At 46.3% G+C, this 71696-nt stretch overlaps 1 protein-coding gene across 1 annotated transcript; it reads right to left on the bottom strand.

Moving 5' to 3' along the window:
* Nucleotides 1–684: 684 nt before the first annotated feature.
* TMEM247 (transmembrane protein 247) lies at nt 685–27054 on the bottom strand. The gene is made up of 4 exons (XM_065890826.1): nt 26889–27054; nt 25823–26176; nt 22876–23064; nt 685–789 (listed from the first exon to the last, which is right to left on the bottom strand). Exons 1-4 carry the CDS (start codon nt 27045–27047, stop codon nt 685–687), a joined length of 807 nt encoding a protein of 268 aa, XP_065746898.1. The 5' UTR covers nt 27048–27054.
* Between the last annotated feature and the right edge of the window lie 44642 nt (nt 27055–71696).

Genomic DNA, 71696 nt, shown 5'->3' on the forward strand with positions numbered 1-71696 from the left:
CCCCCATGGACTCCCCCTCAGAGCCCCCCCCTTTCTCTCCCATCCATCATTCCAGGCCCAGCAAAGCATTCCCTTCCCACTTGCCTGAGCCCCCAGCCACCTCCCATTCTGGGAACTTGAACCCCACTTCAAGCTGTATAACCCAGGAGTGTCTAGCCCCCTGGTCCACCCCAGGTCCAGCCCTCTGAGCTGGCCTCAGTCCGTTATTGGGGCCCCCGACAATAATTCACGTCCTCCAAATTGACATTAATTCATCTCCCCTGCAAAATAGTTTTAATGAAAGGTTTTATGGGAAGTTGAGGAGAGCTTTACATAGTACACGTGGGACAAAATTTCCCCCAGTCGCACTTCAACACCTCTCTGTTTTCCCAAGCTTGTCTCTCTCCAGAGCTGCCGGATACGCTTTCTCCCCAGCCCCCTCCTCCTCAGCCTCTCAACCCCGTGGGTTCCAGCCTCCACCCTCACAGTGTCCCCTCAGCGAAACAAAAGCTGGTGGTGAACCAAGCCTGCCCTCCTAGCCCCTGGCTATCAGGACCGCAGCCCCCGTTCATGAGGACTTTCCATGCATTGCCGTTATTTCCTGTCAGCTGCTTTGTCTACTCAGGCCCATCTTTTTCGACACAGATCTTTGTTGGTAGGGACTGTGTCTTCATTCTTCTCTGTGGTCCCTGCTGCTTTGTTCCTTTAGTGCTGACGCTGGGTGTGCACGTCGTAGGGTCTGAACAGACATTTATGTTTGTTACATTCTTCATTCCCGGCCTGGCTCTGGTTTCTGGACGGAGGCCTTCTCTTCAAGCACGGATTGTGCCATAGAAAAGGGCAATGACGTGAGGTGAGGACCAGGGCTCGGACGCCCGCCCTGTAACCCAGCGATGGCTCTTGACAAGAAAATCCCTCTCTACTGCTGCTGAGGGGAAGGCTGCAGATGGGTAGAGCCTGAACTCAAGCAGGACTCGCTTCAGTCAGGGTTTATCGGATCCCTTCCCTCCCTGGGAAACAGGAGGGGGTTTGCTTTGGACCTGGGTGTGAAGGCAGGGGGCTGTGGATGGGCTGGGTCGTCCTTAGGGGCCTCAGCCATGCAGAGGCAAATCTTAGCCCTCACCTTTCTGTAGCTCCCAGTGCCACCCTAGACCTGTGGGGTAGGCTGCTGGTCACCATCCTGTACCTTCTGGCAGCTGCGGTCCTGTCGGGATCTTTGCTTTAGAGATGTTTGCACTAGGCCCTTTATGTTAGTTGTCTAGTACAAACGTACACACATTCTTTATTAGCGTTAACTGTCTTACCCTCAAGAAGGCGTGTTCCTTGTGTAAGTTCCTCAGTCCCCAGGAGCCAAAAGGAGCAAACTGTTACAACCGCAGGCAGGCGCAACCCTTCCCCACCGCTCTTCTCATTAACACTTCCTCCCGAGGTGCAAGGGAAGCTGTTTGCTGCTGACACAGACCCAGGCAGTGCTTATGGCGAGGCTGCTTCTACAGGCTCACTCCCTGCCTGGGGAGGGCTGGGGGAGACTGAACATGAGGCCGTCAGGCCTTGCCCCTCACTGAGGCCAGCCCCCCTGCCCCCCGCAGGAAGGCTGTCGGCAAAGATAACTTGGTGGAGGGAGAGCGTAGATTTAATTCCGATCCTGAGCTGCCTGGAGAGCCAGAAATGGAAAGGATACTTTGAGCACGTGCTGGAACCTCAGAAAATGCTGCAGGGCTTCCTCTCTGTCCCTAGGGTCCCAAGATCCCTGGAAGGGGGTCAGCAGACCTATGCTGGGCCAACCCCAACCCGTGTGGCTCTGGGAACCAGTGCAGCCCCTCACTGAACTCCCCAGGGAGATACTCAAGTCTTTGCCCCTTTCCTCTGCCCTCCCCTGTCTCCTTCTCTGTACCCTCCCTGTTCATTACCTTGTTTCTGACATCATGCCTGGTCATTGACAATGCTGGAAAAGGCTGTATCTCTCCTCCCACCCTCACCTTCCTAAGCTCTGTTCTAAAGCATGATAAACCCTCACTTTCTCACAACTCCCCAGCTTTCCCACACAACCTCACAGCTCGCCCCGTGGTCCTTTCCTGCAGGATGGGACCCCTTTCACTGGAAGGCAGGCTACTCCATTCTCTCCGCAGACGCAGCAGAAGGGATCCCCAGCTCAGACAGTCTTGGCAGACCCTTGGCCCAGCTCACCACCTCCTCCTGCACACCCGTGGAGTGATGGAATTGGGCACGTGTTTTTTTTATCACTGGGAGGTGAGCCCAGAGAGGGTGATGTTTGATGACTCCTGGCTGTTACCAAGCCTGAGTGGATTCACATCCCCAAGATCACACAAGATTTAGAACTTGAAGGGATCTTGAAAGCCTCAAAGGAATCTGAGCCTCAAAGGAAGCAAGGAAGCAGTCCTGGGTCATAGCCAGCTAATAAGACCCTTGGGACTGCAAACAAAAAACCTGATAAGACTGGGTTGTTGTCATTCCTTTTTAATGAAAACTTAATGTATAAAAGCTCCAAAACTTTGGCTCCCAGCAGGGCAAATATGTTAGCAAATACATGGCTATAGCTTGTTCCTTGGAGAATCCTTCATTTCTCTTTCCCAGGGTGTTCTGTCCTCAGGGCTCAGTCACAATGAAGGTCTACAGAGAAGAGGTACCGGGGGGTGACTGTATAAGGGATGTGACTTGAGGGGGCCCAGGGATAGACTGGGGTCCTGGATGAGGTCAGGGCCCCGGGGGCATGTTGGGGAGCAGAGTGGGTGGGAAGGTGGGCCCACCACACAGCACCGGCCAGAGCAGGTGCTCGTGAACCTCTGTAAAAGAAAGAAGGGAGGGAGGGAGGGAGGAGCGGAGAAAGTGGAAGCAAGTTGTGCTGGGGCTCAGTTGGAGAAAGGGAAGCAATAGGGAGTGTGTAAAGATTCTTATTTTCTCCTTTGGAATTTGAGCTCTGGGTTTTCACTCAGTTACATTCAAATCAGCAGACCTCTTATTCATTTATTCACTCCACAAATATTTATTGGCTGGTTACCAATGTCAGGCGCTCTGCCTGGCACCGCATCCCTTTCAGTGAACAGGGCAGTTAAGACCCCAGCTTTTCCAAAGGAACCTGCTGATGGGGATGGTGGGCACAAGTGAGAGGGCTGAGGGGTCAGGAGGGGACACTCGCTACACTGAGCAAGTAGACAGCTGGCGACTTCGGTTGATCTAAGTGCTATGGAGAAGTAAAAGGTTATGGGCAGGGAGGCCTTTGGCAGCCTCTGCTCACGTAGGGCCCTGTGCACCTAAGGCAGGAGAAGGAGGCATCCACGGAAACAGCAGGGTGGGGGGACGGGGGCGGAAGGGAAGGACGTTCTGAGCAGAGGGAACCCCAGTGTGAGGCACCAGGCAGAGAAAGCTCTGCTGGCTTGAGGAGCAGAGAGGAGGTCAGTGGGCTTCACCAAGCAAGTGAAGGTGAGACAGAAGGGGCAGGGCCAGATCCCAGGGGTCTTGTGGGCGGCCCTTAAAGGGATCTGAATTTATTCTAAGTACAATGGGAAGCCACTTAGGGCTTGCAAGCATGGAAGGGACATGACCTCATTTTACTGTGTCCCTGCTTCTCTGTTAGGTCCCCAACACAGCATTTGCCCCTCTCCTTTGCTCAAAAGAAACCCCACAGATCCCATGGAAATAGGAAAACAAACCACCCAGTCATCATCAGCTCAGATTAATGGACAGGTCTCTTTATAGGCAAGACTTTTTTTTTTTTCCTGAAAAGCCCTTTGTAAATAGCATCTGGGGCCAATGGCGTCCCTTCCTTACAGAAAGTACCATTACCTTTACCTTTGTCTTCAGTAGCAGGAGCTGTTAATATTCAGGTATCCCATGCTTTCCACTCCAAGTTGAGGACAAACACTTAAATGTACTGTTTACAGAAATTACCCTATCCAAGCACCTCCACCTCCCTTTCTCCTTACTAGGGACCCTCCCTTGCCATCGGGATTTGTAAACCTAGGCTTCCCTCCCCCTCTTAGCTTCTTGTGCGTTACCATACCTATGGAATCTTCTGGTTTTCTTTTAGCTCAAACTTTATAGCACACCTATCCTTCTGGACCACTCAAGTCATACCTCCTCCTGACTCCTCCTCCTGGAAGCTTTCCTCACTGGGCTCTGGAGTGCTTGGACTTGTCACGCCCCTGGACTCAGCCCATTGGTTTGTTTTCCACACTTTGGAGTTTGCATTTGTTTCTCTGGAGGGGCAGCTTCTCCCTTGCTTGTGACTTCTTTGTCTTCTTGAGTCATGGGAGTCACCTGATCCCCCGGAAAGGGAGTGGGCTGGGGACAGGGTACTGGCTCTGAATCCATGACATCAGGAAGATCTGGTAAGCAGGAATGGCACTGGTTATATCTTGAATGAATGAATGAAGCCTGGCTCTGTGGAGTTTGGTCCTGGCCTTTGACTGGTTCCTTTGGGCTGTGGATTGGGTTTACTTCTACTCTGTCTGGCTGTTGTGTGACCCTGGCAAGTCACATCTCCTTCTGTTACATGAGGGACCAGGGCCTGATGACCCAGTTCCTTGGGGTTCCTCAGCCCCCCAGCTCCCCACTGTTGGCTTCACCCACTGCTGCTGACACTTGACCTCTTCTGATCTCTCTCTCTCTCTGTCTCTCTCTCTGTCTCTGTCTCTGTCTCTCTCTCTCTCTCTCTCTTTTTGATTGAAGTATAGTTGATTTACAATGTTGTGTTAGTTTCAGGTGTACAGCAAAGTGATTCAGTATTATATATATATGTATATAGTATACACATATATATTTCCTTTTTCAGATTCTCTTCCATTATAGGTTATTACAAGATACCGAGTATAGTTCTCTGTGCTATACATTAGGTCCTTGTTGTTTACCTATTTTATATATAGCAGTATGTATATGTTAATCCCAAACTCCTAATTTATCCCTATCCCCCCTTTCCCCTTTGGTAGTCATATGTTTGTTTTCTATGTCTGTGAGTCTATTTCTGTTTTGTAAATAAATTCACTTGTATCATATGATATTTGTCTTTTTCTGTCTGACTTACTTCACTTAGTATAATCTCTAGATCCATCCATGTTGCTGCAAATGGCATTATTTCATTCTTTTTTATGGCTTACATTACATTGTGTGTGTGTATATATATATGTATATACACACACACTACATCTCTTATCCATTCATCTGTAGATGGTCATTTAGGTTGCTTCCATGTCTTGGCTATTGTAACTAGTGCTGCTATGAACACTGGGGTGCACGTATCTTTTCGAATTAGAGTTTTTGTCTTTTCTGGATATATGCCCAGGCAAGGCATTGCTGAATCATATGGTAGCTCTATTTTTAGTTTTTTAAGGAACCTCCATACTGTTCTCCATAGTGGCTGCATCAATTTACATTCTCACCAATCCTGTAGGAGGGTTCCCTTTTCTCCACACACTCTCCAGCATTTGTTATTTGTAGACATTTTGACGATGGCCATTCTGACCGGTGTGAGGTGGTACCTCACTGTAGTTTTGATTGGCATTTCTCTAACAATTAGTGACGTTGAGAATCTTTTCATGTGCCTGTTGGTTGTCTGTATGTCCTGATCTTTCTTTCTAGGCTTGCTTGTCTGGTGCCTACCTAGTTTGAGACTGGCCTTTGACACATGCTGGCCTGTAGGGCCCCTGATCCTTCTCCTGTGGGGGCCGTGGGCAGGGTTGTACAGTAAAGGGTGTCGGGGAGGATACACTGCACATCTACTGGCCTCGCTCTCCAACCAAGAGCAAGGCATGTTCGCAGGTGGCCTGCTTTGGGGGACGTGGTTGGCTGTGTGTGTGGAGGGCTTTGGAGGGGCGGGGAAGCCTTGGGCCTTAGACATTCTCACTCTGAAGACAAAGAGCAGAAATAGGGCAATGCATGCTCCCTGCCTCCAGGCTCTTGCTCATTGAGAGAATATACACTTGGTTCTCAGAGTCTGGAGTCTTGTAATAGTAGTTTGTATTCTCTAGGCAGCACCATGCAGCCCTTCACAGAAAGGAATTGGTGTGGTTTATAGGACAGAGTTCTGGGGTAGGAGATTGCAGGCCTGGGTTCTAGTCCCAGGGGTTGCCATGCATTTGCTGGTTTATTCCAAGTAACTCATTCACCATTTCAGTGCCTTAACTTTTCTTAATGGATAAGAAAGTGCCTACAGTATTCTCATTGGGGCGTTTTGTCAATGAAATGAGATAAAACAGAAAGCATTCTAAAAAGGCAAAAAAGATGCCCATGTGCTCCATTGCTAATTTTGATATGGAACCTTAACTCGATGAAAATATTTGTATTAGTATACAAGAAATAAAAGACATTATAGAAGTCAGAAAAGTTTAAAAATCACATATAATTTTATCATCCTGATATAGTTATCTTTTTCTCCTTTCTTTCATATTTTACAGTAATATTTTCAAGTGACTGTGCATAATAGGCCTACCATTTTGTACCTTGATTTTTCACATAACGGTATCACTTGATCTCTGTATCCTTCATTTTCCATGCCTGCAAATTATTGCACCTAATATGTTTTATAATTCATTTAACTATTCAAACAGTAATTGACACTTGAGCTACTTTCAAGTTGTCCTTATAATAAATAATCCCATAATTGGCACAGGGCTCTCTAGTGGAATCAGTCTGTATTTAACATTTTGTCTACTTGTTAAATTAATACATATACATTGTATTAATTTAAAAGATTTAGAGTAGTATAAAGAAAACTTAAATCACTCGTAATTGTACCACTGACAGATACCAGTGTGAAAATGTGGGTGTCTGTCCTTCCACTCTTTTGCTACTCATATATTGTGTGTAGGGGCACATGTGTGTATACATATTACTGGCCTGATGGTGTGTGTGCAGTGTTCATACTGATTTCTTGCTAGTTACTACTGGGCAGGCAGTTAAGAGCATGGAGGTTAAAAGACTGGTCTCCAGACTCAGGATTTGACTCTGTGAGTTCAAATCCTGCCTCTGCCATTTATTTAGGTAAACCCTTTGGATAACCGCTAAGCCTCAATTTTCACACTTTATTAGCTAGTCAACCTTAGGCAGCTTCCTTCTCTAGGCCACAGTTTTTAGAAGAGGGATAATAATAGTATCTGTCTACTTAGGTTGTAAGAATCAATCCATAGAAAGCGTTTAGCAGAACACCTGGCACATAGGAAGTGCTCAGCAAATACTCCCTGTGGTCATTTTTTCATACATCTTTCATGTCATGAAAGATTCTTGGAAATCACCATTTTTAACAACTGAACAATATTTTATTGTTCTTTTATACCCTAATCTATTCCGTTTCGTTATATAGTTTGTTAATTTCAATAACAAGACGGTGAATTTCGTGTCCCGAAACCTTTGCCCCTGTTTGGATTACTTCCCTTACAAGCATGCTAGAGCTGGAATTAATGGGTTAGAGTATGAGGATTTTTAAAAGACTCTGTAATACATATGTCAAATTGCTTTGACCGAAAAAGATTTTAAAGAACATTAAGCACAGTTTTCAAACTGCAGCAGCAGTAAGTGCATTCTTGGACTTTTGTTTCTCTCCCCCCCCCCCCCCTTTCTTTCTATCCCAGCCCTTTAAATTGTAGCATGTGAAAGCCAACTCCTTCAGGGTCCTAGACTTTTGAGACGGTCCCTTGGTGTGAAAGGGCACAGAGCCTGGGAGAGAGAGGAGGAAGAGAGAACTGGTTTGAATGTCGCTAGCCCCGACCGGCTTAGTAATTGTACCACAGTTGACAGATGCGGCAGCGGTCACGTGACCCGAGTATGACCTCATAGCTCCCAGCTCCCCCCACCCCCTTCACCCCGCCAGCCTGGGCTCGGGCACCCAGAGCGGACTCGGCGGCAGCAGCGGTGGCGGGAGGGGGAAGGCATTTCCATCACCCCTACTTGACAAGCTATCTAAAGGAGACCTGGGGATTTGGGAACTCTCTTTGGTTCCCTGGGCGAAGAAGGGGGACGCTAGGAAGCCCAGACTTCTGTAATCACTGGCCAGCGAGAAAATGCAACAGCACGATTAGCAAGTATTTGCTGAATGCAGCTGGGTGCCAAGTTCTGGCTGCAGGCCAGGCTCGGTGCCAGGCGCTGTTCAAATTTCATCGCGCTTAATTCTTTTTATCCGCCTCTTACTGCTGAGAAGAGAGGTTTGGAGACACAGATGAGAAAACTTATGGCTTAGCTGAGGAGTGAGGACTAGCCCAAAGCAAGAGAAAACTGGAGGAAGCAGTGGGTGCTGCGCGTGTACATGGGGTATTAGACTGCGGCCAGCGAGGCTGGCGGTGGGGGGGTGGGGACACTGCCCGCCCACCCGAAGGCTTCTGGGAGAAAGGACCGGTGAGGTGGGACACAACAAAGCAGAACAGATCTCACACTGACCTGACAGGGCATCTGTAGTGGAGGGAATGGGATTTTGGAGGAAAGCTGCAAATAAAACAAGTGAGAAGAGAAAGACGAGGGAGGAAGATATTGACAGGACGAAGGGGGAGCTCCTTGGCCCAGTTTCACAATAGTGAGAGCCCTCACCCCCTTGGCAATGCTTTAAGGGTGCCCTCAGGTCCCTCTAGCTTAAGGGAATCTTCAAAGGTGCTGATTTTGCATTCATTGTAGGCCCTCCCCTTGCAGGCAAGAGCCAAGCTCTGTGACGCTGGTGCTCTAAATGTTTTTCTTGTAGACTCCAAAAATTTTTTTGGAAAATATGTGTACCCCTTTGCACATTTTTAGGAGCCAACACACAAAATTTTTCCATGGTTTAAACAGTTACATAGGGTGTACTTTCTGGTGTACGCAAATATTGACATTTAAAGATAAAAGTGTTGCAGTACTCTGAGAAATGTTTCTAAATGAAATACTATAGTGATTGGATACCCACTGTAATCCTTTTAAAAAATACATGAAATTCTGCCTTAACAGTTGGAAAAATTTCATCTCTTTTTCCTCCTTGAATTTATATTTCCTTCTACTTTCCCTACAGAATTTTATCCTAATACATTTTTATGATTGTATATCTTTTATGCATCACCCTATCATACTTCTCTGCAACCAAGCTATGTATATAAAATGAATTTATTTTTAAAATTTCTTGTGACCATAGATTCTAAATGTTAGAGAGTATTTTGTCTGGATTTGTACCATGACAACTAATATACAGTTAATCAAAACAAATGCTATTAGAAAATCTAATAGCTACTAAGGAAGCATAAAAAATAAAGATTAATTGAAACTACATCTCTTAATGAGAAGAAGCTTTTTTTCCCTACCCCAATTAGTTCATATATCCATGGATGAATATTACTCATCGCTAGAAGGGGTCAAGGTTCAGTATTAATTCTATTTGTTTTGTTTTGTGTTTTAAATAGGTGCAAGAGCTGAGCTCAGAAATCTTTTCACATACATAAGTACAAAGAAATGTAGGGAGTTTTGTTGTAGCAATGTCGCTCAGTTTTATAAACTCCTTTTGAGTTAATCTCAAAGATCATATGGGTAGATCATTAAAAACCTATCAGCTGACAACTAGAATAGATTCTCCTTCAGTCTGAATGAGAGCAGAGAATTGGAAGCTCGTCGATTTGCCCAGTCATTAGTCACCCCTTTTCTCCACATGGATGCTGGCATTTAGACTGTCCTTTCAGTGCACCATGCATTTTTCCCTAAGCCAATGCGCTGTGGGAAGACTTGGGACAGGTAGGTAGTGTGCCTTTCTTTTGGGAGGTGGGAGAAGGGTGATTGTGCAAGCGAAGCAAGAGGGAGAACAAGCAGCATCCCTCGTCCATGTGCTCAGACAGGACAGCTGTATAAGAGAGCGCTTGTGGAAGTCGAGGACTCGTCATGTGAGGCTCCTAAAATGACTTACACCAAAGTGTGTACCCTTTGGAGGGTCTTCATGTATTCCCAAGAGCACCTGTACCTTAGTTTGTGCCGGTCCATTGCTGGATGGATGAGCAAAGAAAGGGAAGGTGATGGGGCGAGGGGTCCCTTCCCTGAGGGATGACCACCTCTCTGTAGGGCCTTTCTGAGGAGGGGATGGAAACAGCAAGGATCTGAGCCAGGCACACTGGCTGCTGTCTGTCTCAGACCCAGACTCTTAGAGCTTTCCTTCTCCTTTTGGTTCAACCTACTTTGAGCTCTTGAAAGACCTTCCTTCTCATTCTTCCATGTGGGGCCTCTGCAGAGCAGGGGGGCTGGGGGGCTCCCCACAGAGAAATCAGAGTGGAGAGGAGCATAGTGGGACCATCGAGGGCCCGAGAAAGCTGGAGTCCCCATCAGTCCCTGACGGAGGGCTGGCTACTTTGCTGGCTCTCTGTCCTCTCCATCCCAGGCTGTGCTCATTCGTGGGGGCATGGCCTGCTGCTGTGGCACTTTTGTCATTGGAAAAAGGCCTTCTTTGGGCAGTACAGCACCGTGAGCATATGAGGTGGGGCTCACAAGACACCTCTGTACTAAGAAAAATTCTCCCCTTCCTCTGGACTGATGCAGCCCAGTGCCAAGGGGCATGGCTTGGCCGGGGGAGGGTGGGCCGCATTTCAGTGCCCACTTGTCCCCTCGACTGGGCACCTTTTGGCATTGTACAACCTCATAACCATGTGGGGCACGCTGCTTGTTCTAGCCTCTCTGTCTTCGAGCATACTGTCTCCCCTCTTGGAGTGCTGTCCTTCTGGCTGGATTCACCAAACCCTACCCACCCTATGAGGACGGCCTCAGGTGCTGCCTTCTCCTCCAAGAACCAGGCTCCTCCAGCCCACGATCATCTCCCCCGCATGTGGCTTCCTGCAATCTCTGTCTATAGACATTAATTATACTGGAAATGATGGGGGGATATTTATACTAGAGCAATGGTTCTCAACTGGGGGCAGTTTTGACCCCCACAGGACATTTGGTAGTATCTGGAGATGTTTCTCGTTGTCACAACTGGGGCCGGGAGCCTGTTACTGGCATCTAGTGAGTAGAGGCCAGGAATGCTGCTAACTATCCTGCAATGCACAGGACAGCTCCCATCTCTCCAAGCAAAGGATAATGTGGCCCAAAGTGTCAACAGTGCCAAGGAGAAACTCTGGACGAGATGGTCTCTAGTCTTGAAAACGCTTTATGTCACACCCTAAGTTATATTTTAGGGTTTTTATATTGTGTTTTAATGATCAGTGTCAGTGTTATTTTGCAACCAGATGGTAACTTCTTGGAGGATAGAGACCGTGTGTCTTGCAGGTCTGTCCCCTAAAGGCACTAGCACAAGATCCCACAGAGATTTTGGCCATCAGGAAGATACAAAGGAAGGATGAAGAGAGACTCTCTGGCCTGTCCCAGCCCTGCTCTCAGGTGTTTCCCATGAGCCTCTGCTAGAATTCCTTGCCCGTTGGACTCTATTACATTATATCCTAAAGCAACAACAACAACAAGACTGAAGACAAGAGAGCCAGACAGACACGGATTCCTTAGTATGGCTCAGGGAACCACCCAGTCTCCAGCCTGCCCCTCACTACGTGCCTAAGCCCTGGGCTAAGCTGAGGAGACGTTGAGAGAAATCATTAAACTTCAAGGTTGTGGGCAGCCAAGTATCAGCTTTCTCTTTAGCCTGGAGCGAAGAATCTATGAACTGTTCCCGAAATCAGTAAATGTGACCTGGGAAACCCCACAGCAGGATTCATTAGAAAGAAAAGCTCTGATAGATTTCTCTCAAGTGTAGCACCTCTCAGCATCAGATCTTTATATTTGAGGGGGTCCAGAGCACGAGGACAAAGGGAGGTCCGCAAGCCATGTGTTCACATATCTTACAACTGTAAAGTGAGCTAACAAATTGTTAAATGTTCCAGCTTCCTACCTTGAAAAATAAATCTTCATGATGACCTAGAAGGTCAAGTTTGGATTGAGAACGCTCATATCCCTCTGATCCCCGTGCTGGAACATGGTGGTTTTGGGGAGACCTGGCCCCAGGCCCCCTCCCCGCCACCCTGCACTCATGGCCCATGGCCTGTCCCCTTCTCCTTCACCCCCCAGCTCTGCCTCACCCTTGGAGGGGCCTGATGTGGGCATCCAGCCTACATATCCAGGTTCCAGTCACACCTCTTTTATGCTCACCACCATTCCAGTCTACCCTGTGGAGGGAGGATCGACCTGGGGAAGAGGACTGACTGCAGGCTGGAGAAACAGGTTTGGGACCTTCTGGGCAAGGAGTTCCTTGGTCCTGTATGCCTAGGGTATGTTCTTGGAAGGTGTGAGTGTGGTGTACACGTCCACTTGGCCCTACAGACTTTTTACCCTGTGGGGAGGGGGGAGACCAGATAAGAATCAGAGGGGAGCCCTCTTAAAGTGCTGGCCCAGAGTGAGGTCCCTCTTATTGGATCGAAGGGCACACTCTCTCCCAGAGTAGCAAGAGCTACATCATGTGCCCTGGGCCTCCTGGAGGCCAACCCCCCACCCCTACCCCTGCCACACGCGGACTGGGCAGGTACCTCAAGAGCCATTTTGGAGGGTAACAGCTTTATTGAGATATAATTTATATACCGTACAATTTCCCCATTTAAAGTGTGCAATTAGATGGCTTTTAGCATATTCAGGTTTTGCAGCCATCACCACATTTAATTTTAGGACATTTCATCACCCTAAAGGAAACTGTGCACCCCGAGCTCTCATCCCTCAATCTTTCTGTCCCCCTAGCCCTAAGCAACCACTAATCTGTCTCTAGAGATCTGTGTATTCTGGACATTTCATATGAATGGAATTATAAAATATGTAGTCCTTTGTGATTGGTTTATTTTACTTAGCATGATGTTTTCAGGGTTCAACCATGTGGTAGCATGGATCAATGCTCCATTCCTTTTTTTAAAAAATTTATTTATTTAATTAATTTAGTTATTTTTGGCTGCACTGGGTCTTCATTGCTGCGTGTGGGCTTTCTCTGCTTGTGGTGAGCAGGGGCTACTCATTGTGGTGGCTTCTCTTGTTGCGTAGCACGGGCTCTAGGCCTGTGCCTCAGTAGTTGTGGCTTGTGGGCTCCAGACGCGCAGTCTCAGTAGTTGTAGCGCACGTGCCCATTTGCTCCACAGCATGTGGGATCTTCCCAGACCAGGGCTCGAACCCGTGTCCCCTGCACTGGCAGGCGGATTCTTAACCACTGCACCACCAGGGAAGCCCCTTCATTCCTTTTTATTGCCAAATAATATTCCATTGTATGGCTCTCTCACACAGTAGTTAGCCACCCATCAGTTGATGGACACTTGGGTTGCTTCCAGACCTTTCATGGTCTTTTCATGGAGCCTTTTGTGAGTGTACAGACTATGCTTCTCTGTGGTTTCCCACTGGCATCCCCTCTCAGCAAGGTCCTACCACCATTTCCCTTGGCACAGACATCAATACCTCAACCCCTCATGGGGCCAGAGCAGGGCTGTTTTCCCTCCAGAAGTGGACAAATGGCTCCCTTTCGACATGTGGGTTCTCATGTATGCTTCTAATAGCTCCACTTCTCCCCATGCCTCTCGCACTCCCTTGTTTAGGTTCCTCCCCACGGCTTTCTCCAGAGGACAGGCTGGGAACAGGTGCCAAATCACCTCCATTAGCTATTGCTGAGCCCATGTTCCAACTCATGTAATCCTCTTCTCCTTAGCCAAATGGGAAAGCCCTTGCATGATTCAGAACTCTTGGTTCCAAGTGACAGAAACACAATTTAAATCAAAGTTAATAGCAACTGAAAAGCGTAGGGATGTCTCTGTTTCAGGTGGATCCAGGGGCTCAAATCATGCCAACAAGGACTCACTCTCTCTCCTTCTCCTCCCTCCCTCCCTCTCCTTCCCTGAGTCTTCTCATCTCTTCTTGGCTTTGCTTTTCTTCACGTCAGCTTTATTCTCAGTGAGGCCTTCCCCGAGTGGAACAAGACAGCCTCCAGTAGCTCTGGACATTTATTCTGCTTGCTTAGTACCCAGTGGAGAGTTTATCTTTCCCAGGAGTTCCAGCAAAAGTCCTAAGTCTGAGACTCATTGGTTAGGCTTGGGTCATGTGTCCACACCAGAACCAATCATTTGGCCAGGAGATGGAATGCTCTGATTGGCCAGGTCTGGGTCTTGGGTCCACCCTCGATTGGAAGTCAGCCCACTTGAACCTCTTGGACAAAGATTGATGAACAGGGAGTTCCCCAAAAGAAAATCAAGGGGAAATGAACATTTAACACACATAGCAGATGCCACTGGAACCATCCTATGAACTGGCCCGTCTGGGGTCTGCCCTACTAATTTATCATACATATTTAGATATGCCTGAATCCTAGTAGTGGACATTCCTAGGCTGAGATCCCTGCTACATGTGATAAATTAATTTATGAGATTCTAGAAGTTAATATCCAAGATATTACAGTTCCTAAGGAGGGTTTGTAATTGAACATGAACAAATACTTAGTCCAGGAAATTTTGCCGTAATAGTAGAATTGTAAGCTTTATATAGCAGGACAGTGGAGAAAATATTTTTGAATTCAAGAGGCCTTTTGGAGACCCAGATGCACCGTAAGTAGGTATCTGTCCAGACCACCCATGTATAGGATCTAAATGTCCTTGACGTAATTTCATAGGACTTTATCCACGCCAGGGATGAATGGAGTCAGGTGGGGGAGGTGGCAGAGGGCCCAGGGAGTCATAGGCAGGGGTCCTGGGTGGAGAGGAGAGAGCTGGTTGTAGCAGCATAATATAGCTCTTCTCCGAGATTCCCCCCTCACTCTTCCCCCCCCTTTCCTTATTCCTTTGTCACCATGGCAACTAAGGAGCTCCCTCATCCTCTTCCCCTCTCCAGTTGGCTCCGATCCGCATGACCCACCTCTCTGTCTCACCAACTTCACAGAGCTGTTGCCAGCCTCTCTCCACGTCTCTCAGCGAGGGCACCCCCCTTTGCCCTCCACCCTCAACGCACTCTCTTGCCTCATTTCCCCACCCCCAGGCCCCTGCCTTGTCCCTTCTTTAACTCTGATCCAGGCTCGAGCCAAATTCCCATCTTCCTTCAAGAAGTTGTATGAAAATTGGATTTTTGCCACTCTAACCTGATTTGAAATGCATTAAGAGATCTGTCTCTTGAAACACCTCAAGGGGAGGCTATTTGTGAAGGGAAGAAGCATGCTTTACTCCTGCTTCTGTGCTTCAACGCGGTGCTGGAGTGAATCACGTTCTATTTTCATAACTAGGAGTGTTTTCTGTTTGAAGAAACGCCCCAGCATGTCTCTGAGTGAAACAGAAGACTCTATCGTAAGGGAAATCACATCTCAAGTTCAAAGTTTGTGAACTGGTGGGCCCACAGACTTTTGTTAGGTCCATAGAGTGCTTAAAAAGATGGAACCAACACATAAAAAGACTGGATTCCTGGATGCCCTTGAACAACTAGACAGGGGGCCTGCATCGTCACATGGTGGAAATGGGAGGGAGGGAGGGGAGTGGGGGGCATCAAGGGCTTTGAGTATGGATCTCCCTCTCGCCAAGAAAATAGCAGGTGTGTGAAGTTCCTGGGCTAGTGAGGACTTACGTCCTTGTCCCCTCTCAGAGACATTTCCCTCCACAGCCTTTGGTGGGAGGAAGGGAGAGAGTGGGTGGAATGAAACGGTAGATTTTTAAGCCAAGTACCTTTGAAGCCACTACCCGTAGGTGTGCACAATAGAGAGACATAGTGGACTGCATAATACCACATGAAATACAGTAACAGTACTTTTCACATACGTTATCAAAGCAGCTCTGAATCGTCATTCACAAATACAAATAAATGAGACATAGATTTCGTAGCTTTCTTTAAAGCAACTTTCAGCTCTGCGCCACACTTGACCTCTGCCACCTTCTTGCCGAGGGAGCTCAGGCAACTCCTGAACCTCTCTGAGTCTCGTTCTCTTCTGCAAAGTGAGGATGGTTATAGCACTCCCTCAGGGAGTGGCCGTGCGATGAGATGAGTTAACATAAAGTGTGTTGCACGGGGCAGAATACCCAGTAGGTACTGGGGAAGCGTGTGCTCCCTTCTCTCCTCTCCAGCACGTCTTCACAGAGGCTTGAGCTCGGGATCCTCTCTCAGGTTGTCTAGTGTATCCTTTAGTTCATTGGCTTGTTCATTCATTTGCTTCAAGCACTGATTGAGCCCCCGGCAGTGGGTTGGTCCCGGCAGCACACAATTAGCTGTTCTGGCATCTCCTGGTCAAAGAGAGTGCTGGGAGGAGAGCAGGTCCATGGTAGAGAATGTCTGAGACCGCCCTCCCCCGCCTCCCTCCCCGCCCCCCCCCCCCCCCCCACTACCTAAACTAAGGGTTGCCTTGCTCAGCACTTTCTGCCCGGCTTCCTGGTGGCTGTCTTCCAAGGCCTGCTTTCTGCCCCAGGACCCTACAAAGGCTCCTTTGATGAAAAGTTTGCGGCAAAGTGACTGTGTCATTTGATACAAATGAGGCTCATGAGGGTAAAAAGTGTAGCTTTATTCTCCTATTTTGGGATTTTCTAGCCCAGAGAAAAACGGGCAGCTGAATGGGGCTGGGGGCGGAAGCCAGGAGGGAGGGGAAACGCCAAGAGTTGGAGAGCTCTTTGCTTCTGTTAGCCCTGGGATTAGCAGCTGCAAGCCTGGGGCGTGACCTGCACACCAAGAGGTGCCTCCTGCTTAGCCAGACTCTGCCTCCAGAGCCGGTGGGTGTACGAGGGGCACCCCTGCATTGCCTGGGAGGGGACCTTTTGTCCCCCCAGGCCACCAGACTCAGCATCCTCCACTGCTGGGCCTGCTCCCGTGGTCCCCACCCCCTTTCAAAATGCATAGCACCTGCTCCCCTTCCTCCAGCTGATGGGGTGCCGAGGACCAGGATGGGATTTGAGGGGATCCACAAAAGCCCCCCACCCCAGGGGGTCTCCTTCATCCACCTCGAGGGCTGGCCTCATGGGCGGACTGCCACAGCATTGGCACTGGGCCCCATACTCAGGGGGACCCTGCGCTCAGGGAGACCTCACACCTGGTTTCAGGCTCTGCTGTCACCACCTTGGAATTCTCGACACCCTGCATTGTTCTTTTGCGCTGGGCCTCACAGACTCTGGAGCCGATTCTGATCCTCTCCACTTCTCCCAGTTCTTAAAGTCAGGTCGGTGATCCCTACACATTCTTTGCTCATCTATTTTTTTTTTTTTTTTTTTGCGGTCCGCGGGCCTCTCACTGTTGTGGCCCCTCCCGTTGCGGAGCGTAGGCTCCGGACGCGCAGGCTCAGCGGCCATGGCTCACGGGCCCAGCCACTCCGCGGCATGTGGGATCTTCCCGGACCGGGCACGAACCCGTGTCCCCTGCATCGGTAGGCGGACTGTCAACCACCGCGCCACCAGGGAAGCCCTTTGCTCATCTTTTACTAACACCTCTCATTTGTATAGCTCTGCCTTTTCCATGAGCCCGCACGCTGTTATCATACCTGTCACCATGAGTCCCTAAATCACTGACTCATGCCAGAGTTGTTTGTGGGATTCATCTCATGACCCCAGGCCCTTTGATGCCACCCCTTTGTTCTTGAGGAATAAAAATGCCTACCTCCTGACGCTATCTGCGATACCCTCATACTTAAGTGTAGGAAATTTGCAAGTCCAAAGCTGATCCTCCACTTGGCTCTTAAGAGCCCTGGACAAGCCCTCTGGGAGCGCTTAATAAATACTGACTAATGAACCCGCAGCAGCTGCTCCTTTGGCTAATTAAATCTAAATAAGTCACAGGCTTTAAATTATGCAATAAGGCTTGGCCAAAACAGCTTAAAAATGCGGGAGCCCTAGTTTTTCTGCTGTGCCCTGTGGAAAAAATCCCATCTTTTAATCATGCTTAACCTTCCTGAAAGAACAGCGGCAACCTTTAAATAATGAATGAATGTATATTAGCGAGATTTTTTTCCCCCCAAGCTACACACAACGGAGCTAGATCATAAAAGGGACAGAGGCAGAGATAGGCCTGGGGGGATTCCGGAAGTTTCTGGTGAATCGCAGAGTGCTGGGAGAAATCATTTGGTGGCTCAGAAGCCCAGAGCAAGGACTGGTGAAGAGCACAGAGGGAGGAGGGGCGGACACACTGCCATCCAGCCTGCGCCTGCCAGCTGTGATGGAGGCTCCCACGGCACTGGTGGGGGCTATGTGCTCAGTTATCCTCTCTCCACTCCTTCCTATCTTGCCTCCACGTACCCTCCCACCCCCGAAGACCCTCCAGGCCAAGAGCAGTGTCTTCACAACAGAGCAAAGGTTGAATTGAGTTACATCACCTAGAGCAGTGCTTTGCAGACTTTCAGGTGCACAAGAGTCTTTGGGGATGTTGTCAAAAATGCAAACGATCAGTGGGGTCCAGGGTGGGGCCTGGGATGCTGCATTTCTAAGATGCCTGGGGCTGCTGGTCCTCAGATCACGTGCAGAGTAGCAAGGATTTAGGTTTTGTAATGAAGCTGAACATTACAATCAGTTGGGACACTCTTCAGGTGCTCCCAGGACACCATCTCAGATCAGTTAGGTAGGAATTTCTGAAATCAGACCCTAAGCTCTTTGGTCCCCTTCTCCCCATTCCCCACCTTTTTTTTTTTTTGAAACTGAGTTAGAGTCTAGATAATTTTCAGGTCACCCAAATAAAGCCTAGAAAGCTTAACCAACTTGCTTGCAATCACCTCCTGAAGTGGGATTAGAAACCGATCTGGCAGGGAAGTGGCCTTGGAAGCCAAGCCTGCTCCCCCTTCCCTCCCGCAGATCTCAGCATCTCCAGGACTCTAGCCCCGTCCCTGGGCTCAGGGTTGCCACGTATGTGATTCCATTTGGGGAGCAGGAAAGATTCTTCTATCTTTCTCCTCCTAAGCCTTCCCGAAAGTTCACTATTAGTGCTCAATTGCCTGGGCTGAAGCTGAGTGTAATGTGTAGGATCCGTTACACTCTGTCTTCAGCATCACGGTGTGAGTGGGATGACAGGACAGACACTGGGGGCACTGGGCTCTGTCCTGTGGGATCTGGGACTCAGGAAGGGGAGGGACTCTCAGGGCAGACTCACCTCCTCCTGCACCTTTGCTGAGGGCACCCAGCACAGAGGGGTGTGCCCTTCTAAGTCCCCAGGCAAGGCTGTGGCCCCGGTTGTGTAAGATACTGGGGCCTCAGGCAGAGGTCAGGAGGTTGCAGGCAGAGCTGTTCCAGTTGTGTATCCGGAGAAAACCATGACCTTCCTGCTGTGGTATGTGAGCCAGGCCTTAAGGCAGAAGTGCAGCTGTGGGCCAGGCCCAGCTTGGCTACAGCTGTGTCCTACCCAGTTGTCTCAACCTGGACCATGACACTGGGGCAGAGAGTGGGAGGGAGCTGGGCTTAAGAAAGCAGCAAGGTACGGTAGACACAGTTATTTGCTTATTCAGTATCCACCCCTCCCCTTCCCCACCCCCACCATATTATCAGAATCTTAATTTTGTTCAAGGCTGCAACACTGTCCAGGCCAAAAACTTACCACACCTCATATGTCCTGAAGCTAGGAGCAGCAACATGACCAGGCTGACCAATGAGATGTAAGCAGAAGTCTCTAGGCGGATCTTTCTGGAAAGCTTTGAAAAAAGATGGCCCCATTTCTCTTCCCCCCTCTGCTGACCTGGAGTTGATACCTGGAGCTATAGCAGCCATCTTGAGATTATAAGGCTAAAAGCCATGGGGTGAGGGGGATAAAAGCCATATGCTAAGGATGGTGGAACGAAAAGAAGGATCCTCCTCTATGACTTCCTTGAGAAGTTTCACCATCACGGACTGCCCAACCTGGGACTTCTGAGTATGTGAGACACATAAACCCCTATTTGGTTAAGCCACTGTGGCTGGGTTTCTTTTACAGCTAAATGCAGTCTTCATACTGGGACCTCAGAAAGAATGTTCCTGGATTGGAAATGGGAAGAGAAGGTCAAGGCAAGAACGTGGCCCCCAGGACAGGGGAGGGGGGAGGAGTTCCCCTCTTTGTGGGGGGAGGGTCACTATCTCACTCTACAATCTTCAGGGATTCCTTGTTTCCCAAGGGACTAAGTTCATATTCCTCAGGTCAATATTCACGACTATAAAATTTGGCTCCAAATCAGTTTTCCAGGCCTGTTACCATTCACCGGAGCAAGCATGTGCCTGCTCCTTCTTTGAGTATAGATTATACACTCCCACCCTGGTCTTAATTCACATGAGTTCTCGCTACTCCTTTCTACCTGTCCCAGGCTTACCTGCCCTTGTGGGCTGCTCTTTTGAGAAGACTTCCTATCACCCTGGGCTCCAGGGACCTCTCCTTTAATCTCCTTCATCACTGAGGTCTATGTGCCTGATAGTTTCTTTATACTTTAGTGTGTATCAGCTGCATGTCCTCAGCAAGGCTGTGAGATCCTCCAAGGCAGGATTTGGGGAGTGTGGAAATACAGAAAGATCACTTTGGAGTCAGACTTGAGATCTAAGATGATCTTGGGCACATCGCTTAACCTCTCTGAGCCTCAGTATCCTTGTCTGTGAAATGGGTATAATGTACATGTCTGCCTCCCGGGCCTCCATAAAGCATGTAGCCAAGTGCCTGGCATATTGGAGGTGCTCCAGAAGGGCTTGTATGTTGACTTGTTGCCTGCTTGGTAATCCTAGGCTGTGCCTTTTTTCTATCCTTTGTATCTCTCGCCACTTTTGTCTCTCCCTTCCTTCTGATTTTCTGCGTTGCATTTGAACAGTGAGGTCTGTATCAAGTATGAGGAGTGACCATGAGCTGTTTTCATTTCTGCCTAGGGTAAATCTTTGGCTGCTGGCTTCAGTCTTCTATCAGAGTAGGAAGTAAGGATAGAGGGGAGATTTCATGGCCATTGTGAAGGGGGTGAGAAGACATGCTAACTTAACTGAAAGGAGTTTACTAATCTTTCTCTGAAGATTTGTAAGGAAAATGGGTGTATTTAAGTCCAGTTTTACCTGGCAACAGGATGATGAATTGAATGGCCTTATAGCAGTTTTTTGTTTTTTTTTTTTTTTATAAACAAACTCCCAATTCTGTTTGTTGTAGTGAATTAAACATCTGGGCCTTAATCTTTTTGATATCCTGATCTCCTCCTTCTTTTGCCTCAATCCCACCCCAGAAACCCAGATCAAATTAGATTGTGAGAAGTGACCCATAGCAAAAAAATTCTGCCATTGAAAGTTTAATGAGAAATGACAGTTTTATTACTTCCAAGTAAATACCTGTCACGCGCAGCTATAAATGGGAATGAATGAATTGAACTGGGTGGAAAATGAGAAGTCACCGTGGACTGAAACGGCGTGATAATGTGTACTGACAATGAGTCCCGCGGCGGTCTTCTCTTTTCATGTGTTTCGCTCTGCATCACTCAGAGAGCCCAGCAAGACAGAACGTATTCTTTTGTTCCTCTTAAAGCAGAGCCTTATGTCCGGGAAGAGGAAGGGTCAAAAAAGACTTGATTGATTGCAAAGCTGTGTCCCTTCAGTTTGCTGCGTTATCCTTAAAGTCTCCCGTGCTGGCCATCATTCCTGGGCAGGGCTGGCGAGGTGGGGGCAGCTGACAACCTGCTGTGTGTGTGTGTGTGTGTGTGTGTGTGTGCGCACGCGCGCACGTATATGTGTAGAGGATGGGGGAGGTGAACTCCTTTCCCTTGTTACACTGGGCCACTTCTGTGCCTCTTGTGAGTCCCCTAGTGCCCAAAGTCTGTTCCTTTTGGTTGTTGCCGCCTGTTGTTGTGTATATCTCTGTTGTAGACAACTATTTGTTATGTATCTCTGTGTGCGTGTGTATGTGTGTGTATGTGATTTGAGGGTTGGGCGTGTGGCCTCTTTAGGTTTTTTTTCTCCTATTTTTCTACTGGAGCAGCATTGCTGACTGCACCTAATCAATCAATGCCTCCTTACCTGTGCCCCCAGGAGTATGCCCAGATGTTGCCCCCGCCTCACCCAGGCATGTGCTGCTCAGTGATCAGGATATCTGATAGGCCTGTCCTGGGTTTCCTGGAGCTTCTTCAGCGTCTCTCTTCTTGAATTGCATGTTGCTGAGGGCAGGCTCCAAGCATGCATGGTGGACTGTGTACAGTCCTGCTCAGGCCCAGGGCTAGATGGACCCTTGCCAATGCCTTGGTGATGCCATCTTGACATGTCTGCAGAGCTGGAAAGAGCTTGGGGAACCTTGGCTCCTGTATTAGTTTCCTGTGTTAGTGTTGCGGCCGCAATAAATTATTACAGATGTAGCGGCTTAAAACAACTCAGATTTATTCTCTTACAGTTCTGGAGGTCACACGTTTAAAATGGGTTTGGCAGGGCTGCATTCCTCTGGTGGCTCTAGGAAAGAACCCGTTTTCTTGCCTTTTCTAACTTCTATAGGCTGCCCGCATTCCTTGGCTCATGGTCCTGCACCACTCTCCCCTCTGCTCCCATGGCCACATCGCCTTCTCCGCCTCTTACCCTCCGAGGTGCCTCCCTCTTACGAGGACCCTTATGATTACATTGTGCTCCTCTGGGTAGTCCAGGATCATCTCTTCATTTCAAGGCTCTTAATTTAATCTCAAAAGTCTCTTTTACCACATAAGGTGACATATTCACAGGGATGTGGATGTCTTTGGGGGGCCTACCCTCAAAAGCCTACCCCAGCTCCCCACACCTCAGGGAAGATCTATCTGAGTAGATGTGGTGGATCCCAAGTCAGCCTGGTCATGGTATGATTTCTGTGATTCTCGAAAGGCTTTCTAAACCCTTCTCCCTACAGATACTTCCCTGGCCTGCTACCTTCTGAAATTCTCCTCTTGGGGAATAAAGCATCTTTATCCACAGTGGGAACTCAGGCTTAGTAGAAGGCCTGAACAACATGTTTCTCCGCACTAAGGTGTAAATGGTTGACAGCAAACATTTCCTAACAGCAAGTTCCGATGGGAGGGAGGCACGGGTGAGGGAAGGAGGTGCCCAGTGTTGGAGAGAGCCAAGGCACTTGGAAGTATGACCATAAAGTTTTAATCAAACAGAGCAACATGGCCGCGATGCAGAACAGGTAGTGCTTGGAGAAGAGAAAGAAGATCATCTCCTTGGTGACATAGATTGTGTGTATGAAGATGAAGCAGTACAGGAACATGGCGAATTGGTTCTGGGGAAGCAGGAGGTCCTGGAGGCCTCCCGAGAACTGCGGGGGAAAGAAGAGAGTAGAAATGGCAAAACCAGGGCTTGGGTACCAGGCAGACCCGGGCTTCAATCCTGCTCTTGTCCCTTCCTGAACGTGACCTCGGGCAGGCTGTCTTCCTCACCTAAGGTGAGGGTAATCGTGCCCACCTCACAAGATGATGAGGAGGAAGAGTGAGGACGAGAATGAAAATCCCAGGCAAGGTCACGGGCACAGAGGGGACTCATGAGTTTTCACTTCTTGAGCCTGGTCTTAGCCCTCCTGAGTCAGGCCGCCCCCTTCCTTTCTTGGTACACTCCATGCAGCCTCTGAGCCCACATGTGAACACCAGGTCTTGGGCGTGAGATCCCCACATCTGGACACCAGCTCTTGGGCGTGTTCTCTGGACAGTGTCCCCAGATACTCCACCTTGTTTTCTGGATGGTGGCACAATGAGAGGGGGTCCCTTGGGCACAGATGACTGTGTCTGACTCTCTGGGCCGTAGTGCATGTCACATAAGGTCAGGCTGTGGTCCTTCAGCCCAGGGGGTGGTCTCTCCTGCAGACGGGTAGTAAGACACAGGTGATGGGGCCTCCGTAAACTCTTAGGGTTTGGGGTGTGGGGGAGGCAGCTTGAGCTGTCTGGCTGATTCTGCCTGTGTATTGCTCTTTTCCAGAATCTATATAATTAAAGTCGAACAGACCCCCATTTTAACTATAGAAAGCATCAACATATAAGTAGAGTAAAAGCTGATATAGCTATTTTGATCTATAGTTAAGAAGGCATTACCCGTGGTTCATTCTTTAAAATATCTTTTAAACTCATGCCACATTTTTTGTAAGCAGACATATGGCAGGGACTGTGATGCCCTAAATTCACAAGAAACATATTCATAGAGATATTTTTCAATACAATGACAATTATCTACCCACCCACCCACCCACCCAGAAGAAGAGAGGTGGGAGGCTTAAAAATTAAGTCAGCTCTCCAAGTAAAGGCACAGGAAGTAAAACCCTTTTGTAATCTATTGTTAAAAGACTGGGGTTTTGGGTATACTATTGTTGAACCAGCTACGTAAAATGTGAGAGTAACTAAATAAAACTGAGGGGGCAGGAAATGACTCCAGTGATGCCACCTCTAAAATGAATAGTAAGGAAGATGGAAGACCAGAGGAAGAAACCCAGTGTTCTGGTGGGACTGGAGGGCTGGACAGATCTTGTGTTTTTCTGCAGACCTGGTGTGGCTCTGGTTCCGTGGACTTTCTGCCACTGTTTGTGGTCTACGTGCTAATGGCTATTATTTGTGATTTTGATAACAAATTGTGCATTTGTGAAACCTTTTAGACTTTTCAAAACACTTTCAGTTGTCTATTTTTTTTTTAAAGCAGAAGACAGAGAGCAGATAGGACTGTACACCAAGGATTTCCATCTCCTCCAGCAAGGAGAAAGATTTTCAAACTAAAAAGCAGGTATTTTGTGAGCAAGGAAAACAAAAGAGAATTGTTAAGAAGCCAGCATGTGTTCATTGAGAACAAATCATGCAAAACTAACCTAATTTTCTTAAAAAAAAAAAATGGACCAGTCAATTGGGGAATTGCTATAGTGTAATATCTTAATTCTGGGAAACCATTTGACAGTGTGTCTCAGTACAGTTTTCTGGACAAGGTAGAGAAATGTGAGCTGGAGATAATGTAACTCAAGGGTGCTGATTAATGGAACATTGCTAACCTGTAGGGAGATCTTTTAGTGGTATTTACTTTAGGTCATATCCTCCTCGACAATTACAGCAATGACTTGGATAAAGCCAGGAGGCAAGTTTCTCAGAACTGAGGATGACTCAGAGCTGGGAAGCATAGCTAATACATTACATCCTGATAAAATTGAGAAATGATGAACGTAAGTTGTTGCATTTGTGTCAAGAAGTGAAGTGCGTGAGTACATAAAAATGGTAATAGCTAACACTGAGTGCTTACCTCAATGTGCCAGGCTCACTGCAAAGTGTCTCACATGCATTCTTTCATTTAATCCTCACGACAACCCTATGAGGTAGGTATTACCTTACAGATGAGCAGACCAAGGCCCAAAGAGGATCAGTAACTTGCCCAGTGTCACACAATTTATATGTGGTGGAGCCAGGATTTTAACCCAGGCCTGTCTGAATTTAAAGCCCAGACAGCATTGCTTTAAACAGTAACATCTTTCATTATTTAGTGCTTATGAAGGCCCAGCCAGAGTGCTAAGCATTTCCCGTCCCATTTAATCACAAGCAGGCTTTCTTATCCCCATTTAGATTAGGGGAGAGTGGTCCATTTCTTGCCAAAAGATGTCTAAGTTTTAGTTGACAGCAAGGCAGCGTGATCCAACAGAACACGTGCGGCCCTGATCAGGGGAGCAGGGGATGGTTCTATCAAAATCCACTAGCCAGACTGCAGTGGGAGTTCTGGGTCTAGTCCCAGGCGTCCTATTTTAAGAGATGCAGAGAGGAGTAGAGAGTGGTGGAAATCCAGACATAGAGGAAGTGTTGAAGAGTTTTCCCTGAGGAGGAAAGCCATGGACAGGCAAGTGGACAAGGTGGCTTCCGGGTCCCTCCTGGGGAGGGTTGATCCTTGAAGAGTTGGAGCTCAGCTTAACATGGAAGCTCTAAAGCAGTGAGCCGGCGGGCGCAGGGCAGGGAACAGCCGAGAAGCAGGTAAGGTGGGCTCCCCGTGCAGGTCAGGGATGGGCTCCCCTCACCCCTAGTTTCCCCGCCCCCTTCGCCTCCCAGCTGGGACCTGTCACCTACTAGGCGGGGCCTCGCCTGCTGCCGCAGCTGCTCCATCACCTCTTCGTGCTGCCGCTGCCGCTCGTTCTCCTCCTGCAGGTACCAGAGCCGCTCGAGCTCGAACTCCATGCGCATCTTCTCCAGCTCCATCTCGTCGTTTCGCTGGGGCCCTGGGGTCCCCGGCGCCGCTGCGGCTGGGGCCAGGGGCGGCTCTGCGCGTTCAGGTCCATCGCCCTCCTGGCCCTTGGTGGTGGCGGGGCCGGCCTTGGAGGAGAGTGACTTAGGTGGCCCCGGGCAGCCTCTGTCCTCACAAGTTTCCATCTCCTCAAGGTAGTCGTAGGACAAGTCTGGCTTGGGGGACTCTGCCTCCTGGGCCTGGGAAGGGGGAAGTGGGGGGTCTGGAGGGGTTAGCATGGGGCCGCCCAACCCCTACCCCACCACGCTCCTGCAGCCCTAGGCACAGTGCACTGGGGTGCTTGAAAGCGGTGTGAATTGTAAACATCTAGACTGAGTTCTCCCGAGAAACTTCGACGGAGTTATCAGGACCTGAGAGTTAAGGAGGAGAGGGCAAACGGACACAGAAGAATGGCGCCCTAAAGTTGCAAGTGGGGCCTTTGGGAGGGTTGAGTAGAAGTCTGTCTTCCTCGTGATCTTCAGATCACTACTGGTGGTAACTTTCCCACCTCCCACTCTACTTTGAGGCCAATTAGACATCCAGTCCTCTGGGGGCCACAGAGGGAGGAAGAAACCCAAGGTCTGCATTGAGAGAACCTCAGTATATGGGAACCAACGGTAGGGTTATGGGGAAGCCTGGTCCCATCTGCAGGAGGAGGAAAGGGCCCCACATGGAGAGCTAGACGGGGGAGACCAAAGCCAGCTTCAAGTGACCTGACAATCTTACGAAGGGCTACCTGGTCTCCAGTTACAGCTGGGTGCCAGCGTGGGGATAGGGTGCACGTCTCCTACTCTTCTTAGCAGTTCTCTGGAATCTAACAGCTCTCAGCTCCTATCTTGTGGTGTCCCCATTATGCTCTTCCCCCCCTGTGCTGGGACAGGCTGGGGCAGTGAGAAGAGGCATCCTCCTTACCAAAGAAGGCTTTGACTTCCCTTCGGACATGGGGTCATCAGGCACCATCTTGGGGAAGGTTGGGCAGCTTTCTCCTGCCCCCCGGCCTTCCGTCATCTCTCCCTGTCCTCTGTTGCCATCCAGAAAACCACAATACTGCCGGTTGGGGCCAAAGGACATCTTTTGAGGCATTAACGTTTGGCCTCACAAGATTCCACAGCCTGGCCACCATCACAATGCCCTGTCCTCATAATAACGCACATTCCACCAGTTGCTAAGGCCCCTTTGGCAGAGGGTGTGATACCTTTGAGGTGCCATTATTAAGAACTATAGGATGGGCCTTTGCCACCCCTAGGGACCGCTGTGAAAACTAGAATTCCACCACTTGAAATCCAGAGTTCCATCATCTGAAATCTGTTCTCTTGAGTTCCTCTTTTAAATGCAGCCTGTATTGAGATGAGTCACGGTTAGCTCCACAAACCCTGTTATGGGCTGAATTATGTGCCCTCACCCCGCACATTCATTTGTTGGAGTTCTAACCCCAAGGACCTTAGAACGTGACTTTATTTAGAGATAGGGTCTTTACAGAGGTGATTAAGTTAAAATAAGGTCACTAGGGTGGGTCCTAATCCAATATGACTGATGTCCTTAGAAGAGGAAATTTGGACACAGACATGCACAGAAGGAGATGATGTGAAGATGGGAGAAGATGGCCATCTAAAGACCAAGGAGACAGGGCTTGTATTAGTGTTCTCCAGAAAACCAGTAGGAGCCCAGCCTTATAAATTCAAATAGAACTTAGAAAGAACTGGCTCATGTGATTATGGAGGCCGAGAAGTGGCATGATTTGCATCTGCAAGTGGGAGACTCATGAAAGCTGGTGGCATGGCTTCCAGTCTGAGTCTGAAGGCCTAATAACCAGGACTGCTGCTGGTATAAGTCCCAGTCGAAAGCCAGGAGAAGGCCAAGATCTCAGCTCAGACAGACAGAGCAAATCAATTCAGCCTTCCTCCAGCTTTTTGCTCCATTCAGGCCCTCCAAGGATGGGGTGATGCCCATTCACACTCGATAGGGCAATCTGCTTTATTCAGTCCACCCATTCAAATGCTAATCTCTTCCAGAAGCATCCTCACAGACATACTCAGAAATAATGTCTAACCAGATATCTGGGCATCCCAGGGCCTAGTCAAGTTGACACAGAAAATTAATCATCATAGGCCTGGAACAGATCCTTCCCTTACAGCCTTCAGATGGAACCAACCCTGCCGACACCTTGATCTTGGACATCTAGCCTCCAGAAGTGTGAGAAAATAAACTCCTGTTGTTTAAGCCACCCAGTCTATGGTACTTTGCTATGACAGCCCTAGCAAACTAATACAACCTCAGTTATTCATTGAATGGATTGAATGGGACCAGTAAAGAGAATGGGGGCTGGGGAATATACTTTGTTGTCTTCAGTTTTGTGGAAATGACAAAAAAACATTTTTGGTGGTTGGAGGCAAGGTTGCATATGGAAAGAGAAAAGGCTGCATTTGAATTCTAGCTTTGCTCCTCTCTCTAGCTGTGTGTCCAAGGGAAAGTTATTTTACCTTTCTGCTGCTCAGTGTACTCATTTGTAAATGGGGATAAAGATCTGGTCACTCCCCTGCACTGCAGCACTGATATGAAACTAAGATAGTCTCTTCGCATAGTATCTGCCTCTACAGGGGCTAAGTAAATGAAACCATCATCATCATTATTACAAGGGGCTTCATCACTGGAGAGAAGAAAGTGCTCAAGATCTACCTTCTTGCAAATCTTTTTTTTTTTCTTTCTGGCCACGCCGCATGGCTTGCAGGATCTCAGTTCTTTTTTTTTTTTTTTTGCGGTACGCGGGCCTCTCACTGTCGTGGCCTCTCCCGTTGCGGGGCGCAGGCTCAGCGGCCACGGCTCACGGACCCAGCCACTTTGCAGCATGCGGGATCTTCCCGGACTGGGGCACGAACCCGCACCCCCTGCAATGGCAGGCAGACTCTCAACCACTGCACCACCAGGGAAGCCCTGGATCTCAGTTCTTTGACTAGGGATTGAACTCAGGCCATGGCAGTGAAAGCCCAGAATCCTAACCACTAGACCACCAGGGAACTCCCTCTTGCAAATCTTTAACTGAACCATGGCTTTCCTCTCCCAGAATTATCATGGTGACCATGGGAACTATCTCACAGTTTTTGTGTAAGATGTTGATCCTGCCTCAAGCACTGGGAGTAGGATTGCCAGATAAATATATGTAAGGGTGCCCAGTTAAATTTAAATTTTAGACAAATAAGTTTTAGTATAAATAGGTTCTAGAAATTGCATGGGACACACTTATACTAAAAAATTCTTCATGTTTATCTGAAATTCAAATTTAACTGGGGATCCTGTATTTTTATTTGCTAAGTCTGGAGATCTTAATTAGGAGAGACCTGCCCAAGGAAACAATTATATATAACCAAATAATGAGCTGCTATTAAAAATCACCAAGTACTATAATGTATAATAAGTTGTAGGGGTAGTTGTATCAGCTGTATATCAAACAACCATAAGATCTCAGTGGCATATAACAGTAAGCATTTATTTAGCTCAGACGTCTAATAGTTGACTGATCTAGGCTGGGCTCATCTAGGGGGCTTGGCCAAGGCAGCTTCATTTCATGTGTCCCTCTTCCTTTTCTTGGGGCCAGTGGGCTAGCCTTGGCATGCTCTTTTCATGGCAATAGAAGAAGCACAGAGGTCTTGGAATTGGCATACCAGCACTTCCATCTTACGCTATTGGCTTTGGCTTTGGCCAAACTCAAAGCCAAAGGATGTGGAAATGTTCTCCATCCTTTTAGTGGGAAGAACTGTGAAGACATAGGGTAAAAAGTACGGATATGGGGCAGTATGAAGAGTTGGGGCCCATAAAGCAATCTACTATTGTAGTAACACCAACAGTAGCTTACAGTTATTGGGCACTAACCACGTACCAGGTATTGGTAACTTTTCAAGGATTATTTTACGTAATTTTTCAGAGCCACCATATGAGTTTGGTACTGTGATTGTCCCTGTCTTCCTAGAAGTGGTAACTGAGTTTCAGAAAGGCTAAGTCGCCTGCCCATAGTGACACAGTTAGGATCAGGTGAAGCCAGGACTTAAGCGCCAATGTCCCTGTATTAAATCCCTTCCTACTGGAAATACTGAAAGTGTTTTCTATTTTCCTGACTGAACCCGGGCTGATACCGTGGGTATTCGAGAGGAAGAGGTGACCTAAATGCCCAGAGGATTTGCTGGGGAAATCTGAGTAAGGAGGGAGCAAGGAGCTGCTCGAGGACAGCCCTTCCAGGGAGTACGCAGGGATGTGTGTGAAGGCATGTGTGTGGTCAGGCCACTCGAGATGGCTGTTCTCTTGTTCTCTGTACGTCCCCTGCTCCACCTGTCCCTGCTTCACCTGCGTGCTACTCACTTGACTACCCGAACCTCTTAATCATAGAACTTCACCAGTAACTGCCTACGTGTTTGCCCCCTGCCCCAGCTAGTGACTGTTCTAATCCTTAGTCCAGGACGGCTCCAGCTGCCAGTTTATTAAAGGGAAACGTCTGCCCTTGTGATGGTTGTTAACCAAAGGGGCTGTGAGGGATGTGCCCCAGCGGCTGGTTTTCCCGGGAACTGATGAGCCAAGCTGACATCAGTTCCCCCTATAAATGGTAGCCTCCCTGGCTTCAGGAGTGTAAGACCCCCTGTCCAATAGACCATTGATAGCTCTGTGGCTGTTCCCAGCCTCTTCCTTATGGCCTCCTTTGGCCATAAGAAGGCTTGCAGGCCTGTGGCGTGCAGCCCAACAGCATGTGTACGAGCATTGTATCCGTCAGGGCCTCGTCACGAGACAGAAACCACCCAGTAATTCCAACAGGGGAGGTGGCCTCGTCACGAGACAGAAACCACACAGTAATTCCAACAGGGGAGGTGGCCTATAAAGAAGTATTAACTAGTGACAGGGGATTGGCTACTTAGGGGTAAAGAGAACTCTAAATAATACAGGAGTGAATTTGGGAGAGGTGCTTCTTGGAGCCTGAAATTCAGATCTCACTGGAGAGAGTGTGGCTGGGGCCACTGAACCATATAAAAGTTCACTGAGGTCAAGGTCAAGTGGGAAACTGTCCACCGTGTTGCCAACAAATCTCACCCAGAAGCTGCCTAGAAGTTGGTGTTAAACTTTCCGGGAGGTCACTGGAGACCCTTAGCTGGGAAACTGGTTGGGACGAGCTGCCCCCAAGGTGCCCCTGAAACCCTCTGAAGATGAGTACCACTCAGTGTGCCAGCCCAGCACTGTGAGAGTAAGAAAAAAGGAAAGTGTACCAGAACCGGGAAGAGAAGCCCCTTCTTCTGATGTCTCTCCAGCACCCTCTATTGACAGAGCTTAACATCATGGGCTGGCGAGAGAAGTGCTTACAGGGCTTTGCTTCAGTGTCAGGAGCTGCAGTTAAGGACTTACAGCTGAGAGGCAGGAAACTGCTAACTGGGGCAGCATGCGTGTACTAGGAATTCAGTTCCCTTTCAACACACCTGCCTCAGTGCCCTGGGGGAAGGTCCTGCCTTTTGAGAAATTCACCCAAAATGATATATCACAAGTCCCTTCCAAGTTCATTACCCTGAACTAGGTGCTGAGGGGAAGACCAAGGATCATCATAGGCGCTCTTTGTGGAGTATACAGTCTAGCTGGAGAGAGAGAATGCTTCTTGATGTTCTCTAGGTACACCCTAGCTCACCTGCCTTCCTGACTTTCTGCTGGTGGTTTTCTCAGCCTACAAAATGCTTTCTCCTTTATCTCCACCTATGAAAGTCCCTCCAGCCTTCAAGGCCCATTCCAGTGAAACTGTATGCTTTGTGTTTCTCTGGCCGCCTTGTGTTAAATGACCTGGTGCTTGTCTCATCCTCCCCTTAGAGCAGTGGCTGGATGAGGGCAGGGCACACTGCCTCGCTCTCAGCAGGGACCAGTAAAGGGTCAGTGTAGCCGATGGCCCTGGTCAGGCTGTGACTCCCTTCCGGCTAGTGAGTGTGACATAGGCAGGCAGACCAGAGAGTCAAGGAGCTACACCTTCTCCTCTGTGTCCTTACACCCTCCAAGTAGGACCAGAGGCCTCACTTCCTGACCACTTTCGTTGTTTGATCCCTCTACTCCAGTGCGAGTGAATTAGCAGCAGATGAAGTCCCACAAAGTTGGGTATAAATTAAAGGCTTGTAAGTTTAACTCTATTTTAAATGCTTGGAAAGTAGGGTGTTGAGTGTGAGAACCTTGCTATTTAAAGGAATTTTGTGCATCATTTCACAAAGCTGCTTTCCCCCAATCTATAATTTCTATAAGTCCAAGGGCCGTTTATATACTGGGCTTATTAAAGCAAAGCCCACCTGTGGTGAAGCCTGAATACAGGTGCCCCTATGCTCTACCCAGGTGGGAGCTCCTGATGGGAGGAATACTCCAGTGAAGAGCTGGTGTAAGGCTAAAATTCTGGACTTCCATCATTCAGAACTGGAAGGGGGCACGGAAACCCTCTAGCCTGGGCCTCAGGGGCTCTCAGCAATAACTTCTGAATAACTCATCTGGGATTAGAGGAGGGGCCCAGCAGAGTGCAGTGGAAAATGTTCTGCCCCGAGGGTCGGGGTCCTGGGGTCCTGGGTTAAGCTCTGCCATTGGCTAAGCCAAGACCCAGGCACGTCATCGGAACCCTCCAGGGATGCAGCTTCTGCACGTAAAACCTGGGGCCGTGAAATTTGCCCTGCTTCATACTGGCCTGTTATCCTTGCTCCCACCTTACAACAGGTGGGCGTGGAGCCAGGTGATAACTTCTGCCCTGAGCTGGCCTTCTAGAATGTGCTGAATGAGGTATGGAAGGTCTCCCCTATGACAATGATGAAGTCGCCCTCAAAAAAATCCTCCTTGAATGTTTCATCTGAAACTCTTTTCTCATTTCATGTAAGTTAACATAAAATAAACGCATTCCCGTAAAGAACTTTGCTCTGCATCCTTCCCTCTGCAGCTACAACAGGAGGGTGACCTTAACTCGGTGAAGCAATGTTGGCCGACACTGCCCCCTTGTGGTCCGGTTTGTCCTTATGGGGCGGCTCTCAGGCTAAGAGTTTTTCCAGAGGTTCTTGCTCCTGGTCGTTTGCAGAATTCTCAGGTCACCCCAGACACGCTAAATCCATAAGGACCCTGGGAGGGATTCCAGGCTCTAAAAATGCCTGATGGCAACCCAAATCTGCAGAACTGGCTTTGTGGAGTCTGTGTTCCAGGGAGGAGATTGAGGTGGGGAGGAATACGTCATAAACAGAAATACCCACCAGCTGAGCTTAGACAGAACCACGGGAATGAGACCAGCAATGGAAGGAGCCATAAGGGGGACCTTCGGCCGTCAGGACCTCTAGTGGGAAGCAGTTGGTCCCAGCAGGCAGGAGGCATAGGAGAGCTGTGATAGAAGCATCTGGCTTTGTCCTGGGCCCTGGCGTACAACTTCCAGTCCTTGCAGGGGTGAAGGGCCAAGGGATGCAGGCCCCAAGGTGGAATGACGGGCAGAAAACTGAGACACTAGGATGGGTGAATCTGGCAGGGAATCAACTTTGGGGCTTAGGAAATTAGGTGATGGGGCAGGACCAAGCACTCAGGTCTTGGACCTGGGGTAGCAGGTGGCTCGGTTTCCAGAACTGGGGGCTAGGTTAGAGCAGGCCTGGCCCCGAGTCTGACCTGTGCCTGTACATGCCATGTAATCCCGCAGTGACTAGAGGCTTCTGGATAGACGGAAGTCTCCAGAGGGGAGCGACACCTGTGGGAAAGGATTAAGTGCCTCTAGCTGTGCATGAGGGGTTGTCATTTCAGGCCTGTGTTTAGATTTTTACAGGATTCCAAATAAGGCCTGGGCTTGGCAAATTCTGAAAGAGCTTAGCTTGTGTTTCTTCTCTGCTGGCCCCAGCAGGGCCCCAGCTCCCCTCTGACGGCTCAGGCCTGCTTCCCCCTTCAACTTGTGCACCTGCTCTGAGCCTCAGAATAACTTCGCAGCCAAGAAAACAAAGGTGCCACCAGAGCTGCCACCTGAGAGGGGTCCCATCTACTGACTCACGACGCATGGGGGTGGTTGATGGAGGCTCACAAGCCAGTGTTCGTAGGCATATTTGCACTTGAACTAGTATCAAGGCCTCCACACCCCAGTGATGGAATTTTAGGTGCAGAAGCAGAATAATGAGAGAGGTGGCTGGGAGTTTGGGGAAGGCTTCTGAGAACCCCTCACTGTGCCACAAGACGACGAACACCCCATCAGCTTAAAATCCCAGCACTTAAAGTGAGAGCTTCCCTAAAAACCCACACGTGGGCCATGGCTATGCTATACTTGCTGGTTAAGAGGCTGCTTGCATCGCTGGCAGGATCAAAAATGGTTTCACTCTGACAGGGACTGGGTTAGCACCTGTGTCTTGCCTGTGGTTTATAGGAGTTTTTGATGTAATTTTGCGTTCAGGTGTCACCTTAGAGCTGGCTTTTCCTAGAAAGCCAGCTCTAAGGGATGCATGTGAAGATCAAGTTTCCATGACCAGATGGGAATTGGGAAGCCATCCCCCAAGTAAACTGTCCCCCCTTCCCCCACTAGAAATCTCCAGTTCACATCAACATAATAAATGTCTAGCAGTGAAGGAGCCTGTTTAATGTGCAAATTTATTTGATCTAGACTCATTTTCCCCTGTGTGCTGTGTTTCCTGCCCTTAGAACTAGTTTCTTGTGGAACTCACAGGGACCCTGCCTTAGGGATGCTGGGATCATTATTAGAGAGTGGATTGAAATGAGCTTTGACCTGCAGAAGCTGCCTGAAAGTCTCTGGCTTTGGTTTGCCTGAGTTCCCAGCGGCTTACAGGGGCTTCCATGGCAGCGTCAAAACTACTTCCATTATCTGTCTTGGCTACTACCTTGGCTCATCCCCCCAAACATGGGATTGGAAGTGGGGTTGCCAGATTTAGCCGCTAAAAATACAAGAGGACCAGCTAAACAACTAATCATCTTTTAGTATAAGTATGTCTCATGAGGTGCGCCAACCCTATTGGGAAGATGCCTGAGAGGTGTGGGGTGCTTCTGGGAACAGGCAGACACAGGGCTCCACGGAAGAACCACACTAGGGCCTCAGCATCATGCCCCCAGGTCTCCACAGCCAGTCACTGACTAGGACCTGCAGGTGTTAGGCCCTGGGCTAGGGCTCCACGGGCGTTGCCTCATTTAAGTCCTCTCAGCAGGGATTGTTATTACCCCTATTTATATGTGAAGAAACTGTGGCTCAGAGAAGTTAAGTGGTTTGCCCATGTCACACAGCTGTTAAAGTAGCAAAGACGAGATCCAAACCCAGTTTTCTTTTACTCCGAAGTCTGGTGTTTTACTTCCTCTTGGCCACAGCAGTTACTGTCTGTCCCACACCTGTGGACTGAACCAGTGTCTCTGCAGCCCCCCACAAGTCATCCTGAAAAAGATCCCACGACCTTTTGCCTCTCTGCCTTCTCTAGACCCTCCAAGGTTCAACACCCCGTAAGGTTCCCGGTGACCAGTGTTCTGCTAACAATGTTGCTGGCCAATACAGAGAGGGGAGGAAGTGGTGAGAGTTTTTGACTCTATGAGACTTACTTGAGCCTTCCCTGCCCTCCCTTTTGGCTGTTCACCATCAGTCAAATGTCACCTTCTCTGTTCCCCTTGGACCATTTCCCTTTCCGCCCCAGGCAGACTTCCTCTTTTGGAGCCTTATGGCACGTGGTACACACCCTCGTGGCAGCGATCACATTGCAATGCTACCATTGGCTCACCTGTTTCTGGACCTCTGGACTTCAGGTTTTGTTTTTTTTTAACTTAATTTTTTAAAAAATATTGATTTTATTTGACTGCGCCGGGTCCCAGTTGCAGCAGGCAGGCTCCCTAGTTGTGGCTCGCGGGCTCATCAGTCTCAGCATGCATGTGGGATCTAGTTCCCTGACCAGGGATTGAACCCGGGCCCCCGGAATTGGGAGCACAGAGTCCCAACCACTGCACTACCAGGAAAGTCCCTTAACTTAATTTTTTAGAGAAATTTTAGGTTCATCCAAAAAGACTCCAGGCTTTTTTTTTTTTTTTTTTAACTGAATTTGAAAGAGAAGTTTTAGGTTCATCCAAAAAGACTTAAGGCTTTCTTTTAGGACAGAGACTGTGTGATTCATCTGTCTCTCAGCACCTAGCAAGGCATCTGGCTCATAGCTGGGGTTCAAATGCATGTTTCTCTAGTGGTAAGTGAGGCAAGACACACTGGAAATGATTAAAAAACAACAGAGAGGGCTTCCCTGGTGGCGCAGTGGTTGAGAGTCCGCCTGCCAATGCGGGGGACGTGGGTTCGTGCCCCGGTCCGGGAAGATCCCACATGCCACGGAGCGGCAGGGCCCGTGAGCCATGGCCGCTGAGCCTGCGCGTCCGGAGCCTGTGCTCCGCAACGGGAGAGGCCACAACAGTAAGAGGCCCGCGTACCGCAAAAAACCCCCAAAAAACAAAGAGATGTATCCTTACATGCATCTTTGCTGTTGAAAATGAAGTTGGTGACTGTTTTCTAGGCATTCAAGTGTAGTTCTTTTTCATGGCCCTGCCCTGGTTGGTTTTCAAGTTTGCCCTGGAAGCCTCAGCCCAAGGAGAATCCTCCGTCCAAGAAGCCTCTCCCTGGCAGCAGTACCGCATTTGTCCAGAAGATGGCGGGCGAGGCCAGCAGGCAAGCGCCGCAGGGCGGCCAGAGCCAGGCCTGCACAGGTGACCCCTTTTCACAAAAGATGCGGGCACCTGAAGCCTATTTGCCAACCCTATAAATGCGCATGGGTTTCTGGGAAGGTTCTCGGGCTGACTTCTGGGAAGAGGAGGCTTTCTGGGAGGGCGTTTTGGGGGAAACGTGGCAGCAGGTGGTGAAAGCACTGCTCCTCAAAAACTCCCGTCTGAGTAGAGAAAACACTGTGGAAAATGAACTTCCTACAAAGCAGACACAGCCCTCAAACTCTGCGTGATTCGGGACGACATGCTTTTCGCCTCTTGAAGCTCATTTGCTTTGGAAATGGCTCCTAGCTCCGTGACCACCTCCCCAGCTGACTGGAAGCTTCTCTCGGGTCATGTTCCCCCTTTGCACAGCTCTGCAAACTCCAAACAGGTAAGGAAAGAGCTTCTGACTTGAGCTGACTGGAGAGCGGTGACAACCGAGCGAAATGGCAAAATGGGGAGTTTCCAGCACCATGGGAATTTGCCAAGTAGCTGTTCTGCAGGGCTGTTGAGACCTACCCACATTTTCTCCTTAAAGCCAGCCGTAATGGCCAAGGGAAGACCAGCCAGCCCCTGACCCTGCCTCAGGGGCGCAGGTGTGACCGTGGGAAGAGGGGAAACGTCTCTCTCCTCTTGTGCTAGACCAGATTTTAAGGCTGCAGCCACCCCCGCCCCCATTTTCCTTCTGACCTAAATCTTCCCTGAAGCTGAGCTGGGCTCTGGGCCAGGGTGTCAGCTGTGGACAAAAGGGCCCTGTTTGGAAGGCCTGGCTACTGCGTTTTCCTACACAGCCTGACAAAGTGTGTCGAACTCCCCCAAGTCAATGTGATAATGTAGAATGCAGATAAGGCAGTGGCCTCCGGCCTCCCTCCCAGGAAACCATAAACACTGCCCCCTCGTGTTTTTACCACAAGGCAATGGGGCTGTTTATAGGAAGCGGGCCACTCCTCGGTGCCCGGGTCTGGCTGACCACGTGGTGTGTGCCGTGCCGGATGCTTCTGTAGGCAGGGCTTGCCCTGTTTTTTCTGGCTGACTGGGGGAGCTGACCATTACTCACGGCTTCTCCCCCCGCTACACTCCCCAAGCACGGCCCCTCCCCCCCTCCCCGCCACCGTCTCTTCCTTCTCCTTCCAGCGCCTTGGCTCCTCTGCCTCTGGCTTTGCAGGGGTCCTGGGAGAGGACTGGGCTGGAGACCCGGGCGAGTTCTGCTGAAACTACCCGCCGCTGTGCGGACTTGGCAGATGGGCCTTTCGGCTCGTTAGGTGCAGGTTCTGTGCCCGTAAGACAGGGGTAATGACATATGCTCTGACTTGCCAGCTGTCTGTAGGCCGTGTTCACATAGACAGTGCAGTTGACAAGTGGCGTGTGCAGTCAGGATGGGCGGGGCTCTCTGTGGACCTGGAAGGTGGAAGGAGGAGGGAAGGTGGAAAGGATGAGAGGGATTTCGATCATAGTGTGGGGGAGGGAGTGCCAGGCTGGGGAAGTGGTGGGAACAATGGCACAATGACAGGAATCCATGGACCATTTCCTAGGAACGGTGGGGACGTCATTCAGGTTTAAAAGCTCTGTGTGTGCGTGTACGTGTATACACGCCCATGCATGTGAGCCCATCATGGAGAGACCCAGTTACGGAGGCCCTTGAAGTCCAGGCTCATTGCTTTGGGGAACACTAAGAGTTTGTAAGGATCACATGCGAAGGAGTGTGAGGAAGATTAATGTGGCCGTTTGTGTATGAGAAGGGATTGGAGAGACCGAGGGGAGGGGCCCATCTTGGGGACCGCTGTAAGTTCCGGGCCAGAGAGGATGGTGTGGGAGGCCAAGATGGCGCCTGGAGGACAGACACAAAAGCCATTACGCAGAAAGGATCAACAGTATTGGACTGAGTTTAGGCTTCCAAGACAAGGAGAGTGGTAGGACCCGGGAAGAAACGGACAAGGCCGTAGAGGAAAGCCTGGTGAGGGGAGCATGTTCACCTTTAAAGGTATTCCACCTGAAGTGACTGATCTCATTTGGCCAAATATAAGCAGTAACAGGTGAGAAGGATAGTGGAAGCCCACAGCTGCTGGGACTCCTCCAACAGGCTCTCCTCATACTCTGGTCTCCTGGGCCTTTCAGAACGTGCTCTCCGCCCTGCGCCTGCGTCCTGACTCGGCCTCCAGCTACCAGTCAGTTTAAGGAATGGAGAGCAAACCTTGGCCTAAGTGGAAAATCCCTGGCTGTGGCTGGGCTTCACTTCACCAGGGGCTGCTGTTCCTCTCCCTGCAGAACCAGGATTCAGCTGTTTTTGCTGGATAGGTAGACAGCTGAGCCGCATTTGGCAGGCTCTGTTTTGGGAGTAGAGACCAGGGGTTCTGCCTAAGAAGTGGGGAGAGAAACAACAAAGGTGGTAGATCCTTGTCTGGAAGGGCAAAAGGCATCCGGAGGCATTTTATTCCTCAGTTCAGACCCTTTCAGACAGCTGCTCGTGTGATTGAGGGAGACGTTTATTTGCTGCAGTTTTCTTGCAATCACTGATCTCTAGTAAATGCTCAGCACCCTGCGGGAAAACACTGCTAGCATTGTGAGGTGTGCATTTTAATTCTAAGGGAGTTACAGATGCAAGCAAGACATTGATTAAATATAGAACTGGCAGGAGCAGGTAGGTGTAAGTGCCCACGGGAGGAGCTGGGTGGGGGAGGGGCGGCCCGGCTTTGCGGCCAACCAGACCCTTCCTCCCTCCAGACCTCAGTTTTCTCACCTGTAAAATGAGGGTATTGGGCTGGAGGACCTCCAAGTTCCTTTTGTACCCCAACATTCTGCGATTTATTTTGCGTCGTGGTCCCAGCCCGGACCTGGGTTCTGTGGGCAGTGGTGGAGAAGAAAAATGCACAGACTTTGCCATCTGGAAAAGGCCGCCTCAGAATTGGCCATTTCAAGCCTCTTGAAAGCTTTTGAATCTGTCTTGATCAGCTCACCAGAGTTCTGGTCTCGTGGGCCAGTGTCAGATTTCACATTGTTTGAAGCTTGCCTCCTACCAAAAGCCAGTTGTAAGAAGTAACTTTTACGAGAGATGGTCAAAGACTAATTTTCAAACATTTTAAAAAGCAATTAAACGCTTTTCTTCAAAGGGAATTTTATGTGGACTTGAGATAAGACGGATAAAACTCTGGCTGTGTCTGGGAGAGGGGACCGAGAGTCCCCAGGCTCCTCTGTGAACCCCCAGGCTCCATGGAGCACAGTTTGAAAGTGACCGACCTAAGGGTCAGACCGTCTAATGACAGCTACGGGGACAAGTGAGGTCCCTGGTTCCAGGTCCATGTTATACCTTTGCTTTTAGCAAAAGTGACGTAAGGACCAGCAAGCACGTGAATGCCGCCTCTGTATCTGCTATGAAGCTTCCGCCGAAGACACTGTATGTCACATCATACAATGTCCTCCATGGAATGCCCTCACGTGAGAACTTTCTTTCAGCAGTTCATAGGAGGAAAAACTTTCTCTCCCTAGGAACTAAAATGTCCTTCAGTTCTTTGTTCTAAAACAACCAACCCAACCAATAAGCAAACACTGTGTCTTCCCTGAGAGGAACTTTTCCATAATAAGACGTGTATCCCTTAATGTGATTTCCTCTTTGTGCTGTGTGGTGGATGCTATGGGTTGGCACTTGGCATCCATTTCAAGCTCCTATGTGTCTTCCTGTGCCTGAGAGGCTGGAAAGCTAAAAACATCATTTCTCAGGTTCCCCTGCTCCTAGGATTCTGGATTTAAGTTAGTTTCCACTACTAGATGCACTAATACAGTATCTGGAGGTGGAAGTGAAGGGAGGTCGTCTTCATGCTGCACTGGCTCTTGCCGGTGACCAGCGTGATTCTGGGTGTGGATGTCTCTGCAGCTGTGACTTCATGTCTAGTCACTAGCTCCACGGGTGTCGGTGGGGTGGCAATGCCTCCCAGATTTTGAAACTGGCGTTTTGGCAGTGTGCTACTGATTTCCATGATTCTGTGTGTTGAGATTTTATTCTCTGCCATCCTGATTATGGCAGAGGTGGCAGCTCCCCTGGTGGGCAAGTTAGGTGGCAGGTTCTGATTGCCATTTCTGATGGCCCAGCTTAGAGTTCTCTTCTCATGCTCTTTCCATGATCTGTAAGCACTGAATTCCCTATGTTACAGCATGTTTCCTTAATCAACAAGAATGGATTCTGTTTCCTGTACTTGAACCCTGATTAATGCTCCATGGTTACCAGGATGCTTAGATCCCAGGCTTATTGCTCCTTGTTGAAGCCTGAAAGGATCTTTGAGCCTCAATTTCCACATCTAAACTCCATGGTAGTAATAATCTCATTATGTTATAATTCTTTCCTTGAATCTCTCACCATTGCCTCCTGCCTCCCTGCATGACTAAGAGCTGTTTGAGGTATTACAGCTTACCAAGCCCTTTCTCCTATTATGACTTGACCCTCACAACTACCACGGGAGGTCAAAGGGAGGGTTTATTATAATTATAAGACCATAAGCTAATTGCCATGATGGAGGCATGTACACAATATGGCCGAAGAATGCTCTGGGTTGCTTGGGGGAATCGGACAAGGCTTTAGCAGGATGTGGCACCCGAAGTTTGAAGAGCGAGATGTCTAGAGAGAGAGGTAGGGTGAGACTTTACCAGCAGAGGGAAAAGCACGCGCAAAGGCTTGGAGGCACGCGCGGGCATGCACGTTGAGGGGACACTGCAAGCATGAGCTCAAGACTGCAGGTGGGCTGTGGGAGGGTGGTGGCTGGACGGGAGGCAGTTATGTTCGGGACTGGGACTCCTGCCTGCGGGGAGTTTAGGTTTCCCCCTGTAGATGGCTGAGGGGCCGGAAGCAGCCTGAGTGATCCTGCTGAGACCGCACGGGGGAAGGGTTGGAGAGGCCAGGTTAGAAGCAGAGACAGTGAGCAGCCTGTAGGACACACACACACACACACACACCCCGGGTCTCTGGTTCGGACAGTTGGGCAAGTGGTGTTCACTGAGAAAGGGAGCTCAGGAAGAGGAGCAGGTTTGGACACATTGAGTTTCAGATTATCTGGTAACCGGATGATTTACATAGGTCTGAAGCTGAAAAAAAGGTCTGTCTGAAGGTGTAAGTTTTAGATCAATGTTTAGGTGGTGGTTGAAACCTGGAGTGGATGAGCTTGTTTAGGGAGAACGTGAAGACTGGGGAGGAGGGAGGATTGAGAATGGAGTGGGAGGACCGTCACTGCTTAAAGGAAGAGAAACCTGTAAACAGGGAAGAGTGGAGAGAGATGTAGAAGGAAAATGAAAGGAGGAGAGGAGTTTAAGGGGGGGTGCACTGGTCTACAGTGTCAGAATTGCAGGGATATCCACAAAGGCAAGGCCTGGAAAGTTTCCTTTGGATCACCAGTGACCTTGGTAATTCAACTCACCTTCAACAAACATATACTGAATGCCTACTATATGCCAGGTACTGTTCTTAGAACTTGGGATATATCAGTAAATGATTCCATTCTAGTGAGGGGAGACAGCTGATAAAGAGTGAACGTTAGCAAATAAGTGTATTTATAGCATGCCTGCGTGTGGCAAGTGCTATAGATAAAAAAGTCAAACATATTAAGAGGAAAATCAGGAACGTTGGGTAGGGGTTGTGATTTTTAATACGGTGGTCAGAGATTTACATGTGAGCAAAGACTTGAAAGTGGTGAGAAGTCGACCATCTGGGGAAAAGCATTTCAGGCAAAAGGTATAGCCAGTGACAGGGCCTCAAGGTGGAATCTGCCTGGAATAGCAAGGCAGCCAGCATGGCTCGAGGCGAGTGGGTGAGGAGAAAATAGTAGGAGATACATCAGGGAGGTAAGGGGTAGAGTGGAGGCAAACCTTCTAGGGCCTGGCCGACCATTAGAAGGACCTTGACTTTGGGTAGCAACAGAATGTTTTGAGCCAAGGAATGATATGGTATAACTTATGCTTTAAAAATGCAGATTAGGGGCTTCCCCGGTGGCGCAGTGGTTGAGTCCGCCTGCCGATGCAGGGGACACGGGTTCGTGCCCCGGTCCGGGAAGATCCCACGTGCCGCGGAGCGGCTGGGCCCGTGAGCCATGGCCGCTGAGCCTGCGCGTCTGGAGCCTGTGCTCCACAGTGGGAGGGGCCACAGCAGTGAGAGGCCTGCGTACCACACACACACACACACAAAACCAGATTATTCTGGTTACAGCATTGATGACAGACTGTAGGAGGGGAGGGTAGTAGCAGGGAGACCTCCTGGTGGAGTAATCCAGGCAAGAGGTGGTGATATCTTGAGTCAGGATGGTGGCACTGGAGGTGGTCAGAAGTGTCAAATTCTGGATCTATTTTGAAGGTACAGACAATGGGCTACAGGGCCTGAGAGAAAGGATTGTTCTGGATTTCTTAGCATGAGCAACTGGAAGGAAGGCATTACCCTCAACTGAGCTGGTAAGGATTGTGGGTGAAGAAGGTTTGGGTTCGGAGATGAACAGTTTATTTCTGGACATGTTGAGTGTGAGCTGTCCGTGAGACACCTGAGTGTAGATGTTGACTAGGCATTTTCAGAGGCCTGGGAGGGGTGGATGCCAGATTGTCCATGTTGGGGAGTGGATGGGAGGTGAGGAAGTGGAGACTGTCCTATAAGCTTGGATGTGGAAGCAAGGTGTACTGTATGGTGAAAGTGAGAGGGAAGGGGTGGATTGAAGGAGATTTTTTTTTTTTTCCGGTACGCGGGCCTCTCACTGCTGTGGCCTCTCCCGCCGCGGAGCACAGTCTCTGGATGCGTAGGCTCAGCGGCCATGGCTCACGGGCCCAGCCGCTCCGCGGCATGTGGGATCTCTCTGGACCGGGGCACGAACTCGTGTCCCTTGCACCGGCAGGCGGACTCTCAACCACTGCGCCACCAGGGAAGCCCCGAAGGAGATTTTTTTTTTTTTTTTTTAAAAGACGAGGCATGAGCTTGTTTACAGGAAGAAGTAAAGAATCCAGTAGGAATTCCTAGGCTGACAATTACAGAAGAGAAATTGTTCCTGATGGAGCCAAGTCCTTGAGGAAGTCAGTGATAATGGATACATCTGAACATCCGGAATGTCTTGTCTTCTGCGGAAGGGTAACGCTGAGGGCGGACCTAGAGAGATTACTACGTAGTGGTCATGGAGGGGGGCAGAAGGTTGAGAGAGTTTAATTGATATTCCTCTAAGATAAGAATTAGGGTCAACTAAGAGAGAAGGGAGTTGAGTTGGGAACTTGAGGAAAAACACGAATGTTAGAACCCTGAGGGGAGTGGGAGAAGTCCGGGAGTTTGAGAGTGGTGAGGGTACAGCTGATGCTGTGAATTTGTGGGGCGCCATTCTTCATTGTAGTGAGATGTTCTCCAGCAGTCCTAAAAGTAGCTCTAGTACAGAAGGTGGATATTTAGATTAACCCAGGTTTAGGAGTTTATGGGGTGGATGTGATAGAAAGGCAAGCGGATGATGATAGCACTGGGGTGAGAGAACAATGGAAGTGAAACCATGTAGATGGGGAATGAAGTGAAGTCAGGAGATGCTGACAGACATGGAGAACCAGGTAGAGTGAGGAGCTCAGAGGTCAGGATGAGGTCAGAGAGTAGGTATAGTGGGAAGACCTGAGTGAGAGCTGGAGAAATCAAAGATTATGATCTGAGAGCGGAATGTTAAGGTTAAGACTGTAAGGATGAAGTGGTTTTGGGTGGTTGTAATATAGGAGGTGGGACCAAGGGGATGGGCAGCCCAATATGGAAAGGAGTAAAGGTCACTGGAGCTGAGAGTGTTAATGACCTGGAGACTGGGAAGCTAGATATCATTTACATGGATTCAAAATTCCCCTGAGATGATGCTGGGAATTGGAGTGAAAAGGAAATCAGTGGGTCTGGGTGATAAACTCCTCAATCTAAGTTGGGGAGAATTTAGGCAGCTCCTAAAGAATCCTAATGGGGATTTGGGAACAATGTGATGGTTGGCTTAGCCACCAGGGAGGGACGGAGATTTTCTTCCTGAAAGCTGAAGAGGAATAGCCTGGTAAGTTCATTCTTCTTTCTGAGATTCCCCTGCCTAATTTTAGCAGCTTGTACTTCGTTTCACCTCCTTCTGCTGCTGACCATTTCCAGTCTCTTTCTTTTACAATAGTGTTAGGTCCTTGAGGGCAGGTGTAATATATTCTCATATTGGAGGTACTTAATAAATGTTAATTTAAAAATGGAAAATTGGCCAGATTGTGACTGGTGTTGGGTACGTTACTTGAAACAAATGCACGAGGGCTTTATTTTGCCTCCATCAGTGTGTTGTTTCAACACGAGCACCCCATCCCCTAAACTCAAGGTCAGGATGGCTAGCCTCACATGGAAGATACATGAGATAGGAGATTCTCGTATGTGTCACCTTCTGAGACCTTGTGTCTGGAAGTGTCTTTGAAACATGAGTGGTGCTTGGGCTCCTGGTGACCTGACAACTGATGGGGAAACACAAGGACCTGGAAAAGATGCCAAGCCCCGAAGTGGCTCCTGGAAACCGAAGACTCTACCAGAAGATCAGTTGTACAATGAACAGCAAACTGTACTCAAAGGCAAATATTTAATTTGAGGTGGGGCTTTATTTTCCTTATATCAGAATAATACAGACTTTGGATCAAAGCCTCAGGGACTAATGACAAAAAAAATTAAATTATGTGTAATTATATGCCACTCAAAGACTCCTGGGAAGCCATTCAAATATGCAAGTGTCCTTTGTGAAAGGTGGTGTTGGTTTTTCCTGATTGAGACAGGCAAGCTGAAGAGGAGGTGGGCTGAGTGGAGGTAATTTCATTTGATAAACGCAATTACCGCCTCTTCAGCAACTGTAATGGGTTCTGCCCAAACAATGGAAAAATGATTATGTGTCCTACCCCTTTGATGATCCAAGGGAATAAAAGAAGAAATAACAAAGTTTCTAGAACCTGGCAACTTTAAGGCAAGACCAGATCCTAAACTGTGAAAGATACTTACAGACGGATTAATACATATTGGATTGACCCATTTAGCTCCCTGGTGGATAGCAGATATTTGAATACCAGGGACAGAGGGAGTTTGGTTGCCCCCTGAAGGCAGGTACCACGTTTAACACTCTTTGGTATCCTTCTGCACTCACTCGCCAAGAGGCCTTGGCCATGATCAGTTTGGGGAACGCTCTGTTTTGTTGTTTTTTTTTGATGCCGTTGGCTACCTAGTTTTCTCTTTAGCGTGACTGTAAAAGGCAGTTTTATTTCCCACCGTGATTCCGTGTTAACCCTTAGAGACTTAGATCTCTAAAAATTAGCAAACAAAACCATAGCTTTAGCCAAAAACTAGTTATGGGTTGGGTTGGATTAGCATTATTCTTTTCACGTCACTATGCGTGCTAACAAATGTTTTGCCACCCCAAGTCTTAGCCCCTGTCTTTGTCCTAACCTTCAGACCCACATGCCCAGCAACTTACTGACTGTTCCACAAACACTTCAGATTCAATCCTTCTCTTCTCCTCTCTACCTTGTCCCTTGCTGTCCTCCCCAGTTCCCCTGCCCAACTCCTTGTAGTAACCTAGGGTCACCTCTCTCTCAGCTAGTCCAGTGGTTACTTCTCAAGCATACCTCTCCCAACTTTCCTCTAAATCTGCCATCTTTCCTCCAACTCCAGTAATACAGTCCTAACTCATGTATTTGTTACCCATCACTTGGATGGGGGCAGCCATTTCCCTGCTGGTCTCCCTGACCCTGTCTTCTTGCTGACCCATCCTCTGTTGTTGTTGGAATACTCTTTGAACACAAAGGCAAATAAAACCAAACCTAAAGGGATCATATTGCACATGGCGTGGTGGTTGAAGGCACAGACTCTGGATTAAGAGGCCTGATTTGAACCCCAGCTCTACCACAGCTTGACTGTGAACCTTAGTTGCCTCACTGGTAAAACTAGGACTAAAAATAATCCCTACTTCAGAGGGTTATTGTGACAATTCAGTGAGAAAATTGGTAAAGAACAGTGCCTGGTACAGAGTTAGCATTCAGTAGGGTTCGCTATCTTTAGCCTTATGAAAACCCTTCAGTGACTGCCCACAGCTCACAGCAATAGTTTTCACACTGTGCTTTAAGAGGGCTGGGGTTTGTGGTGTCATCGTGAGTTTTTTGTTATTCTGGGGGAAGGAGGGAGCATTGACACACAAGATTATTCAGGGTCTACTTTTGTTTCAAAATCTATATTTACATTGTAGATAACTCTAGTCTTCCCCTAGGCTTTTAAGTTTAGCCTGAAAATTTCGTAATTCTATTTGTCACTCTAGCAAATATTTATTCGATAGAATCATGTTGAAGGGGGCCCACTCTAATTTACCCAAAAATATTCAAACTGCCTTTAACATTCAAATTCTATTTTTAAGTGCTGCAACTGTCCGGTTAATCAACACTACCTTCTGAAGTATTTATGTAATTGTTTAAAAGATATGAAAGTAAACATATAAATAAGGTAGTTCCTGATATTCTACATAAACCTAATGCATCTTAGACATGATTTTAAGTTGAAAATTCTAATACACATTATAAATTAGGATCATAAGCTTAATTTGCTAGATACTCTAATATGTAAATTCTCTTAAACATTATATGGGACTTGAATATTAGACTTACAGAGATTGTTCCTAAATTTAACATCTTACCTTTAGTACAGATTTGATTGATTTAATCATTGCTATACTAAGTTTTAAATCTCCTAGTGTTAGAAAGGCACTTATCCAATAGGAAAACAATTGTGTTATTTCAATTTGAGTGACTCAGGGCTTCTGACACAAGTTTCTCATTGATCAGAGAAAACCCTGAGCAGGCCACAGGGCTCGATTCTTGCCCATGACACTGGAATAGGGCTCTGGTCCCTGACCTCCACATGGGCACTGTAAACCCATTCCTCTACATTCAGTATCAATGTACACATTGCCTAATTTTTGTGACAGTTTATTACTTTGCCAAGATTACAACAAACTCTGCCACTGCTTCGGTTAGAGGTTACATTTCTTTGACTTACTTGATATGTTTGAATGTATTTTGCTCTGGCTCTTTATACCCTCAGAAAATGTCATCTCTGAATTTTATCATCTGATTTAAGAGGGGATAAACCTCCTTTTTCTCCCCCATATTTTTCACTCTGTCATGGCTACCACTATAGCAGATATTAAAATAGGCATCCACAGTCCTGACTTCCACTTCTGCCCAATATAGAATAACAAAAACTAGATTAACCCTCCTACCTAAAACACCTAAAAAAAACAAAACAAAAAAACCAGACAAGATATAAAACTATACCTCTCAAGACTTTGGATATCAAGCAGCAAAGAACAGTAATCCTTGAAAGACCAAAAAATGAGTGAGTCTTGCCGTTTCCCCAGCTTTTACTGCCTGGAGAAAAATTTCAGGCTGTGGATTAGGAAAGGGGAATTCAAAAACTGTCCACCAGTCTTGAGTTAAAGAGATGGAACTGAAGTCTGGGGAAGCCAAGATGGCTAGACCTTTCATACTAGAAAACAGGAGATAACTGCACACAGAGTTGTAGAGATCCGTAGAGGGTTTCCCCTCAAGTCTGCTGTTGAGTAGTGATCAATGCGTGCATGTGAGGGAACTACCTGGGGGGCCTGGGAAAGAGCCGCCTGAAGGATTAGAGGGGACGGTCGCGAGACATCACATATAGTTTAGCACAGTGCTTAGTCCCAGTAGCCAGGCTAGAAACCTCATAACTCACAGGGTATTTCTTAGAGTAACTAAGAAGGGTTTTCCCTTGGTAATGGGGAAAATGAACCCTAGACAAAGTGCTGTTCTGGTACATAAAAGAAAGGCCTGCATGAATCAGTGTTTCCAAGTAACTGCATCTTAGAAAAAATCTTGAAAATATTTGTAGGAGTACAAAGTATTCAGTACCCAACAAGATAAAATTCACAATGTCTGGCATGCAATCAAAATCTTCCAGGGATGCGAAAGAAACAAATGAAAATACAGCACATAACGAGAAAGGTCAATCCATTGAAACTGACCAAAAAATGATACAGATGATAGTTAGTAAACAAAAATTAAAACAATTACTGTAACTATATCCAGTATGTTAAAAAGCTACAGAAAAGATTGACTATATTAAGTAGAGACATGGAAGATACATTAGAAAGACCTGGACTGAACTACTAGAGGTGAAAACTATAATGTCTAAGGTGAAAAATACAGTGCATGGAATTAATGGCAAGTTATAAACTGCAGAATAAAAGATTAATGAACTTGAGACAGTAATGGAAGCTATTCAAAATGAAACAGGGCAAAAATATTGAAAAAGAAAAAAAAAAAAGGACAGCATCAGTGAACTGTGGGACAGCTTCAAGTAGTCAAAGTATCCCAAAGGAGAGGAGAGAAGAAAAAAATCTTTAAAGAAATTATGACTTAAAAATTTCCAAATTTGATAAAAGCTATACATCTACAGAAACAACCCAAGTGCAAAAAACATGAAGAAAGCTAAAGCAATGCACAGGATAATCAAATTGCTTAATACTTGTGGCAAAGAGAAAACCAACTGGGCAACCAGGGAAAAAGAAGGAACAAAGATAAGAATGATAACAGAATTCTCACTGGAAACGATGTAAGTAAGACGACAGTGGAGCAATATCTTTAAAGTACTGACATTTTAAAAAATGTTGACATAGAATTCTTTACGTAGTGACATATCCTTCACTGTGAAATAAAGGCTTTATCAGACCTAAAAAAAAAAAAGCTGAAAAAATTCATCACCAGCAGACCTGTGCTACAAGAAATGTTAAAGGAAGTTCTTCACGTAGAATGAAAATTATATCAGATGTAATCCTGGATCAACACAAGAAATAAAGAGCACCAGAAATAGTAACTATGTGGGTAAATGTATAGCGTTTTTCTTATTATTTAAATATCTTTAAAAGTAGTAGAATTTTAAAGCAAAAATAACAACGTATTGTGAGTTTTATAACATGTAGAATTAAAATCTATGACAATAATAGCACAGAAAGCAAGAGGGGAGAAATGAAAGTACTATTTTAGGGTTCTCATACTCTGTAAAGGTGTAAACACTTGAAAGAAAATATGCTTATTGGAAGCAACCACTATGGAGTCTAGTGAATGAGCCATCAAAGGAGAGAACAGGAATCATAAATACTCAATTAATCCAAAAGTGGGCAGAAAGGGAACACAAGCCGATGGGACAAGTAGAAAACAAATACCAAGATGGTAAGTTTAAACTCCGGCATATCAATAATGACATTAAATGGAAATGGTGTAAGCACCCAAATTAAAAGGCAGAGATTGTCAGATTGGATGAAAAAGCAAGGTCCAATTACATGCTTAGAATAAATTCATTTTAAATATTGATGGTTTAATAGGGAGAGGTTGGTAAAAGGCTGTTAGAGGAATAAGGTTTGAAGATCTAATTAAAACATGGTGACTGTAGTTGACAACATTGTATTTTACAATTAAAATTTCTAGGAGAGTAGAACTTATGTGTTCTCATTAAAAAAAATAGGGCTTCCCTGGTGGCGTAGTGGTTGAGAGTCCGCCTGCCGATGCAGGGGACACGGGTTCGTGCCCCGGTCCGGGAGGATCCCACATGTCGTGGAGCGGCTGGGCCAGTGAGCCATGGCCGCTGAGCCTGCGCGTCTGGAGCCTGTGCTCCACAACGGGAAAGGCCACAATGGTGAGAGGCCTGCGTACCGCAAAAAAAAAAAAAATTGGGTGATGGATGTGTTAATTAACTAGATGGTAGAAATCCTGTCACAATAAATAATATATATAAAGATATAAATAGGTTTATAGTAAAAAAAAAGAAAAAGAAATACTAATTATAGCAGCTATATTAATGTCAGTAGATCTCAGAACAGTGAATACACCAGACACTAAAGAGAGTCATTTCATAATGACTTCAATTCATCAAGGAGATAGCAATCCCAAACATTTATGCATCTAAAAACAGAATTTCAAAATATATGGAACAAAAATTGCTAGAACTGCAAGGAGGAGTAGAAAAATTCACAATTATCAGTAATGACTTCAACACCCACCTCCCTCAATAATGGATAGAACAAAGCAGATAGAAAATCAGTAGGGATATAGAAGACTTGAACAATATTATCAATCAGTATGATTTAATTGATACTTTATAGAACACTCCACCCAACAACAGCGGAATACATATTTTCTTCAAATGTACACAGACAATGTACCAAGATAGAACAAATTCTGGCCTATAAAGTATGTCTCAATACATTTAAAAGGACTTACATCATATAAGTATGTTCTCTGATCACAGTGGAATTAAACTAGAGGCCAGTAAATGAATGATATCTGGAAAATTCCCAAATATTTGGAAACTAACACACTTCTAAATAACACATGGGTTGGAGAAATAAAAAGCAGTATTAGAAAGTATTTTAAACTGAATGGGAATGAAAACACAGGATTTCACAATTTGTGGGATACCGCTAAATCAGTACTGCTAGGGGAAATCATAGGACTAAAATGCCTGCATTAGGAAATAAAAAGGTCGGATAAGAAGAGCAAATAAAACCAAAATGTAAGCAGAAAAGGGAAATCCTAGAGATCAGAGAGGAAATCAATGAGAAAGTAAATAGGCTCAGACACCATAAATACAGAAAAATCAAAAGCTGGTTCCATGAGAAGACCAAGAAAAATAAACCCCTTGTCAGACTTATCAGGAAAAACAGCATGGATGACCAGTATCAGGAATGAGAGGTGATGCCACTTTGAAGAGCGTAATAAGGAAATATTGTGAACAGCTTTATGTCAGTAAGTTTGATAACTTAGAGGAAATGGAAAAATTCCTTGAAAGACACAAAGTACCTGTTTTTTCCGCCACTCAAAAGAAATGAGTAATTTGAATATTAAATAAATTGAATTTGAACGTGCCTGAATTATATTAGAATTATGTTTTTAACTACTTGCTGATTTTCGCTAGGCTGGCTTTCCAGTTTTTCAAGCAAGTGTGCGTGCTTCTGCGTTCATGTGCGTTTGCATGGGCACATGAGAAATTTTGCACGTTTTCTATAATTAAATATTTTCCAAGTTTCATGGAAAGGAAGCTTCCTTTCCATGAATGCCAAGTGCTTGAGGGGAAAGGTCTGTCCTTCTGACCTGAGCTGTAGACAGAGAACTTCCAAGGACTGAATGTATGGACATATAAAAATCGAAATCACTGGAGTTCCCTTCCTGATTAGAACTCCATGCTTCTCAGTGTTTGCAGGGATCAGGAGTGTGTGTTGTCACAAGCCCTCAGCTGTGGAAAATCACGAGTACTCACGTTGTAAGGGATCCTGGAAGACACATGAGAGGGGCAGCGTCAGCACACCAAGTCAGCATGGTGACTGGGAGCCCCTGTGTTTCCCGGGCTTCTGCCCCAAGGAAGGGATTTCAGAGCTGAGGGATGAGGTTCTAGTGTCAGACACGTGGGGCAGTTTTCTCCAGAGTCTTGGACAGCTTGAATTTAGGACATCTTAGTCTGTCCCACTTTAATTAGAGGAGACTAAGCTTATGGCACGCCTCTTTAGAGGGTCCCTGGCTAGAAGCTAGGAGACTGGGAAAATTCTCACCCCCTACTGCCTGAGAAATTCTCACCCCCTACTGCCTGTGTGAACAGGAAAATAGGACCATTGGAGGAAGAAACCTAAAGGGAGACTCAAAAAGGACACTGGCAGTGAGAGAAGCAGGAGAACTGGAGACATTGGGGTGAGCTGGGGAGACAGAGTGGGCTTCAGGAGGGCTGTGTCTCTTGGGTTGTGTGTGCCCAGGGGGCAGGGAGAGAAGAGGCGGGGCCCACAGAGCCCTGGTGCTTTCTGATACATGTGCTATGTGATATTTTCTGTTACTTAAACTTGTAACATTCCTCTGCGGTTAGAGGATGTATTCCTTATTTCAGATATTCGTAGATGATCTGGCAAAGGGGACTCTGGCTGCCAGCCATATTCCAGAAGCTAATACTTGGAGGATTTGTATGACAAATTGCTTGATTCGTGTGTTATGGATAAGCTCATGGATGGCATTCCTATTGGATTATTAAGGGCTACTTAGGCTGTTTGGGAAGACCTCCGCTTCGAGTTTAATTCCACAAGTCCCTAGGGAGCACACGCTGTGGGCCTGCATCTTGTGTTGGATTCCCTGGGCCTGGGTTCCGGGCCCTGCCAGCAGGAGCTTTCAGTCCAATGAAAGAAACAGGGCGAATTAGAGGAGGAGCAAAGGAGACAAGATTGACATTCAGAGTATGACCCACAGAGGAAGGGCTCAGGCACTGGGCAGGGCCAGTGTGGGCTGGAGTTTTGGAAAGGGCCCTTCTTAAGCCGAGTGGTGTTAGGACAGATATCAGAGGGCAGACACTGGGTTGGATGGTCCGTTCGGCCAACACAGGGTGACTTTCCCTGTGTTATGAAAGGTTCAACATCGCCAGTGAAATTGACATGATTTATCACCCAGGTGAATAAAGTTAATGTCTAGGAGTTTAGGATTTAAGGGACTAGAAATACCTGTGTGGCTCCATCTGGAAAGATGCCTTCGGGTCACTGTATGGAGGGGACATCAGGCCCTTTGGGGAGATGTGAGTGGCCCAGGGCCCCTGCACATGTACTTCTAGGCACTGCTTTCTCCAGGGAGATGGGAGAGAGGGGTGCATTGGCTTTGGTCTACAACATTGAGGTTATCATTAAAAGTTCTTTAGTTTTCCTCAAAGGTGGGAGGGATCTCTCCAACTGTCAGATTGTGGGGAATGTTCATGAGGTGATAACTCAGGAACATTGTGGGGCCAGGGTCCTGTTTTGAAGTCCTTCTCTGGCTGTGTGCTCTTTTGTAACAACTGAGGATACCAGAAGATAGGGGTGGGGTCTGGGGATCTCTAGCACACGTTGCTTCATGGATTTTAAATAATTCTGTCTTGGGGCTGCATAACACTGCAATGCATGAACTGTTCAAAGTTTAACAAGATAGTACTCTTTTCGTTGTAGAGCTGGGTTGTTTCTATTTATAAACAGTATTGCTATGTCAAATTTAATGATTTCTTGAAGAGGAACGTCTTAGGTGCAAATTATATAACAATTTAAGAAAGGAGATCTGAGCCAAGGACTCCAAAAGTGGGTAGAGAAACTTGAAACCAGCATAAGAGTGGCCGTAGTCAGTTGTCCTGCCTCCTGGGATGCTCTGGAGTTTGTTCTGAATCCCTGCCACTGACCTGTGTGAGGTCCCCTCAGATGCTATGTAAAAGTGACGGTATTTTATTCTTCTCTGTACAGTACAAGAAGGGTGGGCCCCCTCTATAATAGTCTGATCAGAAAAACGGAAACTTACAATGGTATTTTTCTACTTTGTAAAAGGACAGTTGGCTTAGCAAAACCTTTAACTGATCATCTCTGCATCTAAACTTTTATTTCTGATCACATTGGTGGGACTTTTGATTGGGAGAGGAGATGGAAATTAGGGGGCTTTAAACCAAAAGCCTGGAGTCCCTGCCCCCTCAATGGAAAAAGCAATGAGTACAGTCAAAGCACAGGATTCAATATATAAGAACTCAGGCAAGTTAAAAAAAAGAAAAAAAACTAGAAAGTACGGCAAACAACATTTGCTGAGCTTCAGAGTCAACTCTATGGTAGAATCACAGAATCTCAGCCTTGGAAAGAACCCTTGACCCCTTGCCATGCTGAGTGTATGAGGTCTCCTGGCAGATGGGCAAGGAGCCTTTGGGGCTAGACCATTTCCTGGGGCAGGGAGGGCACTACCCCCATGAGATACTTCTGGATGCTTTTACTGTGGGCAAGCTCTTCTTCCAGTGGCAGTGTCACCTGCCTCCCTCAGGCTTCCTCTGGTGGCGCTCAGTTCTGCCCTGTGGAGCGACATCAAGCAAACCTACCGTCTCTGTCCACCTTTCAGCTGCTTGTAGCCATCATCATGTTTCTCTCAAGTGCCCTCATTCCTTTTTTTTTTTTTTGAATTTATTTTACTTATTTATTTTTTGCTGTGTTGGGTCTTCGTTACTGTGCGCAGGCTTTCTCTAGTTGTGGCGAGCGGGGGCTACTCTTGGTTCCAGTGCACGGGTTTCTCATTGCAGTGGCTTCTCTTTGTTGGGGAGCACGGGCTCTAGGCGTGTGGGGTTCAGTAGTTGCAGCACGCGGGCTCAGTAGTTTTGGCTCGTGGGCTCTAGAGCGCAGGCTCAGTAGTTGTAGCGCACGGGCTTAGTTGCTCCGCGACATGTGGGATCTTCCCAGACCAGGGCTCGAACCCGTGTCCCCTGCATTGCTAGGCAGATTCTCAACCACTGCACCACCAGGGAAGCCCCCCGCCAATTCCTTCTTGTTCCTCATTAGACAAGGGTCCCAGACCCTTGCCGTCCTGGTCTGTGTCCTCCAATCAAAGTCCAGTCAATGTCTAGCAAAAATGTGGTACTCGTAATAATGTTTTGGTGACTAGGACTTGACGAGCAATCCCACTTAAAGCCTCAGTGGGTAGGGGAAACCTCCCTGCAGTGACTTTTTCTTCTTTGTGGGACAGTGAGAGTAACAAACAGAAAAAAGCAGACCTACTGATTCTACCTGACTTTAGTTATTCGTTGGCTCTCTAATAATGGGGCCAGTTACTTTTCCAGGTCATGAGGGGTTATGAGGGGGAGAATGGATAAAGGAGCATCAGAAAAGAAGAGTTGGGCTTGACCTGCTTCTTCCTAGCACAGAAAAGAGGGTCTCTTTTATTTGCAGTCCTAGAATGTAAGAGCTGCAAGATTCTTGGAGGTCACTTCCCTCAGCCTCCCCATGGTCATATGACAAAATGAATGCCCAGAGAGGTTAAGTGACCTGCCCAAGATCACAGAGATATTTAACGACAGGCCCTAGCCCAGAGCCCAACTCTCTAGGGTTCCTTCTGTTAATTTCTGCTGCCTCTACCTCTCTCCTCTGATGCTCTCAGACTCAACCTCTGTACCTCCCCGCAGGCCACGAAAGCTCCTTGTCCCTCTGACCATTATTCTTACCTGAAAGCTTCATTTTGAAAACGCAAACACCAAAGTCAGAAGATGCCTTGGGACCTTTTTTTTCCCCATGAGAATATTTTGTACTTTGGTTTGTGGAGAAAGCTGACTTAGCCATCTAGGTGATGTGGTTATCAAGAGGGAACGGTGACCGTTGAGATAATGTGTCTAAATATGTCAGCAGGTGCAAGAGCTGTCTTGTCCCACTGGGGCTACAGGAAATATATTCACCCAAATATACAAGTCACAGGTCAGAGAGATAGCACAGTACCCAAGGGTCAAACCAGCCACAGTGTGGTTTCCATAGACATGTGGCCTTTCTAAGGTCAGAGGAACAGAAATGCCCATTTCTAGAAAATGCCTGAGTGTTCATGTGGGCATCTGTAGGGAGAAAACTCATTTAAACAAAATTTCTGCAGAGTCAAGGGCCATCTTTAATTTTAACCTTTGGCCTATCACTGTCTCTAGAATATATCGTGGACATTCCAATTTATTCTTTTGTTTCTCTATGCTTTCCATTCATTAATTCATTCGATAATTATTTCTGAGCTCCTCTGTTATGCCAGCAACTCTCTCATCTTTGCTGACTATCTAAATTCCACTCTGATTCCTCTAGGATTCAACTGGAATCCCATATCTTTTAGGATGCCTTAGTTGTCCACCCCAGCCCATGGAATTCTCCCTCTGCTCTTGGTACTGCCTGTACCCCTCATCTGCCTTGTACACTTAATGCTCTCAATAGGTAGGCTTTGCCTTACCAATTGGATAACAAACTGAATATTTGTTTAGCCATTTGCAGTCAGTCAAATTCATGCGTATTTCCACATTTCATTCTTACAACGTTAGGTTGTTATTATCATTCTCATTGCAAAAGCAAGAAAGCTGAGGGCTCAGAGAGGTTAAGAAACTTGCTTCTCACGTGGCTGAAGGTAACAGTGCAAAACTCAAAACTCTGATTTGCCCATCTGACTCTAAATCTCCTACTTTTTCTCTTTCACCACATTATACTTGTCTTACATTCCTTTTTATTCTCTGTTGAATCTTACACATTGTCAATAACATTCTCACTGATTTAATTGTTCTGAAGTTTTCTATCTAGTTTGATAATTACAGAAGGACATATTCGCTTGGAAACCATCACAGAAATATGGAAATGTTGGATTGTAGTGTGGCCATTTTTGTTTCTAATGTTATCCTAATTGCTTGAGCTGAGCCTGGCAGAAGATGAAGAAGAAAATGAAATAAATTCATTACCATTATAAAGCAGCTTATTAGTACACAGCTATCACATCACGCCCTACCCTCCAGAGCAGAAGTTTATTTCCAGGGTGGAGGAGGAGAGGGAGAGTGCTACTGAGTTGGCCTGAACAGAACAGATGACTTGATACCTGACATCTAGTGAAATGCCTCACTTTTAATCTAAGTGCCTTAGCATCTATATCAACACAGTTCAAGTTTGCTATCTAAATTGGGAATTTGGCCTTGTGTATTTGTTTTTAATGTGGGCTCTGACAGGTCTCTACTCTAGCATGAGCTTTAGAAATTAGTTCCACTGTAATCTAAAAAAATGATACAAATGAACTTATTTACAAAACAGAAACAGACTCACAGACTTCGAAAACAAACTTCTGGTTACCAAAGGGGAAAGGTGGGTGGGGGATAAATTTTTGGAAATAACATATACACACTACTATATATAAAATAGGTAATCAACAAGGACCTACTGTATAGCACAGGGAACTCTATCAATATTCTGTTACAACCTGTATGGAAAAGAATCTGAAAAAGAATGGATATATGTATAATTGAATCACTTTGCTGTACACCTGAAACTAACACAACATTGTAAATCAACTATACTCCAATATAAAATAAAAATTAAATTAAAAAAAAGACCACTTCAGGTTATTTATGTGAAAAGAAGCAAAATAAAATACATTAAAATTCTTATTTGTCACAGAACAGAATATAAACAATAGAGCTTTTCTTCTACAGGAGTTTTAATTTTTGAAGCCCCCCCCCAATTTATTTTATCCTAATTTTTATTATTTATTTAGTACATGTTTTACAAAAAATAATGCATGTCAATTGTAGAAAGATTTAAAAATATGGAGACAGAAAAATGCTTCTTCCTCATCAACTCTAAATGGCTATATATTATTCTACTGTTTGATGTAGCATTTGTGTGATTCAACCATTAAGGGTTGGATATTTCTCCCCTAGCTGTTAGCCTTTATAAAGAGTATTATAATAAACATTTTGTTCAAGTAAAAAAAAAGACAGTTCCACTCTCTTGATTCAAAATTATGCCACCAAATTAGTAAGATTCCTTCCTATACTGAGTGCCAGGTTGATCTATTTACATAGGTAATCATGTCATCTGTGAATAAAGAGTTGCATTTCTTCCTTTCCCATCAGTATACTTTTTATTTCCATTTCTTGTCTTCTTGCAATAGCTAGGACTTCCAGTATGATTGTGAAGAGGAATGGTGAGAGTGGACATCATTGTCTCGTTCCTGATCTTCGGGGAAAAATTACCCTCTTCTCACCATTAAATATGTTAGCTGCTGGTGTTTGTAGATGTTTTTTATCAAGCTGATAAAGTACCCTTCTTTTACTAGTTAGCTGAGGGTTCTTACCACGAATGGGGTTAGAGTTTGTCAAAAGCTTTTTATGAATCAATTAATATGATCATATGTTTTTCTTTTTTAGCCTATTGACGTGGGTTACATTGATTTTTTTAATATGTGGTTGGATTCTATTTGCTAATATTTTGTTGAGGCTTCAGATTGATCTGTTTAAGCCACAGTCATGAATAAATCACTCCCTTGTTCAAAAGCCTCAATGGTTCTCAAGTGCAATCCACTAAAATTCAAAGCCTTCTGTAATCTGGCCTACCTTTCTGTGCTTCTCTCCCACTACTTTCTTGAGGTACCCTCTGTTTCCCTAAATATGTTCTATACTTTCTCACTATCTTGTGTTTGAACATCCTGTTCCCCTCGTTTGGAACGAAGCATAACATTCAACTTTTCTCCACTCCCATTTTCTGAAATCTGACTTTTTTTCTAATACCCAGCTCAAACTATAACCCTTTTTCCATACTGGGAGTTGTCTTTTTCATCTCTGTCTCTTGAAACAGAGTGTCTCGTATATAAGGTGCTTATGAAAGGGCCTAACATTCAACTTTGACCTCATTCCTCAGACTCTTTCAGTCTTCGTTGTTTTCTCTTTTCTTCCAGATATTGAGGTCATCTAGTTCAACTTTTCATGCAGAGAAGCAATCCCCTCTATTATCTCAGACAGCAAGTTGTTTCTGTGATGAAGCATTCACTGTCTCGTGAGCTATTCTGTTGCTGGATTTTGTAACTGTTAGAAGGTTCATGTGATATTGAGCCAACTTTTGTCCACCTATGACTTTCATTATTGGTTCAACAGTCACTGGAAGAGCTTGTAGCTTTCATGATGTGCTTTTAGGGATGCAGCATAATGGAGTGGAAAGAACTTAGGCTTTAGCTTTGGGCAGTCTTGGGATCAAAGTCCACTCTGCCACTTACTAGCTGTACTGTCTTGGATGAGTCAATGGATTTGTCAGAGCCTCTGTTTTCCCATCTTTAAAATGGGGACAATAATATCTTTCTAGGAGAATTGATAGAATGAAGGACAGAATGTTTGCCTGAAATATATTATGTAAAGCTTCAAGTACAGCACGAATAAAGTAAGTATTCATCAAATGATAGCGATTATTGAGCTCCCACTGTGTACACAATACTCTATTAGGTATCGTGGGGAATCAGAAGTATATAAACGAATCCTTCCCACTAAAGGCTAATTTGAACTGTGTCCCAAAATTGTTGCTCCAGGTAAAGTGAGGTGAAAACTTTGTCCCTTCACTTGCCCAGGAGATGAGTCCAGCTTAGCAGATGAGGGTTTGGTTCCTGGTAGGAACAATGTCACAGGTTTTTGGCATCAGGGCTGGTCTGATATATGATCAATTCAGTTGAAGTTTCCAGTGGTGGTTTGGAAAGGCCAGACTGCCAGTGTGGTGCTGGTGTGGGAACGAAACAGTGAAACAGACTCTCAGGGTTATTGGGTGAGCTGAGTGAGTTGTGGACAGTGGGCAAGAGAGGGAAAAACAAATGAGAATTCCTTAGAACTTTCTTTTCATGTCATCAGAAGACTTTGTGGGGACAAGTATCTATTTTCAAAGACAGTAATTCATAGTGATATCCAAACCTTTTCTTTTTTTTTTTACATTAGTATACTCCCCACCACCACCCCCCGCCCCTTTCTCAAGCTAGCACTCTCATTTTGTGACTTGGAAAGGTAACTGTATGTAGCTCATTTTGGTTAGGCCAATGCAGTTTTTTTTTTTTAATCTGTGAACTGGTATTAAGATTCTAAGCGTCCTGGGCACTTTACTAAATGTTTTGTGGACTTAGTGGGCAGTTGGTAATGGCTACTTTGAACATTTTCTAGGCTAACATGCCAGTGGCTGATTTCTATGAGGTAGAGCTTTAGGGACTTTGCCGTAGGTTGGAGTAGATAGGGAACTAATTCCTGTGGGAAACTTTGCTGCTCTTCCTGGCCCCCTTCTGCGTGGAGGTTCAGTGGATTTTCATGCCGGCTCCAATCCTGATTAGGTTCTTTGGCAAAAGAGGACATTGGTCCCACCCTCCACTTGGTTTGTGGCCAAAGCATATTCAGTCTTCCTTTAATGGGAACAATAGATTATCTAAACCTCAAACTTTTGCCTGGTAGCTTTAAACTCTGCAGCTCTATTCTTATCAGAAGCTCATTTTAAAGCAATAATGTTCAAGGAGGATTACTTGAAGGAGAAGCCATTCATCTGTTTCTCTATATTCTAAATATTATCCTTGGGTCAAAGGATATCATCAGATGGCTGCAGACTTGGACTGTATTGTCTTGGTCTTTCAGATAATTCATTTTGATGAGTTGAACTTTGACCCATGCCATTAGTCTATACTGAAGAATAGCCCCTTGAAACCTGCTGTTGTATTCATTGTGGGTCATTGTTGAATGTGGAATGCATTCCAACCCACAACATCGGAGCTGGAAGAAAATACTCCCCGGTTTCAGTTCCAGTACAAGATGTGCTTTACCTGGGCATCTGTTTTCACCTTTTAGAATCCAGAAGACTTGTAACCAATATTACCCTCTGTGTATTGGCCCTGGGAAGCATACTGTCTGATATGTGGTTCTCCTTTTGCCTAGCATTGTGTCTTACTCTTTGCTTTTATCTCTTTTGCCTGCTTTATTTTTCCTTCAATCCGGTCTTCTCATTGAAACAAAACTCTAGCTGTACTATATGGATATCTGTAACTGGCGCAAATCCCTTTATGAGTAGATCAGGGCAAGTCTAAATTTGTAAAAGCCTACTCTCCCTTGACGAAGGTCAGCATGGTATGTGGGAAATTCCAGAGGAAAGAGCAAAGGGGAGGCATTCTCCTTAAAGAACAAAGGTCAGCATCTGTTTGCATCTCAGTTCCTGTAAAACTCTCCTCCGACTCTCACTGGTTGTGTGCAATACCCTCAGGCCACAAGCTTCAGTTTTCTCAGGAAATCATGGGAGATGTTCCAGAAATGAAAGTCTGGGCTCATTGACCAAAAATGGAGTCACACTAAGTGGATGATTGGGGTCACAACCAAAACCAAACACACCTTTGGTCAAGACCCCACGGCCCCAGTCTGCTTCACCTCTGGGGGGCTCAGCAGCTGTTCTGAACACCCACCCACCCCCTGCAGAGCCTCCAGAGTTCCATGCATCTCTGGGGCTCTGCTTGTATCTATAGGTCTCTAATTATCTTTATTTCACCCACCAAAGAAACAGGAGGCCCCGTGAGCTCTGTATAATCCTGATGAAGAGGTAGGTACTTGGGATGACCCCTAGGAGAAGTCATGGACGCCTCAAGCCAAGAATGTTTTCCTCAGCCACGGCCTGTCCCCGTGAGGTATCCTCACTCCTCGTGCTCTGTGCCCTTTTCTCAGCCAATAGCGGTCTCCCGAGTGCTGTGCATCCTTCAGGGCTCAGTCGAGTCCTTGATGTTCTCTCCACACCACTAACAGTTATCCCTTCTCACGTGGAATTATGGCAGCCTTGGGTCTGGAGCATGCTTGGCCCTTAAATTCTGTTGTCCCTGTGGTCCCATTTCATCTGTCCGTGGCTCCACTCCAGCTAGGTTGTAAACTTGTAGAGGGCGGCATGTATCTCCTAACCTTGGTCTTGTACCTCTCACAGACATTAACGTGATTCTGAGCACCAGTAGGTACTCAAAAATTTCTTCTCCTCCCCTCGTATTCTGCATTGTCCTCTTCCTATTCCTCCTGCGGCTTCTTCTGTTTGTGGGGCTCTGTATTAATCAATTTTGCTGTGGTAACAGTAACCCCCAAACCTCAGTGGCTTAGAAAACATAGATTTGTTTGTGTGTCATGAGCACTCCAGGTCAGCTGTGGCTCTGCTCCCTGTGTCTTCTCATCTTGGACCCCGGCTAAGGGAGAAGCCCTCATTTGAGATGAGCCATGGCTGAAAGGAAGAGCCAGAGAACTGGAAGAAACTCTCACTGTCCCTGAAGCTTTTTCTCTGTCATTTCCATTCACATCCCATTGACTCAAGGAAGTTACACAGCCAACCTGACGTAGGCGAGGATGTGAACCCATCCTGTAGGAAAGCTCTTAAGTCACGTGGCAGTGGTATGATCGTGTTTTAAGGAAGGGAGCCAAGAGCTGGGAACAATGAAACGTTTTACCACAGATTCCTACTAGGTGCTTGGCCCTGCTTGGAGCATAAGGCAATGTATGTATATCCACAGGTATAGTAGTTTTATGGCATGGAACAATTTTAGCCGTATTTTATAACAAGGAACTGAAGCTCAGATAGTTTAAGCAGGTTTTGAATGAAAGAATGCATGAACGAATGAATGCATTTTTTTTTTTTTTTTTTTTGCGGTACGCTGGCCTCTCACTGTTGTGGCCTCTCCCGTTGCGGAGCGCAGGCTCCAGACACGCAACCCCAGCGGCCATGGCTCACGGGCCCAGCCGCTCCGCGGTATGTGGGATCCTCCCGGACCGGGGCACGAACCTGCGTCTCCTGCATCGGCAGGCAGACTCCCAACCACTGCGCCACCAGGGAAGCCCGAATGAACGCATTTTTTTCAGCTTTTCTTGCAGACTGCTAACGCCCAGGCCCCATCAGCATTTTCCATCTCCAGATAGTGCTACTGGTACCAGTTTTAAAGTTTTCCATGTGAGCCACTAGGTCTTAAAGATTACTTATAATCTCTCCAGATTAAAATATTTACATTTTAAAGAGAACTTATGGAGATGCCTCTGTTCCTAATGGTGAGTCTAATGGTGGAAAATTCAAGCACCACCCCCACGTAGGACTAAGGGAGCCTTGTTAATAATACATGTTCAGCCTCTCTTAACAAATGTTCCAAACTGCTGTTCTTAAACCATTAGTGGGTCTTGACTTGAAATCAACTTAATGGGTCATTAAAATATATTTTTAAAAATTAAATAAAATAGAATGGAGTAAAATGTATTAAACACTGTCATGTGTAGTAAGGATAAGTTTTATTTCATCAAACTTATGTCTCAGTGATGTGTGTGTATGTGTTATATAACAGATACAGATATGCAGAGTTATATTGTAAAATGTGTTTTTTATTGAGTTGCCATCCAAAAAGTTTTAAAAGCCATTGCTTCAAATAATACCTCCTTCAGTTCACTCACCGGGTCCATTCTTAGATCCAGTTCATGTATAGCTTTGAAGGTCAAAGTCCATCTTTATGTCCCATCCTGCCATGGAAGGCTGACCTGGATGACAAGGATGGGCTCTCCCTTTCTTCCAGATATCCAGGGCCTAGCCTAGGACTAGACATGCTGTAGGCTTCCAAAAAAGATGTGTTTTTTATGTTACCTTTTGTCTACAAAAACAAGATGGTTGTTGGAAGAACGTGAAAACTGTAATTCAAAAAGATATATGCACCCCTATGTTCTTTACAGCATTATTTAAAATAACCAAGATATGGAACAACCTAAGTGTCTATCAAAGGATAAAGAAGATGTGTGTGTGTGTTTCTCTCTCTCTCTCTCACACACACACACACACACACACACACACCCCACACACACACAATGGAATACTACTCGGCTATAAAAAAGAATGAAATTCTGCCTTATTTTCTACAATAAGGATGGACCTTGAGGATTTTATGCTGAGTTGATTTCACTCATATGTGGAATCTGAAAAAAAACAAAAACCAAAACCAATCAACAAACAGAATTAAACAAAAACTGACAGAGAATAGATTAGTGGTTATCAGAGGGGAAGGGGGTTGGGAGTTGGATGAAATGGGTGAAGGAGGTCAACTGTAGGATGACGGATAGTAGCTAGACTTGTAGCGGTGGTGACTCAGTAGTGTATACAGATGTTGAACTCTAATGCCGTGTACCTGAAGCTTCTTTTAAAAAGATGGCTGATCAAGATTCTCTTTAAGGCCCCCTTCAGCTCTATGATTCCATGATCCTACCTCTTTTGTTGCAGAAAAAAAGCAGTCCACAAAACTATCTCATTTTTTTGGATAAGGTGAAACCCCAAACATTTTGCATCTTTTGGGCTCTGTCCTCATACCTCACTCCTCTATCTGTGTCAGTAGTTGTTTTCAAATACTTGAATGTTTGCTACTTCATGAGGGTAGTGGACACTTGCTGTTTTTGTCTGCTTTGCCTTCTTTCCTGCCAATTCTCCTCCTGCTTTCTACTAACTGCATTCAACCGTAGCAGTTGGACCAAAGGGTAGATGTGTGGCCCAAACACAGGCAACCAGAAACCTTCCTTGAGATTTTCTCCAAGGAAGCTGAGATGGTGCTTTCTCTTTCTCTGGGCTCATAGCTGGATACTTGAAATGACGTTAAGTCGAGCCAACTGTGCCTCTTCTGTCGCCCATCTGCATGAGGAGTCCATATACAGTAGAGAATGAGGGCCACACTCACAGAGTGTGTGTGCGGTGGTAGTTTGAGAGTGAAAGAGAGAGAGTACAGAACATACCAGGTTGAAGGTAGCTCTGTTTGAGCTCTTGGATGCTGTCTGACCTAATGCCTGCTCCACCCCTTTTTTTCCAAGTCACATGAACCAATACACTTCTTTTCTTATGTAAGCTAGTTTCAACTTGATTTCTGTCCTTTGCATCAGAAGGAGGCCTGATCCGTACAATGGATATGACGTGTGGATGGTTTTCTAAAATAGCCAGTTCTGATCCAGATCTGTTAACATTTTTTTTGTTTTAAAAAAAATGTGTGTTCCTTTGTTCTTTCCAAAAATATTTATCAAGCGCAAAAATGTGCTAGGTACGATGTTAGATCTGGAAACAACAATTGCAACTCACATCTGTAGCAAGTTGTCCTTCAAGTTTTTCCAATTTTTGTTTAGTGTAAAAAATATATATATAACCTTTCTCTTTGAAAATTCTCTTTAACAATGTATTTTTTTTCAGTTTTATATGTTTTCATCTAGTGTTCCTTAATATGCAAGATAGTTTTCCATGGTTATAATCATGGTGTACCCCAAATTTAGAATTCTACTTTTTCTCTTAACATGAAATCATAAGGTCTTTATATTAATAATATTTAATTTCTGTTTCTCAGCACTATTGACATTTTGGGGCCTGTATTATTCATTGTAGAATGTTTAACAGGATCTCTGGCCTCTCCTCATTAGATAACAATAGAATTCACCCTCTGATCCCAAGCTGGGACAACAAAAAATGTCTTCAGACATTGCCAAATTTCCTTTGCAGGGGCAAAACTGTCCCCACTTGAGCACCATTGCTGTGTAATATTCTTTGACTTGGCACTAATTTTCTTAACCAACTCCTATATTTGGACATTTACATTACTCCCAATTTATTGACGTTACAAATATTGCAGAAATAAATACTTTATGCACGTACCTTTTTATACTATAAAATTGTTTTCCTGAGAATAAATTAATCGAGGTCAAGCGGTAGGAACACATTTTAGGGGTTTGATACTTATTGCCAAGCTAATTTTCAAAAGAATCCCACCGGTCTCCCCTATGAGGTACAATTAATGAATGTAACGATTTCCCTGCCTTCTTGCTAATATATAGTCCAACGTGTTGTAATTTCAATGCAATTTCAGCTTCCTGTGGGGAAAGGAATCTAGAATTTGGAGTCAAACTGGTCTGGATCAAAACCCAACGATTAGCACTGATAGCAGGTTGACCTCAGGTACTTTCTGAATATCTCAGACCTGATGGCCTCATTGTAAAATTGGTATAACAATCCCTACCTTGCAGGGTTGTTATGTTCAAAAGAAACTATTAACTGTCACTGTCCATTATCACCTTGGACGCTCAGGATACCTCTCCCTGGGAGGTAGGCACTGGAAAAGATCATTCTTATTTTATGAAGGCTGGAGAGGGGAAGGAATGTACCACAATCACACAGGAGATCTGTACTCCCCACAGAGGCAGAGGTTCGTTGCATCAGAGAGGCTGTTGCTTCATTTTGACCATCGGTGTGTGCTTCCCCAGTGCCTGCCCTGCTGGAGTCTGTGGGGGTCATCAGAGAAAGGGGTGGCAGAGATGACCGTCTGATACCTGAAATTACAGGAGCAGCAGGCCGAAACCACAAAACTGACAGCTGACCTGAGTGGAAACCTGTATTAAAGGCTGTGGGTATACCCAGGAGGATGGGAGTACAGGGGCCCATAGGGTCAGGGGTAGAAGGCTTTATGGGGACTTAGGATGGGCTGCAGGTAAGCACTATGGAGGTAGAGGGGAAGACGAGGAGGCTTGTGGTTAATGAGTGTGTCAGTTAACGGGAACGGGGAGGAGCCCAAGCCAGCACCGAGGGGAGCAGAAGGGTGCTTAGGAGCAAGCAGTGAGGGCGTAAAGAAGGGCAGGGAGGATGGAGCACGGGTAGAGTCAGGACAAGGTGACAGCACTGGCCCTGCATCATGTCCTGCTGCTGCCGTTGGGGTGTTTGGGACCAGGCATTTGCAAAGGAATTGATGGGTTGCTGAATGGACCGGAAAGCTGATTTGAGCCCATAACAGCAGTATGCTTAACGAAAGTGACATAAATACAATGTGTACAACTTTTTAAAGAAATTGAAGTATAGTTGACTTACAATGCTATTTGAGCTTCAGGTGTACAGCAAAGCGATTCAGTTGTACATATATATGTATATACTTTCTTTTAGATTCTTTTCCATTATAGGTTATTACAAGATATTGAATATAGTTCCCTGTACTATACAGTAGGTCCTTGTTATCTATTTTATATATAGTAGTGTGTATCTGTTAATCTCAAATTCCTAAATATGCCCCCGCCAGTGTGTACAACGTTAAGCAAAAAGAAGATGCTACTATCGGTGGTTCCTCAAAAAGTTAGAAAGAACTACCGTATGACCCAGCAATTCCACTCCTAGGTGTATAGCCCTCAAAATTGAAAATAGGCTCAAACAAATACTTGTGCATACATGGTCATAGTAGCACTACTCACAATAGCCGCAAGGTGGAAATAACTCAAATGTCCATTCATGGACGAATGGATAAACCGACTGTGGTATATACATATAATGGAATATTATTCAGCCACAGGAAGGAAAGACTCTGATACGCGCTACAACTTGGATGAACCTCGAAGACATTATGTTAAGTGAAAGAAGCCAGAGACGGGAGTCACGTGTTGTATGATTCCGTTTATAGAAATGTCCAGAATAGGTAAATGCATAGAGACAGAAGGTAGATTAGTGGTTACTGCAGGGCTGGGGAGTGACCGCTTAATGGGTATGGGGTTTTCTTTGGGGATGATGGAAGTGTTTTGGAATTAGGAGTGGTGGTTGTACAGCACTGTCAACGTGCTAAATGCCATTAAAGAGTGCACTTTAAAGTGGTTAGTTCTATGTTGTGTGAATGTCACCTCATTAAGGGTCACTCCCACAGCCTCAGGAAGGACAGGCACGTGGCTGGCCCTCAGAAACAGCTAGAAGCAGGGACTGCAAGGCCTCTAGGAGGCTCCTCCCTGCTGCTTTCCATTCGTCTGCGTCATGCTCTCACTCGTGTAGGAACTGTGGCAGCTGACGGCGCCAAGGTGCGCTGAGCATGGCGGCCTCCCGGTCTCTCCATCTCTATGACGATGTTCCCTTATTGGCCCAGCATCCGTCAGCCGTCTACTCCTGGGTCATTCAAATGCAGCAGAGAGAGGGTCATAAAAGCCTCCAAAGGATGGGGGAACAGATGGCACCAGTATTGCTGGGGTAAGGCCAACTCTGGGACCCATACACAGATTAGATTTCCAAGGGAGAATACGTCCACTTCATAAATGTAATACGAATGTGCAAAGTAAGTGCCGCCTTTCTGAGGAACACCCTCCTCTAGCCTCTGCCTCCCTGCCAAGTCATATGCCAAGTGATTCTCCTCCAGAGACTCCATATCAGATTTGTGGAGGTCTTTGCCGCTGTGTCCCCATAGGGTCAGCTTTCATCTCTGTCCTTCATTCTCAGCACCTCCTCCATCAGCAGATTCCATCAGCCCTGTGCCCCATAGGCATCCTTCTCCACTGTGCCCTCACTCTCCAGTGGGCTCCCTGCCAGCACCCCTCCTTCTCCTGTTACCCCTCCACAGCCTCCACAAATCATCGGCCTTAAACGGTTCATCGAATCACGTCACACCTTCCCCTAGACCCTTCAATGCCTCCCCCTGCATTTCGAATAAATTCAGACTCTCTACTGGGGTCTGCAACTCAGTGGCTCTCAACCCTGCCTAAGCTTTCGAATCACTTGGAATGCTTTTAAACATACTGATGCCTCAGGTTTCCACAGACCAGTTGAATCAGAGCGAGGAGATGAGGGCCTGGGCATGAGTATTTTCTAGATGCTGTAGAGCCGATTGTATTTTGCAGCCAGAGTTGAGAGCTACTGCCCTATGTGGTCTGGCAGCTGCCTGCCTTTCTGAACTCTCTTTATCACTGTCCCTTCACTCCCACACTCCTGCCGCATTGGCCCTCTTTCTGTTTCTCAAGCCCAGACAAGCTCATCCTGACCCCAGGTCTCTTCATTTAACCTGGAATGCCTCACCCTCAAGTCTCGTGACGGGCTCCTTCTTGCTTTTCAGATCTCTGCTCAAATTTCACCTTCTCAGAGAGTCCTTCCAACCCTCTGATCATTTTTTCTAAAGTTGTCTCCACCATTTTCTCCCCACTTGCCTTCTGTCAAGTTACCATGTTTTCCCCTTTTCATAGCACTTGTCACCATCTGAAACTTAAAAAGAAGCCTGTTCATATCCTGTCTCATAAGAATGTAAATTCCATGAGAAAAGGGACCTTTCAGAACAGTGTCTGAAATTTAAAATACAACTGAACCCTTGCATCCTGGGGTCCGTATCATTTAGACCTGGGCTGTCCATACAGTTATTGAGCACTTGATATAGAGCTAATCCAAATTGAGATGTGTTGTAAGTGTAAAATACACGCTGAATTTTAAAGACTTAGTATAAACAAATGTACAATATCTTTTTGTTTTTTTTTGTTTGTTTGTTTTGTTTTTGCGGTATGTGGGCCTCTCACTGCTGTGGCCTCTCACGCCGCGGAGCACAGGCTCCGGACGCGCAGGCTCAGTGGCCATGGCTCACGGGCCCAGCCGCTCCGCGGCATGTGGGATCTTCCCAGACCAGGGCACGAACCCGTGTCCCCTGCATCGGCAGGCGGACTCTCAACCACTGCGCCACCAGGGAAGCCCCTACAATATCTTTTTAATAGCTAAACATTTTTTTCCTTAATTGAAGTAGTTAATTTACAATGTTGTGTTTCAAGTACATAGCAAAGTGATTCAGTTATAATATATATATTTATATATATATATATTTTTCAGATTCTTTTCCATTATAGGTTATTACAAGACATTGAGTATAGTTCCCTGTGCTATACCGTAGGTCCTTGTAGTTTATTTTATATATAGTAGTATGTATAATTTAATCCCAAACTCCTAATTTATCCCTCTCTCTCCCTCCCCTTTGGTAACCATGAGTTTGTTTTCTGTGTCTGTGAGTATATTTTTGTTTTGTAAATGAGTTCATTTGTGTCATTTTTTTAGATTCCACATATAAGTGTTATCATATATTTGTCTTTGACTTATTTCACTTAATATGATAATCTCTAGGTCCATCCATGTTGCTGCAAATGGCATTATTTCATTCTTTTTTATGGCTGAGTAATATTCTATTGTATATGTATACCATATCTTCTTTATCCCTTTATCAATAGTTTTAAAATTTTTATATGTTGAAATAATATTTTGGTATATGGGATGAACTAAAACATTAAAATTAATTTCACCTGCTTTTACTTTTTGTAATGTAATTATTAGAAAATTTAAAATTATGTGTGGGATGTATTAAATTTCTATTGGACAGAAGGCAGTACACTTTGCAGTGGTACATTCCCACTAGCTGCCACAATTTCATAGCCCTGCACTCAGAGTTCCAGTTCCAGGAATGTTTGGTGACCCTCACTGGTTTCCTTTTTCTGCAGACAACATCCCATGAAGTTGCCAGGCTAATGACCATTATCTCCTTGGTTTGAGCACTCTCCCTGCTTCTGTTTTTTTTTTCCTCTCCCTTCCTTGCCATTAGTTTATCATTGTTCTCTCCTTGAGTTTTTGCCTCTAATCTTTTCCATCAACAATTGAAACTATGTTGTTTGGCAACCATACTTGTTTCTTGTTATATCTTTTCAAAGAGCCACAAAAACCATTCAAAAAGAACCAAGGAGTTGTGAGAGCTAGATGGAACCTTAGAGAACATTCTGTAAACTAGGAGACTTGATCCTCAGTGTGCAATGGCTTTGCATAAGGTTACCGGGGAGATAATTACGGAGTCCAGACTCAAATGCAAAGATTAATAAGGTGTGTAAAATACAAAATGATGTGCAAGCCACAACCCCTGTGCTCAGGTGACCTACATTATAGGTGGGTAAACAAAGCATATAAACAGATGAGGACATAGCAATATATATGCTCCAGGACATGAAAGGAAGGGGAGATCCCAGGGAGCTGAGGACTGGGGCTGGTGCCTAAAGTAGACTCATAATGGGTAGGAGGCTTGAGCTTAAGGGATGGAGGACATCTACTTAAAGCAACTAATTTGGCATCCTCCCAAGACCCATTGTGACCCAGGACCAAAGGATGGTGGCTTGTCCAGGTTTAGACAGCTCTCAGAGTTGGTCATCTTAGCATCCAGATATTTCCAAGGATATGAGTCAAGTCTGGTATTAAAATCCTTACTTTGTCAGGCTGATTGGACTTGTAAGTCTATGGAAAACCAGGAAATAAACCCATTCATTCATTCATTCGATTTTACAAGGACACTTAGAGAATCTACTCTGTGTCATGCACTGTAGATATAAAGTTGGTCAAGACACATGGTCACTTGGTACCACAAGGAGAAGTCATCTGAGAACAAGATAGAGCAGAGAGATGGAAAGGACCTGGGTCTTCCATGGCATTGCTGGGCCTCTGAATATGCCAATCTTGCAGTTTGCTCTGTGTTTGGATCTTATTTTAAGGCATTATTAGTCAGGGTTTCCTGTTGCTTGGAGCTGAAGGTATCCTAACGGATAGGACCAGTGTTCTTGAGGAGACATTTCTACTCCTGGTTATGTCCCTGGGAGACTTTATCACATCACTTCAAGGTCTCCACTGCCTCTGAGTGAGACAAGCTATAGGAAGGTGCAGAATTAGATGACAGAGATGAAGATGTGGTTTTCCTCGGGATATTCACTTTCCACTGATCCCCTTCCCATCTCCCACCTCATCAGCACCTCCATCCTTCCTGTCCTACCGTATCCAGCTTAGATACTGTCATCTGCCATTTCAGGATCACTCTTGCCAGTATCTGAAAACCCCATCCCGCCTCAGTTTTACTGTCAGCTGTCTTTGTACGTTCATGCTTTCCAATCTGAAATACATGCTTGGGACTGGTCAGCAATTGTACCATGTTTCTGTTGTC

The sequence above is a fragment of the Phocoena phocoena genome, chromosome 14 (assembly GCF_963924675.1).
Source record: "Phocoena phocoena chromosome 14, mPhoPho1.1, whole genome shotgun sequence".
In the NCBI taxonomy this organism is placed as follows: Eukaryota; Metazoa; Chordata; class Mammalia; order Artiodactyla; family Phocoenidae; genus Phocoena; species Phocoena phocoena.

Excerpts from the sequence above, each read along its gene's own strand:
- TMEM247 (XM_065890826.1), bottom strand. The coding sequence starts at position 27,047 with ATGTCCTTTGGCCCCAACCGGCAGTATTGTGGTTTTCTGGATGGCAAC. Across the intron at positions 26,177-26,888 it reads GGAAGTCAAAGCCTTCTTTG|GCCCAGGAGGCAGAGTCCCC; the intron begins GTAAGGAGGATG and ends CCCCCTTCCCAG. Across the intron at positions 23,065-25,822 it reads AGCAGGCGAGGCCCCGCCTA|TTCTCGGGAGGCCTCCAGGA; the intron begins GTAGGTGACAGG and ends TTTCCCCCGCAG.